Source organism: Oncorhynchus kisutch, linkage group LG8 (genome assembly GCF_002021735.2).
Source record: "Oncorhynchus kisutch isolate 150728-3 linkage group LG8, Okis_V2, whole genome shotgun sequence".
Taxonomy (NCBI): Eukaryota; Metazoa; Chordata; class Actinopteri; order Salmoniformes; family Salmonidae; genus Oncorhynchus; species Oncorhynchus kisutch.
In genome coordinates, this window is record NC_034181.2 from 50920799 (window position 1) to 50992887 (window position 72089).

Genomic DNA, 72089 nt, shown 5'->3' on the forward strand with positions numbered 1-72089 from the left:
TTGAAGTCTTATTACATATAGACGGGAGGAATTATTATTCCCACACATATTGTCTCAAGAAAATGTTATATTTTTAATACCATCAAACATAAAGTTATTTCAAAATAGGCCATCATCACTGTCAATGGTGAATGGCAGTTATTCAAGTTTTACTAGTGAAACTGCATCTGCATGCCAATCATTTAATTGATCTCTATCAGTTTCATGAAAATAGCCTATGTATTTCGATATTATTGAATAACTGTTTCATGACTGAATTAGAGCAGGTTATGTTAAACTATTAGTCTTTCTTGTATTCTACATAACGGCTCTGAGTTTTGGAGCATGCACATTTTTTGATACCTTTCCACTTATTCCATTCCAGCCATTACCACGTGTCCGGCCTCCCCAATTAAGGTGCCACCAACCTCCTGTTACCTAGTCAGTTGCACAACTGAATGCCTTCAACTGAAATGTGTCTTCTGTATTTAACCCAACCCCTCTGAATCAGAGAGGTAGTACAGGGGCTACCTGAGCGAGTCAGTGCCACATTTTAATTTGTGCCGAAATTATAATGAAAGAAACATTTTCTTGCAAATTCAGCAGCCTTGGTTGAGAGAGGCATTTATTGCCATTCATTAATGACATCTTTGAAGTGCTTATTCATTCACAAGCATCATTTTCCCACTCTTATTGCGCCTTCTATCTGTGGAACAGCTTGTTGCGTTGTGGCCTTAGACATGTAGTCCATATACGTTTGGTTGTCATCTGAGACCGTATGACTGATGACAGGATGACATAAACTGTATCTGGGAAAGTCTACACATTGTGTTATCAGATTCACAATGGAATTGTTGTGCAATTTACATTTTTAAATATGACACTATTTGTGAAAAGATTAAATGTAATTTTAGCTTCCAAATGAGAGATTTGGGTTTTCATAAAGTTAGAGCTCTGCTCAATCAGTGGCCCGCCCTTATGAAGAGACATGGTTTATAAACTATGAAACACACCCTTCTCTCCCTCCACTATATAAGCCAATGACGAAAATGTAACTATCTGTTCCGAGGACGATAGGACGAAGGTTGAAAAGTACTAACTTGTCAACTACAGAACTAAGCCAACCTCAGTGTGAGCTTTGGTTGTGAATGGTATAAACGTTGAAATCTTACTCACTAAAGAAGTGAGACATCCTAGCCGTTGAGTTAGTAACAGCAGCTGTAAACATGGGCTAGGAAAGGGCGGACGACCTATTCCGTCTACTACACAACGACGTTACTACAAAGTATCCAGTTTACCACCAAAGACAACCTTCAAAGGACTAGGAAGATCTCTGTTGGGCAACACGGTCAGCATCTACGACCAACCTACCGAAGCGCAGCTCAGAGTAAATATTTATTGCATTTACCTTTTCCAAATGGGCGGCAATTTAGAATGCATAAGATACTGTATTTACGATAGCACAGCTTCTCCCTTTGTTCCTCAGTCTTCCTGCTCTTTCACTCAAACCCAGCCCCCTTTTCTTTGTGTAACCAGCTGTCATATCTGTTCCATCCGCTAGGGACATTTTCCTTTATGACATCATTTGTAATCAAGGTATGATTCATTCTGTGTATATGTAATTCTGTGTGATTAGTTAGGTGTTTAGTAAATAAAAAATTAAACCAAATTTTGTATTGCTGATTCAACTTGTTAGCCAGGGTTCGTGAAGATAACCAAGAATTTACAGCTATCAGATGAGACTGAAATAAGGTGATGATTAATATTGACTGCTATTGATGTAATATATTACTAGGTCTTTAAGAGTTTATTCGGAAGATAACAGCTCTATAAACACTCTTTCGTGGTGCCCCGACTTTCTAGTTAATTACATTTACATGATTAGCTCAATCAGGTAATAGTAATTTACAGAGAAAAGATTTTATAGAATAGCATGTCATGTCACTTAATCCGGCATAGCCAAAGACACGACAGTAGTCTAGCGGTTACAGCATTAGGCCAATAACTGAAAGGTTGATGGTTGGAATACCTGAGCTGACAAGGTGAAAAAACATCCGTTCATGTGCACTTAACTCTAATTTGTTTCAAGGGCGCTTTACTACTATGACTGATCCTGTAAAGCAGCACATTTCACTGCATCAATCCAGGGTATTTAACAATATATCTTTTAAATGTACAGGACTGTTTTGCTAACACATACTGGAATATGTTCTGGGATTCATCCGATAACATTGAGGAGTTTACTGGCATCATTAATTAACCCATTACAGTCTAAGCCAGGTGGGGGGTTCTACTTAGATATATGGAATTGTAAAAATAAAATAAAAAAACTGCTGCCCATACATTTAATAACAGATTCAGTACATGGGACAACAGATAGTCCCCCTCAAGTATTTAACCACTTTTTTTGGCACTAAACCGTCTCCATATGCACTATACTTCCATTCATTTTTTCAACTGGTACCGGGGGACCTTCAGATGAGTCTTGTGAGGGCTGTGGTCATCCCAGAGCAAGACAATAGGGGTCATATTAGTGTGTAGCTCAAACTGTTTGGATGTTACAGACAGAAGTTGGCACAATGGCTGTACCAACCTCAGACGAGTCCCAAGACGCGTGTGAGGGTCGTAGCGCAAAACGGAGTACACCACCGTAGTCAGACGCTACAGACGGTTTTGTGAGAAGGCTGCATTTTCAAGATGTCTCGCGGTCTGAGAAACACTGCTCTATCTCTGTCATCTTTCACCACAGATGTGAAAGTGCGACATTGGAGGATGCGGTGGATTGAGAAGCATCCAATGCAAAACAACATATCCCTTGCTTAAACAGACACCTTTTAATGGGGATTTTTTATTTTGCTAGGGGGGTCAAGTCCCACAGTGAATGTACGTACATATCCCAATTAGAAGCCATGAGGAAGCCCGGGAGGAAGAGCAGCTTCATCTTGTCCAGGTTGAGTTAGGGGTGGTGGGCCAACATCCAACCTGAGATATCTGCCAGGCACGCAGAGATGCTTGTCGCCACCTGGGTCTCAGAAGGGGTCAAGGAGAAAAGTAGTTGAACGTCATCCGCATAGCTATGATAGGAGAGACCATGTGAGAAATGGTCTGGAGAAGGGGATGGGGTCCAGTGGGCAGGTTGTTCTATAGCTACCTCAATTACCTCGTACCCCTGCACATCGACTCGGTACCCCATGTATATAGCCAAGTTATCATTACTCCAACACTCATTGTGTATTTATTTTGTTCTATTATTTTTCTATTTTTCTAATGAAGTATTTCACTGTTAGTCTACACCTGGTGTTTACGAAGCATGTGACAAATAAAATGTTATTTGATTTTTGATTTGACAAAGAAAGAGGAGACATAACTGTAAATCAATTGGTGATTCATCATAATGAGATGGTGAGTACTGAATGACTCCAACTCCTTAGCATCATTGAGATATAGTTTTACTGTAGCATGATGTCTTAAAGACAGATGGAGACATGCTTACCTAAAAATGTACGTTCCCACAGCAGGCGAAACTTCCACTTCCGTTTTCCCGATCAGGAAACTTATGGCTTCTTTCCTAGAACCGATGGGAAACCAAAAACGTACGTTCCCACAACTTCCAAGGAACCAAATGTGCTAGCTGAGATGACAATCTGTCTCTTTCTGTTGTTCTGGCTATGTCAGTGTGTGTGTTGTCGACTGTGCATGTCCTACCTCAGGGTTCTTTCCATTAGCATCAAGCTATAGCTTCAGGCTGATATAGTTTAAATAGAGAGGGTGTCCTCTTCCTCACGTCTTGGTGACTGGGATAGAGTGAAACAGCAGCCCTAACATCATGCTCACCGCTGATACAACAGCACGAAGTTTCAGTCCTCCCACTGACTAACCGGTGATTGATTGTGAGCTCGAAAGCGAGTCATAATGGAGTTGTGAGTAAAGATGCGAGGGCAGCAGGAAGAGAGAGAGAGACATTGTTTCTGTGTGTAAGAAAGAGAGTCTTTGTTTAAGGAGCCGAGACAGAAGTACACACTTCATTATTTGCAACTGCAAAGGATATTCATTAATTTCAGCTCTACATCACTGCCTAGTACTTACTGCCTTCTCACAGTATGTTAGTGTGACATTTTTATAAAAATCATATAAGCATATATTCATTACATTTCCCTCAGAGCCTTGTCCAAGAAATTGACCAACAAAAACATTATAAATATCTGCCAAGTGATTGCATATTGAGGAATGCCAAAAACGGGTGAAGAGTCGAAACGGCAACGTTTGTTTTATCATACGTTCCCTTTGTAAGAGGTGGACAAATCTTATAGCCATACCGACTACATATCAACCATCAGACCGGGCCTGCAACCGCCTATTGAACAAAGATTGTTTGAGTTGGACTTTCCATGTGATTTTTAAAAAAATCGGTAAGGACTTGGGTTGATTCATTTGAACATTTCTAAACTGGATTACATCAAGATCTGGGCTATGCAGACACATCTGAAAATTCTGGTATTGACAGAAACTTGGATCTCTGGACTCTGATATTAACGTTGAGGGTTATAATGTGTTCAGAGCTGACAGACAGGGTGGTGGAGTGGCCATATATATTTCTGTCTCTTTACTGAAATGCATTTCCTTTGCCTGAAAATGTGAGCTTCTATCTTCAAGCCTTTCTCTTGGGAAAATGTATCCATAACTGTTATAGGGGTGTACCGCCCTCCCCCAGCTAACCTTTGTGCACTCGCGGAGTTAGCTAGTTTGTTGTCTTCTTTTACTAAATCAGAAGTTATTTTCCTGGGTGACCTAAATTATGATTATGAAATGCAGGCTTCAGACAATCTAAAAGAAATGGGTAATGATCTAAATCTAACCAAGCTGGTGACTAAAGTTATATAACCCAACCCTCAAGATGTGAGAGTACAAAAATCTAAGCCTCGTGTAATCACAAAGAAGAACTTTAAAAACATCAGTGAACGGGCTTTTTTTACATTATCTTTATTTTAGTGACCTTGACTGTAATTTCAGCTATTCCTGAACTAGATTTAGCTTTGAGCCTTTTTGCAGATGTCTTCAATACTACTGTAGATAATCATGCTCCCTTCAGAAAAAAATAAGGGTTAAAGGACGATCAAATGCCTGGAACACTCCGGAATTATCAGAAGTCATTCATAAAATAAATGCGAACACAGGCTTCGGCCCAGACTGGGAAGCTTTTAAGCAACTAAGGAATCATTGTGTAAGACAAATCAGAAAGGCTAAATCTGATTATTATGTAACCACTCTTTCGGATAGTAATGGGAACCTGGCTAAAGTCTGGAAATCTGCCAAATCCCTGAAGGATTCTACTACATCCTCTCTGCCACAACAAATTAATTCAAACACTGGCCTCATTACGGAAAAAAATGCTATCACTGATGCATTTAATCACCATTTTATTTCACCAGGCTATCTATTTGAAATAACTTCTAAGCCTATTCACAATGATATTTGGCTGGCTGCTGATAGGGGAAAACTTTCTGAATGATCAGAGAAATTATAGTCAAAGCTTTTCTTTTATGCTATTTACAGAAAAATAAGTCGTGGATGCTTTGCTAACATACAAGAAATCCACAGGGGCCAACCAATTGGATCCTGGTCTGCTTAAGTGTGCAGCGCCCATCATTGTTGGCTCAATAGCCCACTTCTTTAAAAAAAATTGTTATCAGGAAATATTCCGAAAATATGAAACTCAGCTCTTGTGCTGCCACCCAATAAGGGAGGGGATTGTAGTGACCTTAATAATGAGCGCCCCCTTTCAAGGCTTTCTAGCTAAGATTATTTATTATTTATTTTGAATGTAAACCAGTCAGGGTTTGGGCCTGGGTATAGAACTAACCACTTAGTTGTTAATGATCTTGTCAATGCTTTAGACACTAAAATGAGATGTGCTGCTTTGTTTGTGGACCAGTCAAAAAAAGTTGATACTGTTGATTATGCTATTTTATTGAATGAGCTCTGACGCCTGTTCACGGTTTCAGTGACAAAACTCAGGATATCGTGATTGATGGGGTTAAGTCTGAATTTCCTGAAATACATAAAGGTGTACAACACGGGTCGATTTTGGGACCAGTTGGATTAACTATTTACAGTATATAAACACATTGGTCAATCTGTTAAAAAACCTGCATGTACAGTACCAGTCAAAAGTTTGGACACAACTACTCATTCAAGGTTTTTTATTTTATTTGTACTATTTTCCATGTTGTAGAATAATAGTGAAGACATTGAAACAATGAAATAACACATGGAATCATGTAGAACCAAGTAAGTTTTAACAAATCAAAATATATTTTATATTTGAGATTCTTCAAATTAGCCATCCTTTGCTTTGATGACAGCTCAAATCAAATCAAATTTTATTTGTCACATACACATGGTTAGCAGATGTTAATGCGAGGGTAGCAAAATGCTTGTGCTTCTAGTTCCGACAATGCAGTAATAATCCAACAAGTAATCTAACTAACAATTCCCAAAAAAAACTCTTATACACAGTGTAAGGGGATAAAGAATATGTACATAAAGATATATGAATGAGTGATGGTACAGAGCAGCTTAGGCAAGATACAGTAGATGGTATCGAGTACAGTATATACATATGAGATGAGTATGTAAACAAAGTGGCATAGTTAAAGTGGCTAGTGACACGTATTACATAAGGATGCAGTAGATATAGAGTACAGTACATACGTATACATATGAGATGAATAATGTAGGGTATGTAAACATTATATTAGGTAGCATTGTTTAAAATGGCTAGTGATATATTTTACATAATTTCCCATCAATTCCCATTATTAAAGTGGCTGGAGTTGAGTCAGTGTGTTGGCAGCAGCCACTCAATGTTAGTGGTGGCTGTTTAACAGTCTGATGGCCTTGAGATAGAAGCTGTTTTTCAGTCTCTCGGTCCCAGCTTTGATGCACCTGTACTGACCTCGCCTTCTGGATGATAGCGGGGTGAACAGGCAGTGGCTCGGGTGGTTGTTGTCCTTGATGATCTTTATGGCCTTCCTGTAACATCGGGTGGTGTAGGTGTCCTGGAGGGCAGGTAGTTTGCCCCCGGTGATGCGTTGTGCAGACCTCACTACCCTCTGGAGAGCCTTACGGTTGTGGGCGGAGCAGTTGCCGTACCAAGCGGTGATGCAGCCCGCCAGGATGCTCTTGATTGTGCATCTGTAGAAGTGCTTTTGGTGACAAGCCGAATTTCTTCAGCCTCCTGAGGTTGAAGAGGCGCTGCTCCGAGGGCCCTCACCTCCTCCCTGTAGGCCGTCTCGTCGTTGTTGGTAATCAAGCCTACCACTGTTGTGTCGTCCGCAAACTTGATGATTGAGTTGGAGACGTGCGTGGCCACGCATTCGTGGGTGAACAGGGAGTACAGGAGAGGGCTCAGAACGCACCCTTGTGGGGCCCCAGTGTTGAGGATCAGCGGGGTGGAGATGTTGTTGCCTACCCTCACCACCTGGAGGCGGCCCGTCAGGAAGTCCAGTACCCAGTTGCACAGGGCGGGGTCGAGACCCAGGGTCTCGAGCTTGATGACGAGCTTGGAGGGTACTATGGTGTTGAATGCCGAGCTGTAGTTGATGAACAGCATTCTCACATAGGTATTCCTCTTGTCCAGATGGGTTAGGGCAGTGTGCAGTGTGGTTGAGATTGCATCGTCTGTGGACCTATTTGGGCGGTAAGCAAATTGGAGTGGGTCTAGGGTGTCAGGTAGGGTGGAGGTGATATGGTCCTTGACTAGTCTCTCAAAGCACTTCATGATGACGGAAGTGAGTGCTACGGGGCAGTAGTCTTTTAGCTCAGTTACCTTAGCTTTCTTGGGAACAGGAACAATGGTGGCCCTCTTGAAGCATGTGGGAACAGCAGACTGGTATAGGGATTGAATGAATATGTCCGTGAACACACCGGCCAGCTGGTCTGCGCATGCTCTGAGGGCTCTGAGCCGTTGAATTGAGATTCTACTTTGTCTCTATACTGACGCTTAGCTTGTTTGATAGCCTTGCGGAGGGAATAGCTGCACTGTTTGTATTCGGTCATGTTACCAGTCACCTTGCCCTGATTAAAAGCAGTGGTTCGCTCTTTCAGTTTAATGCGAATGCTGCCATCAATCCACGGTTTCTAGTTAGGGAATGTTTTAATCGTTGCTATGGGAACGACATCTTCAACGCACGTTCTAATGAACTCGCACACCGAATCAGCGTATTCGTCAATGTTGTTATCTGACGCAATACGAAACATATCCCAGTCCACGTGATGGAAGCAGTCTTGTAGTGTGGAATCAGCTTGGTCGGACCAGCGTTGGACAGACCTCAGCGTGGGAGCTTCTTGTTTTAGTTTCTGTCTGTAGGCAGGGATCAGCAAAATGGAGTCGTGGTCAGCTTTTCCGAAAGGAGGGCGGGGCAGGGCCTTATATGCATCGCGGAAGTTAGAGTAACAATGATCCAAGGTTTTTTCAGCCCTAGTTGCGCAATCGATATGCTGATACAATTTAGGGGGTCTTGTTTTCAGATTAGCCTTGTTAAAATCCCCAGCTACAATGAATGCAGCCTCAGGATGTATAGATTCCAGTTTGCAAAGAGTCAAATAAAGTTCGTTCAGAGCCATCGATGTGTCTGCTTGGGGGGGAATATATACGGCTGTGATTATAATCGAAGAGAATTCTCTTGGTAGATAATGCGGTCGACATTTGATTGTGAGGAATTCTAAATCAGGTGAACAGAAGGATTTGACTTCCTGTATATTTCTGTGATCACACCACGTCTCGTTAGCCATACGCCCCCGCCCCTCTTCTTACCAGAAAGATTTGTTTCTGTCGGCGCGATGCGTGGAGAAACCCGCTGGCTGCACCGCCTCCGATAGCGTCTCTCCAGTGAGCCATGTTTCCGTGAAGCAAAGAACGTTACAGTCTCTGATGTCCCTCTGGAATGCTACCCTTGCTCGGATTTCATCAACCTTGATGTCAAGAGACTGGACATTGGCGAGAAGAATGCTAGGGAGTGGTGCACGATGTGCCCGTCTCCGGAGTCTGACCAGAAGACCGCCTCGTTTCCCTCTCTTACGGAGTCGTTTTTTTGGGTCGCCGGCTGGGATCCATTCCGTTGTCCTGGTTGAAAGGCAGAACACAGGATCTCCTTCGTGAAAATCATATTCTTGGTCGTACTGATGGTGAGTTGACGCTGATCTTATATTCAGTAGTTCTTCTCGACTGTATGTAATGAAACCTAAGATGACCTGGGGTACTAATGTAAGAAATAACACGTAAAAAAAAAAACTGCATAGTTTCCTAGGAACGCGAAGCGAGGCGGCCATCTCTGTCGGCGCCTATTTACTTGCATAGTCTTGGCACAGTCACCTGGAATGCTTTTCAATTAACAGGTGCCTACAGTGCCTTCACCAAAGTTAATTTGTGGAATTTCTTTCCTTAATGCATTTGAGCCAATCTGTTGTGTTGTGGACAAGGTAGGGGTGGTATACAGAAGATAGTCCTACATGGTGAAAGACCAAGTCCACATTATGGCAAGAACAGCTCAATTAAGCAATGAGAAACGTCAGTCCATCACTACTTTAAGACTAGAAGGTCAGTCAAATTTCAAGAACTTAGACATTTTCTTCCAATGCAATCTCAAAAACCATCATGCACTGTGATGAAACTGGCCCTCATGAGGACGGTCACAGGAAAGGAAGACCTATAGTTACCTATACTGCAGAGGATAAGTTCCTTAGAGTTAGAGCCCCAAAAATTGCAGAGCAAATAACAGAGTTCAAGTACAGACAAATCTCAACATCAACTGTTCTGAGGAGACTGCGTTAATCAAGCCTTCATGGTAGAATTGCTGCAAATAAACCACTACTAAAGGAAACCAATAATAAGAAGAGACTTGCTTGTGCCAAGAAACACGAGCAATGGACAATAGACAGGTGGAAATCTGTCCTTTGGTCTGATGAGTCCAAATTTTAGATTTTTGGTTCCAACCGCCGTGTCTTTGTGAGACGCAGAGTAGGTGAACAGATGATCTCCGCATGTATGTTTCCCACCGTGAAGCATGGAGGAGGAGGTGTGATGGTGTGGCAGTGCTTTGCTGGTGACACTGTCAGTGATGTATTTAGAATTCATTGCACGCTTAAACCGCATGGCTACAACAGCATTCTACAGCAATACGCCATCCCATCTGGTTTTCGCTTAGTGGGACCATAATTTGTTTATCAACAGGACAATGACCCAACTATGGAAAGGCTGTGTAAGGGCTATTTGACCAAGAAGGAGAGTGAATCACCCAACCTCAAACCAATTGAGATGATTTGTGATGATTTGGACCGCAGTGGGAAGGAAGATCGGCCAACAAATGCTCAGCATATGTGGGAACTCCTTCAATGCTTTTGGAAAAGCATTTGAGGTGAAGCTGGTTGAGAGAATGCCAAGAGTGTGCAAAGCTGTCATCAAGTCAAAGGGTGGCTACTTTGAAGAATCTCAAATATAAAAAATATAAAAATTGTTTAGCACTTTTTTGGTTACTACATGTTTCCATATGTCTTACTTAATAGTTTTTATGTCTTCACTATTGTTCTATAATGTAGAAAATAGTAAAAATAAAGAGAACCCTTTTAATGAGTAGGTGTGTCCAAACTTTTGACTGATACTGTATATGTGGATGATACTATTATATATGCTATTGCTCCGACTGTTGATCTAAAGTACACAAACAGATTGTGCCTTTCTCTAAGCAGTTGAATGCAAATTATTCAGTCAACATTTTGTATCTGTTATTGATTATTGTGATATTATTTATCAAAGTACAGCTGCTTCTACTCTTAAACCTTTGGATGCCATCTACCATAGTGCCCTTCGGTTTGTTACAGGTGACAGTTTTGATACTCATCACTGTATCTTGTACCAAAAGATTGGCTGGACTTCGTTCAAGACCCGCAGATCTCTACATTACCCCCTTTTTGTTTACAAGGCCCTACTTCATAAACTTTTGTCTTATCTAACTTTGCTGTTGAAGTATAGACACCTAACCTAAACCGTTCACTGGTTAACTCTCGAGGTTCATAGGGTCTCCACCGAGCTAGGTAAATCTGCTTTTAGATTTAATGCACAGTATTGCTGGAACAAAATTCAAATTACATTTCATCTTGATGTTCTGGTGCCTGTTCGGGCAATTTAAATTATTAATGGGTGACTTATTTGTGGAGGAACTGTTTTTCTTGGTGATTTGTGATGTTTTATTTGTGCTTACCATGACTGTGTTTTTGCATTTTAATGTGTATTTATATTTTTGGGGTTGAGGGTGTGTATAATGTGTACGTTTATATTTTATTATACAGGGTGCATTTGAAAATAGACTTATGTCTCAATATGTCTTCCCTGTTAAAATAAAGGTTCAGTAAAAGAAATGTAACGATGCCAATGACCTCTACTGGAGTCTAGCTGAAAAACCCTACTCCGTGTGCCTTTGTGTAGATCTTGTGCATTCACTTTTCTCATTAACTTCGGCATATCTGCATTTCCATCAGTGATTGCACAGTTATTTCGCAAACAGGTGAGGCTAAGGAAAACACAGCATAACGAGTCTGCGAGGGGGGGAAAGCCCTTCATGATACACTTTTTCAGAATACAATGTTTCTTCCACACCCGGGTTTATCGGTTAAATCTGAATGCAATCTGCCCCGTAGCGCGTTTGCACATCGTGTTTAGTCTGTGTGCACCATTTCATTTGTTTTGTCAGGGTTTTTTAAAATTGTATTTGTTGATGGGCTTTCTCTTTTTGTATTACCAGAGCAAATGTAATTACCTCTTCTGGAATACAAATATGTGCCTGTGTGTGTTCTCCATGGGATGTTTTGCACGCCAATAAAGGACTTAGTAGACTGCTCAATGTGCCTCTCCACAATGATGATGAAAGGTGATGAGAGAGAACAAATGTTGTCATCTTTGTTATCATTACAACAAAGGAATTTGTAAATAAATTAGAAGTGTAGTGTAATAAGAAGTTTAGTTTTCCGGACCTAGATTATGCCTATTCCTGGACTTTCAATTGAGATTCTTCATTGAGCATTGTTTTAAATCTAAGAGTAGACTTAATCTGGGTCAGGGAAATCGACTATCACTAAAAGTACAACCACATTCTCACGGGACCTACTGCATCACTACTTCGACCCTCTGAGGTTTTACATTCTCCCAACATATTGTGCTATTTTGTTATTTTTTGGTGTAACTTATTTTTTTACGTATTGTGTAAATAATGTTGCTGCTACCGTCTCTTATGACCAAAAATAACTTCTGGACATCAGAAAAGCGATTACTCAACGCGGACTAGAAGAAACGTTTTCCTTTAACAAGTCCGACGAGAAGGATATCCTGCTTTCACTGGAACAGGCCCAGATCCACGCCTTTTGCATGAAGAAAAGATGCAGGGAAAGGGGTTGCAGATCAGGCATCCTTCTGAGAATCCAGATGTGAGCGAGTAAACTCCCACTGCCTTCCATCCTTCTTGCTAATTTGCAATCATTGGAAAATAAAATTGATGACCTACAATACTGATTATGCTACCAACGGGACATTAAAAACTGTAACATCTTATGTTTCACCGAGACGTAGCTGAACGAAGGTACGGACAATATAGAGCTAGAGGGATTTTCCATGAACTGGCAAAACAGAGATGCTACCTCTGGTAAGACGAAGGGTGGGGCTTTGTGTCTTTGTGTCAGTAACAGCTGGTGTGCAATGTCTAATATTAACGTTTAAAAATACCTAACATTGTATTACAAAAGTAGTTTGAAACATTTTGGCAAAGTTTATAGGCAACTTTTGAAATATTTTGTAGTGACGTTGTGTTTTGGTAAGCTGTTTTTTTCTGGATCAACCGCGCTTTATAAAATGGACATTTTCGATATATATGGACGGAATTAATCAAACAAAAGAACCAATTGTGATGTTTATGGGACATATTGGAGTGCCAACAAAAGAAGCTCGTCAAAGGTAATGCATATTTTATATCATATTTCACAGTTTTGTGTAGCGCCTGCTACGCTAGCTCCTTTGTTTACTGCTGGTGCAGATGGATGCAGGCTATCAGATAATAGCTTCTTATGCTTTCGCCGAAAATAAATGTAAAAATCTGACATGTTGCCTGGATTCAAAACGAGTGTAGCTTTAATTGAGTATCTTACATGTGTGATTTAATGAAAGTTTGAATTTTATAGCATTTTATTTGAATCTGGCGCTCTGCATTTCCCCTGGCAATTGGGCAGTTGAGATGCTAGCATCACCCCTATCCATAAGGTTTTAAAATAAGTTTTGAGGAATTGTCAACCAATTTAGCAAGACAGTTATCATCTGTATTATTTGTAGCCGTCTATTTACCACCACAAAACGAGGCTGGCACTAAGAACGCTCTCAACCAGCTCTATAAGGCCATAAGCAAAGAAGAAAATGCTGACCCAAAAGCGGCGCTCCTAGTGGCCGGGGACTATAATGCAGGCAAACTTAAATCAGGACTATTTACAGGACTATTTTGCTAGCACAAACCGGAATATGTTCCGGGATATGTTCCGGGATTCATCCAATGGCATTTTGGAATACATCACCTCAGTCATCAGCTTCATCAATAAGTGCAACGATGACGTCGTCCCCACAGTGACTGTACATACATATCACAACCAGAAGCCATGGATTACAGGCAACATTCGCAAGCTGCTAAAGGCTAGAGCTGCCACTTTCAAGGAGCGGGAGACTAATCCGGACGCTTATAAGAAATCCTGCTATGCCCTCAGACGAACCATAAAACAAGCAAAGCTTCAATACAGGATTAAGATTTAATCCTACTATACCGGCTCTGACGCTCGTCAGATGTGGCAGGGCTTGCAAACTATTACGGACTACAAAGGGAAACCCAGACGCGAGCTGCCCAGTGATGCGAGCCTACCAGACAAGCTAAAATCCTTTTATGCTCGCTTCGAGGCAAGCAACACTGAAGCATGCATGAGAGCAGCAGCTTTTCTGGATGAATGTGTGATAACGCTCTCGAACAAAACCTTTAAACAGGTCAACATTCTCAAAGTCGCTGGGCCAGACGGATTACCAGGACTTGTACTCAAAGCATGCGCAGGACCAACTGTCAAGTGTTTTTACAAACATTTTCAACCTCTCCCTGACATAGTCTGTAATACCTACATGCTTCAAGCAGACCACCATATTCCTTGTGCCCAAGGAAGCCAAGGTAACCTGCCTAAATGATTACCACCCCGTGACACTCACATCGGTAGCCATGAAGTGCTATGAAAGGCTGGTCATGGCTCACATCAACAGCATCCTCTTGGACACCCTAGACCCACTCCAATTCGCATACCGCCCCAACAGATCCCCAGATGACGCTACCTCAATCGCACTCCACACTGCCCTTTCTCACTTGGACAAAAGGAACACCTATGTGAGAATGATGTTCATTGACTTTTTTGATTTTAGGCTGGGTTTCTGTACAGCACTTTGAGATATCAGCTGATGTACGAAGGGCTATATAAATACATTTGATTTGATTTGATTTGACTGCAGCTCAGCGTTCAACACCATAGTGCCCAAGAAGCTCATAAATAAGCTAAGGACTCTGGGACTAAACACATCCCTTTACAAGTGGTTCCTGGACATCCTGATGGGCCGCCCCCAGTTGGTAAGAGTAGGCAACAACACATCTGCCATGCTGATCCTTAACACTGGGTGCCCTCAGCGGTGTGTAATTAATCCCCTCCTGTATTCCCTGTTCATCCACAACTGTGTGGCCAAACACAACTTCAACACCATCATTAAGTTTGCTGACAACACAACAGTGGTAGGCCTGATCACCAGCAATGATGAGATGGCCTATAGGGAGCAGGTCAGAGAACTGGCAGTGTGGTGCCAGGACAACAACCTCTCCCTCAATGTGAGCAAGACAAAGGAGCTGATTGTCGACTACAGGAAAAGGTTGGCTGAACAATTGTTTGTACAGATGAACGTGGTACCTTCAGGCATTTGGAAATTGCTCCCCAGGATGAACCAGACTTGTGGAGGTCTAGCATTTTTTTCTTAGGTATTGACTGATTTATTTTCCCATGATGTCAAGCAAAGAGGCACAGAGTTTGAATGTATGCCTTGAAATACATCAAAAGGTACACCTCCAATTGACTAAATTAGCAGAAGCTTCTAAAGACATGACATCATTTTCTGGAATTTTCCGAGTTGTTTAAAACCTCTTGAAGCTAGGGGGCACTATATTTATGTTTGGAAAAATAACGTTCCCAAAGTAAACAACCTATTTCTTAGGACCAGATGATAGAATATGCATAAAATTCACAGTTTAGGATAGAAAACACTCTAAAGTTTCCAAAACTGTAACAATATTGTCTGAGTATAACAGAACTGATATTGCAGTCGAAAGCCTGAGAAAAATCCCATCAGGAAGTGACTCTTATTTTGAAATCTATGTGTTCCTATGCATCCCTATTGACCATTGAAAGGGATATCAACCAGATTCCTTTTTCTATGGCATCCCTGAGGTGTCTACAGCCTTCAGACATAGTTTCAGGCCTTTATTTTGAAGAATGAGCGTGAATGACCACATTACTTAAGTGGTCAGGTGGGGGCTTTCAGAGTGATTTTTGCGCAAAGAGAGAGGGGGCCATTGTTCCTCTCGGTCCTAGTGAAAAGCCAACTGTTGATACATTATCGAATAGATATTTGAAAAACACCTTGAAGATTGATTATAAAAAACGTTTGCCATGTTTCTGTCGACATTATGGATATATTTTGAATTTTTGTCTGTGTTGTCATGACCGCTATTTCCGGTGGATTCCTGGGCATAACGCACCAAACTAACGGAGGTATTTGGATATCAAAAATATATTTTTGGAACAAAAGGAACATTTGCTGTATAACTGGGAGTCTCGTGAGTGAAAACATCCGAAGATCAATTTGATTGCTTTTCTGATTTTCGTGACCAAGCTTCCTGATGCTAAGTGTACATAATGCTATGCTAGGCTATCGATAAACTTACACAAACGCTTGTATTGCTTTCGCTGTAAAGCATAATTTCAAAATCTGAGACGACAGGGTGATTAACAAAAGGCTAAGCTGTGTTTCGCTATATTTCATTTGTGATTTCATTAATATGAATATTTTCTAGTAATATTTTTTGACTGTTGCGCTATGCTATTTAGCATATGACAAATATACCGGATCCTGGATGGGTAGTTCTAAGAGGACCCATCCCAGGTCCGCGAGCACAATCATCAACTGACACGAATTAGCATAACGCAACGGACATAAATATTCCTAGAAAATATTCCTATTCATGAAATCACAAGTGAAATATATTGAACCATAGCTTAGCCTTTTGTTAATCACCCTGTCATCTCAGATTTAGAAAATATGCTTTACAGCCAAAGCAAGACAAGCATTTGTGTAAGTTTATCGATAGCCTAGCATAGCATTATGACTAGCTAGCAGCAGGCAACCTGGTCACGAAAATCAGAAAGCAATCAGATTAAATCGTTTACCTTTGATGAGCTTCGGATGTTTTCACTCACGAGACTCCCAGTTAGATAGCAAATTTTCCTTTTTTATTTTTTTGTAGGCGAAATAGCTCCGTTTGTTCTTCACATTTGGCTGAGAAATCGACCGGAAATTGCGGTCACTACAACGCCGAAAGATATTCCAAATTAGCTCCATAATATCGACAGAAACATGGCAAACGTTGTTTATAATCAAGCCTCAAGGTGTTTTTCAAATATCTATTCGATAATATATCAACCGGGACTGGTGACTTCTTAGTAGGATAGAGAGAAACAATGGTCGCATTTGTCCTTTACGCACAAAAAACTCTGAGAGACTTCAGCTGACCACTGACGCAATGTTGACGTTCAGGCTCATTTTTCTAAATAAAAGCCGGACACTATGTATTGTGACACTAGACGCATTAGGGAAGCCATAGAAAAAGGAATCTGGTTTATATCTCATTTACTGCTCAATAGGGACGCATAGGAACGCAGAGCTTTCTAAATAAGAGTCCCTTCCTGATTAGATTTTTCTCAGGCTTTCGACTGCAATATCAGATCTGTTATACTCACAGACAATATTTTTACAGTTTTGGAAACGTTAGAGTCTTTTCTATCCTAAGCTGTAAATTATATGCATATTCTAGCATCTTATCCTGACAAAATAGCCGTTTACTTTGGGGACGTAATTTTTTATTGTGCCCCCTAGATTCAAGAGGTTAAAGTGCAGGGCACCAAATTCAAAACAACAGAAATCTCATAATTAAAATTCCTCAAACATACATGTATCTTATACCGTTTTAAAGGTAGTCTTGTTGTTAATCCCACCACAGTGTCCGATTTCAAATATGCTTTTCAGCTAATGCACCACAAACAATTATGTTAGGTCTCCACCAAACTACAGTAAACACAGCCATTTTTCCAGCCAAAGAGAGGAGTCACAAAAAGCACAAATAGAGATACATTTAATCACTAACCTTTGATAATCTTCATCAGATGACGCTCATAGGACATCATGTTACACAATACATGTATGTTTTGTTTCATAAAGTTCATATTTATATAAAAAAATCGGAGTTTACATTGGCGCGTTACATTCACTAGTTCCAAAACCATCCAGTGATTTTGCATAGCCACATCGATTCAACAGAAATACTCATCATAAATGTAGATGATAATACAAGTTATACTCATGGAATTATAGATATACCTCTCCTTAATGCAACCGCTGTGTCAGATTTCATCAACTTTACAGAAAAAGCAAGCCATGCAATAATCTGTGAAGGCGCTCAGAACAATAGTCAAATTAGCCGCCATGTTGGAGTCAACATACCTCTGATGATCTTCATCAGAATACACTCCCAGGAATCCCAGGTCCACAATAAATGCCAGATTTGTTCGATAATGTCCGTTATTTATGTCCAATTAGCTACTTTTGTTAGCGCGTTTGGTACACCTATCCAAACGCTGGTGCTGGTCGACCTTTTCTTCGGACAAAAACTTTTAAAAGTTATATTACAGGTTGAAGAAACATTTCAAACTAATTACAGAATCAATCATTAGGATGTGTTATCAGAAATCTTCAATAAAGTTCCAACCGGAGAATTCCTGTGTGTCTTGAGGAGGAACGGAACACATGAAGGTATCATGTGCGTGACCTGGAACTGGCTCTCTGCCAGTAGTCTGATTCATTCCCCTCTTATTCAGTCCCACCACACAGTAGAAGCCTCATTCAAATTTCTATAGACGGTTGACATCTAGTGAAAGCCCTAGGAAGTGAATTTTCCTTCATATCCCAAGGGGATTTCAATAGGGAATGGGTTGAAAATATACCAACCTCAGATTTCTCACTTCCTGTTTGGATTTTTTCTCGGGTTTTGGCCTGCCATATGAGTTCTGTTATACTCACATACATCATTCAAACAGTTTTAGAAACTTCTGAGTGTTTTCTATCCAATAGTAATAATAATATGCATATATTAGCAACTGAGACTGAGGAGCAGGCCATTTACTCTGGGCATCTCTGGGCACCTTTCATCCAATCTACTCAATAGTGCCCCTGCAGCCATAAGAAGTTTAACAAGAAATTTGTGGAGTGGTTGAAAAACGAGTTTTTCTCTGCTACCGCACGGCAAGCGGTACCGGAGCACCAAGTCTAGGACCAAAAGGCTCCTCAAGCAGCTTCTATTCCCAAGCCATTAACAGCTGAGCAATTTAAATTGCCCCCCATCCCTTTTGTACACTGCTGTTACTAGCTGTTTATTTGTTACCTATGCATAGTCACTTTGCCCCAACCTACATGTACAGATTACCTCAGCTAGCCTGAACTCAGTAGTCAGTACTGGTGCCCTTCTGTGTGTAGCCTCGTTATGCTATTCTTGTTGTGTTACTTTTTAGTATTACTTTTTATTTTAGTCTACTTGGTAAATCTTCTTCTTGAACTGCACTGTTCGTTAATTAGGGGCTTGTAAGTAAGCATTTCACGGTAAAGTCTACACTTGTTGTATTCGGCGCATGTGACAAATAAAGTTTGATTTGATTTGCTATCAAGTCTGATGTTCAGCTTGGTAACAAAGTGCTCAGGGCCGTAACCACGGGTGGTAACCAACACTTTTAAATGCTATTTGGAGAACAGCAAAAACAACCCCAGCTATTATCACCTTAGCTGCTGTATATTTATTCACCTCAGTTGAACTGCAAACACAAAGCCTATTAGCTATACAATTGTAATGTTCCCTGAAGGGGGAAAATATGAGAAATGATTCACGTTTGCATTTTGATTGCATTTTAATGTAGGCCTATAGGGAAACTAGGTCATGTGGAGATGTTCATATTGAAACGTGTCTTCTTAACACATCTTCCTAACTTTTTCTTAAGATTATTACAGATTTCCTCAGGGCACCTCACGCGGAACCTTCTCCAACTTTGGGAACCGCTGTACTAACCTTTCTCTCTGCTTGCTTCCTCTCTGTCTCCTCTGCCTCTTCCTGCATGCATTGCAGCCTGCCTCAACCTCACCACTGAACCCCACATCACTGTCTGTCTCAGTGGCCTACTCTCTGTAAAGCAAAGTTATTATGAGAATTTAGTAAAAAAATTTAGGCTCTGTTTAACGTCATCTTCTTACTTCATCCTTCTTGCTAGTAATACTAACCAGAGCCTTTTAACGTTACTACAATAGAAGTCTCTCCTGGCAGCTAGCCACCTGACTTACTGACTATTTACCATTTCTCAGAGTCGTTTTTTGTTTGTTTTGGGATGTCTGTCGACACAGCAGGAGTTGTGGTACGGTTTTCAAATTGTCAGCAGGTCTGACTCTCTAGAAGCCTACTTGATCTGACTGCAAGCTGAGGTAGTTTGTTTCGCATCTCAGGCACTTGGCCTGTGCCGAGAGAGGGCGGAGTTAGCGATTTAAGACAGTGGTGAATGTCTTAGTTAAAATACAAATCCGGGAGGCAACTTCGGGGGACGCAGGTGAACATAAAGAACGAACCACTGTTCATGACTCTACTATTTCGCAGGCGCAATTAGAACTCGGTCAGATCAAAAATATAAGCATTCTGAGCTTTGATCAGCGCTGGGAGCAATATTTAAATGTTGACCCCTAATTGATTTTCGTTATTGTGTGCAAAATATATTTATTTATTAAATTACAGAGGTCTGATACGTATATAGTTACGGCCATGATAGCAAGTAACTCAATGGAGATTGGCGAGTACCTTAATAACCTGACTCTATGGTTTCCCGATGAATGAATTATTACTACTTTTATGTACAATCTGGGGGCTATAAAACAAAAATATGAACTCAAAATGCAACAATTTCAAAGATTTTACTCAGTTACAGTTCAAATAAGGAAATCAGTCAATTGAAATAAATTAATTAGGCCCTGATCTATGGATATCACATGACTGGGAATACAGATATGCATCTGTTGGTCACAGATATCTTCAAAAACAAATGAATGGCACAACAATGGACCTCCGGATTCATCACGGTATCTCTGTGCATTCAAATTGCCATTGATAAAATGCAATTGTGTTAGTTTCCATAGCTTAGCAAACCGCTCGCCCACACAACGCCATACACATGGTCTGCAGTTGTGAAGACAGTTGGACGTACAAATTCTCTAAAAATGACGTTAGAGTTGGCTTATGGAAGAGAAATGAACATTCAATTCTCTGCCAACAGCTCTGGTTTACATTCCTGCAATCAGCCTGCTCCCTCACAACTTCAGATATTTGTGGCATTGGGTTATGTGACAAAACTGCACATTTTAGAATGGCCTTTGATTGTCCCCAGCACAAGGTGCCCCTGTTTAATGATCATGCTGTTTAATCAGCTTCTTGATATGCCACACCTGTCAGGTGGATGGATTATCTTGGTGAAGGAGAAATGCTCACTAACAGGGATGTAAACAAATGTGTGCATAAAATGTAAGCGAAATAAGCTTTTTGTCTTTTATTTCAGCTCATGAAACATGGTACCAACACTTCACATATTTCTGTAAAGTGTATATGATGTGGAGCCATTTATTCTGCTATTGAAGATATATTGAGGTTTGATAGAGATGGTAGAAAATGGGTTAATGACATGAATGTTGCTGTTAGACACGATGGTGTAAGGAAACATGTGTTGTGAGTTAATATGGCCAGAGAGAAATCATTTTCGATAACCTGCTTGTGTTTTACCCTTCTGCAATTGCAGTCAAGGGGAATTGCACACACATGCAAGTGTGCACACACACAAAGAGGACAGATGAGACAAAGGCAGGCCTATGCTCAGTCAAAAGGAAAAAAAACACACACACACAGGTGTGACAGTTGCACCTGATCATTCGGACCTCTTCTGACCCCAGTCTGGGGCGGTCTACTAGAGAGAAGAGAGCAGAGACACACATGCTTACCCAGGTGTACCTTTTGCTCCCACACTGTATCAGGGACTTGGCTGACCAATCACCAGCAACCCTCCCTCGGTCGCTTCCTCTCTGACCCCACTGTGATCACATCTGCGAGGGGGGCGGCTGACTTCCGCCTGCCCACTCACCCCACCCGTCACAGGGTCACTGTGTCCTCCAGCCATGTTGAACAGACCACTGCCACTAGTTAAATAGAACATGAAAAGAATAAGGGAAATGGGATATCTTAGAGTAGCAAAAGAGTACTGTATCCATTTCAACTGAGTTGTGGCTGAGGAGAGAGAATTAGTTAAGGGTATTAAGACTGTGAAAGAACTCAAAGAAAAAAACTATCTTTTTATTTCATTTTTAATTTCATTGGTGGATATGCTGCTGCATTTTTGGCTTGAATACAGTTTCAATTGACTGTCTACGGAAAACCTTGGTAGAGGTTAATGTTTTGTATACACAGTGTATAGGGTCTATTCATAAATGATATGCAGTCAAATTAAATTAAAATCTATTTTACCATTCTAAAAGCAATTTCAGTGCATTCGGAAATTATTCAGACCTCTTGACTTTTCCACATTTTGTTAAGTTACAGCCTTATTCTAAAATTGATTACATTGATTTTTTCACGTATAAGAGAGTATGTTATGGGTTAGCCGCTGCTCCATCAGCATTTCAGAAGATGATGTTGATGTCGACCATACTGAAAGATCTCCCTGGTGTCCACTGCTATCTTGATGACATCATAGTGTATGGAAACACTGCTACTGAGTATGATGTACATCTTAAGACTGTTCTTTCCAAGCAACAAGAGGCTGGACTGCATCTGAACAACAAGAATGCAGGTTCCACCATGAGAAGCTGAGCTTCTTGGGACACCTTCTGCAAAGATGGAGTGCTGCCAGATGACAACCAAATCGTTTCTATTCGGGACACTCCAGTCCCCCTACTACATGCTACACAACAACCACCATACCACGAAACAGTTCATAGTTATCACAGCTTTGCTCTCTCTCTCTCTCAGCAATGTAAAACAAGAATTCTACCAATCATAATTACCAGTCATTTTTCCCTATGAAAAGGTCTATCAAACAGGCCTCTGGGACACCGTGAAGTCCATGGAGAACAAGAGCACCTCCTCCCAGCTGCCCACTGCACTGAGGCTAGGTAACACGGTCACCACTGATAAATCCATGATTATCGAAAACTTCAATAAGCTTTTCTCAACGGCTGGCCATGCCTTCCGCCTGGCTACTTCAACCTCGGCCAACAGCTCCGCCCCCCCCGCAGCTCCTCGCCCAAGCCTCTCCAGGTTCTCCTTTAACCAAATCCAGATAGCAGATGTTCTGAAAGAGCTGCAAAACCTGGACCCGTACAAATCAGCTGGGCTTGACAATCTGGACCCTATATTTCTGAAACTATCTGCCACCATTGTCGCAACCCCTATTACCAGTCTGTTCAACCTCTCTTTCATATCGTCTGAGATCCCCAAGGATTGGAAAGCTGCCGCAGTCATCCCCCTCTTCAAAGGGGGAGACACCCTGGACCCAAACTGTTACAGACCTATATCCATCCTGCCCTGCCTATCTAAGGTCTTCGAAAGCCAAGTCAACAAACAGGTCACTGACCATCTCGAATCCCACCGTACCTTCTCCGCTGTGCAATCTGGTTTCCGAGCCGGTCATGGGTGCACCTCAGCCACACTCAAGGTACTCAACGATATCATAACCGCCATCGATAAAAGACAGTACTGTGCAGCCGTCTTCATCGACCTTGCCAAGGCTTTCGACTCTGTCAATCACCATATTCTTATCGGCAGACTCAGGAGCCTCGGTTTTTCGGATGACTGCCTTGCCTGGTTCACCAATTACTTTGCAGACAGAGTTCAGTGCGTCAAATCGGAGGGCATGCTGTCTGGTCCTCTGGCAGTCTCTATGGGGGTGCCACAGGGTTCAATTCTCGGGCCGACTCTTTTCTCTGTGTATATCAATGATGTTGCTCTTGCTGCGGGCGATTCCCTGATCCACCTCTACGCAGACGACACCATTCTATATACTTTCGGCCCGTCATTGGACACTGTGCTATCTAACCTCCAAACAAGCTTCAATGCCATACAGCACTCCTTCCGTGGCCTCCAACTGCTCTTAAACGCTAGTAAAACCAAATGCATGCTTTTCAACCGGTCGCTGCCTGCACCCGCATGCCCGACTAGCATCAACACCCTGGATGGTTCCGACCTAGAATATGTAGACGTCTATAAGTACCTAGGTGTCTGGCTAGACTGCAAACTCTCCTTCCAGACTCATATCAAACATCTCCAATCGAAAATCAAATCAAGAGTCGGCTTTCTATTCCACAACAAAGCCTCCTTCACTCACGCCGCCAAGCTTACCCTAGTAAAACTGACTATCCTACAGATCCTCGACTTCGCGATGTCATCTACAAAATGGCTTCCAACACTCTACTCAGCAAACTGGATGCAGTTTATCACAGTGCCATCCGTTTTGTCACTAAAGCACCTTATACCACCCACCACTGCGACTTGTATGCTCTAGTCGGCTGGCCCTCGCTACATATTCGTCGCCAGACCCACTGGCTCCAGGTCATCTACAAGTCCATGCTAGGTAAAGCTCCGCCTTATCTCAGCTCACTGGTCACGATGGCAACACCCATCCGTAGCACGCGCTCCAGCAGGTGTATCTCACTGATCATCCCTAAAGCCAACACCTCATTTGGCCGCCTTTCATTCCAGTACTCTGCTGCCTGTGACTGGAACGAATTGCAAAAATCGCTGAAGTTGGAGACTTTTAACTCCCTCACCAACTTCAAACATCAGCTATCTGAGCAGCTAACCGATCGCTGCAGCTGTACATAGTCTATTGGTAAATAGCCCACCCTTCCTCACCTACCTCATCCCCATACTGTTTTTATTTATTTACTTTTCTGCTCTTTTGCACACCAATATCTCTACCTGTACATGACCATCTGATCATTCATCACTCCAGTGTTAATCTGCAAAATTGTAATTATTTGCCTACCTCCTCATGCCTTTTGCACACATTGTATATAGACTCCCCCTTTGTTTTCTACTGTGTTATTGACTTGTTAGTTGTTTACTCCATGTGTAACTCTTTGTTGTCTGCTCACACTGCTATGCTTTATATTGGCCAGGTCGCAGTTGCAAATGAGAACTTGTTCTCAACTAGCCTACCTGGTTAAATAAAGGTTAAATAAAAATTTACATTTAAAAAAAAAAAAAATTTAAAACTGTAATTAAGCTATTGAGAAGAAAGGGGGATGGAGAGTGGTCTGCCCGCTTACTGGTCCACACAAAGCTCTAGAGCAGGGGTTGGAAACAGGTGGACTGTAGGCCAAAGCCGGACGCAAGTGATAACCCCCCCCATCCCCCTCACAAAAGAGGTTTAGAAAATAATTGTGCGTTTGTCAAAGAAGACCTGTCAATTCCCCAGTAATTCATCAATACATGTGTTCACTATCCCGTGATCATGTCTCAATATAATCAAGGTATTACTTGTTTTATTTTTTATTTTATTCAATCTCTTATTGGGCTTAGTTACGGTCACTCTTCAATTGTACAAATTAGAATTATGTTCCGGACACTCGAACATCATCTCAGAGAAAAAATGTCCCGTGGCTGAATCCAGTTGCCTACCCCTGCTCTAGAGTTTAGCCCCAACTAAAATCATATTACCTTCATCCATATATCCATCTGAGCCGTGGTGAGAACTGACATTTGAGGAAGTGAAAGGTTAACGTCCCGCATGCCCAGACGAGCACAATCCCCGTACGTCACTCCTTCACGGACAATTATGAGACTAGGTGGGTTGAGCTAATGGGGAAGCTAGCTCAAAAGCCCACCACGGGGCTCACCCCATCTCTACTCCTCTCTCCCTGTTTTAATTGGACTGTTCCTCATCCTCTGTCAGCTCCATTAATAAATAATTTATCCTTTATTTAAACTAGGCAAGTCAGTTAAGAACAAATTCTTATTTACAATGACATCATACCAGGGAATGGTGGGTTAATTGCCTTGTTCAGAGGCAGAACAACATATTTTTTACCTTGTCAGCTCAGGGATCCAATCCAACAACCTTTCGGTTACTGGCACAATGCTCTAACCACTAGGCTACCTGCCACCCCATCTAAGTTAAGGTTAGCGCACCAATACTACCGTGTCGAGCCAAGAGCATTCAATTCCCAGATCACTGTTCTCGTGGTGTGGGCTCGAGAGAATAACTTGTCTTCCTACTCTTACTCAACTAACCAAAGTTAATGCATCAGTATTGCAAAGCAGGGCTTAATGTTGCATTATGAAGTACATTACAGAAGTTGTCTTTTTTTTGTCGTCTGGCTAATGCAATCAGGTATTCTCTGGCAAAGGACTCAGGTTTATAGAATTGGGATCAGTCCTGCCAACCCAGTCTTTTTAGACATTTATGGACAAAACTATTTTGATAGTCACCTACACTGCCTTCAGAAAGTATTCACACCCCTTTACTTTTTCCCCATCTTGTTGTGTTACAGCCTGAATTGAAAATGTATTAAATTGAGATTTTGTGTCACTGGCCTACACATAATACCCCAAAGGTCAAAGTGGATATGTTTTTAGAAATGTTAACAAATTCATTAATATGAAAATCTGAAATGTCTTGAAACAATAATCTATTAAACGCCTTTGTTATGGCAAGCCCAAATCATTTCAAGAGTAAACATTTGCTTAACATGTCTCATAATAAGGTACATGGACTCACTCTGTAGTGCAAAATAGTGTTTAACATGAGTTTTGATTGACCACCTCATCACGGTACCTCTCAAATACAATTATCTGTAAGGTCCCTCAGTCGAGCAGGGAGGTTTTCCAGTGCCTTGCAAAGAAGAACACCAATTGGTAGATGGGTAAAATTAAAAAAGTAGACATTCAATATCCCTTTGAGCATGGTGAAGTTAATTACACTTTGGATGGTTTATCAATACACCTAGTCAATACAGAGATACAAGCTTACTTAACTCAGTTGCTGGAGAAGAAGGAAACCGCTCAGGGATTTCACCATGAGGTGATTTTAAAACAGTTACTGTTACGGTTTTCTAGGTGTGAAGGAGAGTCGGACCAAACTGCAGCGTGTAGATTGTGATCCATGTTTAATGAACAACGTACAACACGAATAAACAAACACTACAAAACAAAGAACGTAACGAAAACCGAAACAGCCTATACTGGTGCTAACTAACATAGAGGACACTAAGGACAATTACCCATGACAAACTCAAAGAATATGGCTGCCTAAATATGGTTCCCAATCAGAGACAACGATAAACACCTGCCTCTGATTGAGAACCACTCCAGACAACCATTATTTTTTGCTAGATAACCCCACTAGCTACAATCCCAATACATACACACCAAAACCCCAAGACAAAACACACCACAATACAAAACCCCATGCCACACCCTGGCCTGACCCAATACATGAAGAAAAACACAAAATACTTAGACCAGGGCGTGACAGAACCCCCCCCCCCCCCCTAAGGTGCGGACTCCCGAACGCACCTCAAAACAATAGGGAGGGTCCGGGTGGGCGTCTGTCCATGGTGGCGGCTCCGGCGCGGGACGTGGAACCCACTCAGTCAATGTCTTAGTCTCCTCTCCTTGCGTCCCTGGATAGTCCACCCTCGCCGCCGACCATGGCCTAGTAGTCCTCACCCAGAACCCCACTGGACTGAGGAGCAGATCGGGACTGAAGGACAGCTCGGGAGTGAGGGGAAGCTCGGGAGTGAGGGGAAGCTCGGGAGTGAGGGGAAGCTCGGGAGTGAGGGGAAGCTCGGGAGTGAGGGGAAGCTCGGGAGTGAGAGGAAGCTCGGGAGTGAGAGGAAGCTCGGGAGTGAGAGGAAGCTCGGGAGTGAGAGGAAGCTCGGGAGTGAGAGGAAGCTCGGGAGTGAGAGGAAGCTCAGGCAGGTAGGTAGATCTACCAGATCCTGGCTGGCTGGTGGTTTCAGCAGATCCTGGCCGACTGGCAGATCCTGGCCGACTGTCAGTTCTGGCAGATCCCTGTTGACTGGCGGATCTGGAAGAGTCTGGTTGACTGGCGGATCTGGAAGAGTCTGGTTGACTGGCGGATCTGGAAGAGTCTGGTTGACTGGCGGATCTGGAAGAGTCTGGTTGACTGGCGGATCTGGAAGAGTCTGGTTGACTGGCGGATCTGGAAGAGTCTGGTTGACTGGCGGATCTGGAAGAGTCTGGTTGACTGGCGGATCTGGAAGAGTCTGGTTGACTGGCGGATCTGGAAGAGTCTGGTTGACTGGCGGATCTGGAAGAGTCTGGTTGACTGGCGGATCTGGAAGAGTCTGGTTGACTGGCGGATCTGGAAGAGTCTGGTTGACTGGCGGATCTGGAAGAGTCTGGTTGACTGGCGGATCTGGAAGAGTCTGGCTGACTGGCGGATCTGGAAGAGTCTGGCTGACTGGCAGATCTGGAAGAGTCTGGCAGATCTGGAAGAGTCTGGCTGACTGGCAGATCTGGAAGAGTCTGGCTGACTGGCGGATCTGGAAGAGTCTGGCTGACTGGCGGATCTGGAAGAGTCTGGCTGACTGGCGGATCCTGGCAGACTGAAAGATCTGGCTGCTCCATGCTGACTGGCGGCTCTGGCTGCTCCATGTAGGCTGGCAGCTCTGGTGGCTCCGTGCAGACTGGCAGATCCTTGCAGACTGGCAGCTCCTTGCAGATTGACAGCTCCTTGCAGACTGACAGCTCCTTGCAGATTGACAGCTCCTTGCAGACTGACAGCTCCGTGCAGACTGGCAGCTCCTTGCAGACTGGCAGCTCCTTACAGACTGGCAGCTCGGGCTGCTTCATGCAGACTGACAGCTCTGGCGGCTCCATGCAGACTGACAGCTCTGGCGGCTCCATGCAGACTGACAGCTCTGGCGGTTCCATGCAGACTGACGGCTCTGGCTGCTCCATGCAGACTGACAGCTCTGGCTGCTCCATGCAGACTGACAGCTCTGGCTGCTCCATGCAGACTGACAGCTCTGGCTGCTCCATGCAGACTGACAGCTCTGGCTGCTCCATGCAGGCTGGCAGCTCTGGCTGTGCTGAACAGGCAGGAGACTCCAGCAGCGCTGTAGAGGAGGAAGGCTCTGGCAGCGCTGGAGAGGTGAGGCGCACTGTAGGCCTGATGCGTGGTGCTGGTACTGGTGGTACTGAACCGAGAACACGCACAGGAAGCCTGGTGCGGGGAGCTGCTACCGGAGGGCTGGAGTGTGGAGGTGGCACAGGATGGGCTAGACCGTGAAGGCGTACTGGAGATCTTGAGAGCAGTGCTGGCACAGGACGTGCAAGGCTAGGGATGTACACAGGAGGCCTGGTGCGTGAGGCTGACACCAACTTCACCAGCCGACTAACACGCACCTCAGGACGAGTATGGAGCGCTAACCCAGGTGCCATCAAATCCCTGACACGTTCAGTTGGCAGAATTCCATGCAAAAAGCACCAACACAGCAACTCCCTCATTTCACTCTCCTCCAATTTCCCCATTAACTCCTTCACAGTCTCTGCTTCGCTCACCTCCAACACCGGCTCTGGTTCTGGTCTCCTCCTTGGCTCCTCACGATAAACAGGGAGAGTTGGCTCAGGTCTGACTCTGCCACACTCTCCCTGAGCCCACCCCCCCAATACATTTTTGGGGCTGATTCTCAGGCTTCCTTCCCGAGTCGCCGTGCTGCCTCCTCATACCGGCGCCTCTTCGCTCTCGCCGCCTCCAGTTCTTCTTTGGGGCGGCGATATTCTCCAGGCTGAGCCCAGGGTCCTTCTCCGTTTAGGATTTCCTCCCATGTCCAGAAATCCTTATAGCGCATCTCCTCTTTGGGCTGCTCCTGCCTGTTGACACGCTGCTTGGTCCGTTGGTGGTGGGTGGTTCTGTTATGGTTTTCTAGGTGTGAAGGAGAGTCGGACCAAACTGCAGCGTGTAGATTGCAATCCATGTTTAATGAACAACGTACAACACGAATAAACACAAACACTACAAAACAAAACAAAGAACGTAACGAAAACCGAAACAGCCTATACTGGTGCTACCTAACATAGAGGACACTAAGGACAATCACCCACGACAAACTCAAAGAATATGGCTGCCTAAATATGGTTCCCAATCAGAGACAACGATAAACACCCGCCTCTGATTGAGAACCACTCCAGACAGCCATAGACTTTGCTAGATAACCCCACTAGCTACAATCCCAATACATACACACCAAAACCCCAAGACAAAACACACCACAATACAAAACCCCATGCCACACCCTGGCCTGACCCAATACATGAAGAAAAACACAAAATACTTAGACCAGGGCGTGACAGTTACAGAGTTTAATGGCTGTGATAGGAGGAAACTGAGGATGGATCCAACAACCGTGTAGTTACTCCACAATACTAACCTAAATGAAAGAGTGAAAATAAGGAACCCTGTACAGAATAAAAATATTCTAAAGCATGCATCCTGTTTGAAAGTAGGCACAAAAGTAAAACTGGAAATAATTTGGGAAAGAAATAAACTTTTTGTCCTGAAAACAAAGTGTTATGTTTGGGGCAAATCCAAAACAACACATTGCTGAGTTTCAAATGTTCAAGCATGGTGGTGGCTTGATCATGTTTTTTTTTATAAAAGTAAATAAATGGAATAGAACTAAGCACAGGCAAAATCCTAGAGGAAAATCTGTTTCAGTCTGTGTCCATCAGACACTGGGAGACAAATTCATTTTTCAGCAAGACAATAACCTAAACCACAATGCCAAATATACACTTACGTTGCTTACCAAGATGACACTGAATGGTCATTTGTGGCCCATGTACAGTTTTTTGCTTAAACAGCATGGCTAACACAGTATTCTGCAGCTATACACCATCTGGCTTGCCTTTAGTGGGACTATCATTTGTTTTTCAACATGAAAATTACCCAACACACCACCAGGCTGTGTAAGGGCTATTTGACCAAGAAGGAGAGTGATGGAGTGCTGCATCAGATGACCTGGCCTCCACAATTACCTGACCTCAGTCCAATTGAGATGATTTGGAATGATTTGGACCACAGCGTGAAGGAAGAGCAGCCAACAAGTGCTCAGCATATGTGGGAACTCCTTCAATACGGTTGGAAAAGCATTCCAGGTGAAGCTGGTTGAGAGAATGCCAAGAGTGAGCAAACCTGTCATCAAGGTAAAGGGTGGCTACTTTGAAGAATCTCAAATGTATTTTTTTTTTTTTAACTTTTTTTGCTTACTACATGATTCCATATTTGTTATTTCATATCTTTGGTGTCTTCAGAATTATTCTACAATGTAGAAAATAGTAAAAATAAAGAAAAACCCATATGTGTATTCAAGCCTTTGACTGGTACAATATGTAAATAAGATTTTTTTGTATTTCATTTTCAAGATATTTGCAAAAATATCTAAACACATGTTTTCTCTTTGCCATGATGGGGATTGTGTGTAGATGGTCTGTACTTCAGGCTGTAACACAACAACATTTGAAATAAGTCACAGGGTATGAATACTTTCTGCAGATGTTCAACTAATATATAACCCATAAACCTAACCCTAGCAAGTTGTTGCAGTAGAAAGTGTATTGATAGATAAAGCATCCATAGACCACCTTTAGTGTGCTATCCGCGATTTATGTTATTTAAAAAAAAAAAAAAGATTTTGACATGATTGTGCTGTATGCTACCGCAACTACTTTCTGTGCTTAAAGGGAAAGCACATTTTACAATGTGTTTTGAGACGTATGGAATTGAGTAGATAATCAAATAACCACTCTCCATACACTCCAGTAGATTTTCCCATAAACGTTCCACGAACACAGAAAACATCCAACCTGTCTGACCTTGTCGTGTGGAGGTGATACTGTACACCTCAATGCCAGTTGTTCCGACAGAGCAAAGTGGTTTACAGATCAGAGTGTTTCTCCCTAGACTTTCTTTCTTCCTTAGCTTTTCTCTATAGGTGAGAGAAAATGTATTTTCTTCCCCAAAATGTCTTTCTTCACTGTGCCTTTGAAATCAGAGTAAGCTCCCATTGATCTGTGATCCAGATCTTTTCCTGGCAAAGACTGTGAGAAGAGCTCTAGACCATACTAGATTCCAACCTCTGCTGCACTGTATGCATGAGAAGAGAAGGTTATTTTAGCAAGAGAGACATTTTTCCATCAAATGTCATTGTCATTATTAAGAATGCTAGCAAGATATTTTAAGTCCTGTGAAAAACTGAGACAAAACTCTAGACAACACTAAACAAAGCATCTACTGTATGACAGCAGAGAAGAGTTTGTATACTGAGAGAGCTTGCTATACAGATAATGTTATTGTCATTATTGAGATAGCAAGATTTCCAAAGCTAGTCTTCAGTCTCCCCTGTGATTCCCTAGAGAACACAAAGCCCCACCATTTTTGTCTTTTGACAATTATAAACAATACACGTTCCACTTCTGATTTACACTCCAGTGATACCATGGCTCTGTCCCAAATGGCACCCTATTTCCTATACGGTTCACTACTTTTGACTAGAAATCTACCTCGGTGAATAATACCCTGATCAAAAGTAGTGCACTGAATAGGGAGTAGGGTTTCATTTCGGACACAGCCCATGTCTTTTCTTTCCCCGTATGCAATAAAAGTAATTTCCAGCGTCGCACTCACCCGAGCCTCCTCCATATTTACTTTCATGTCCCCCAGTGAATGATACCATTTCCAATTCATTAAGCAATGCTTTGTTTTAGAGGGCCTGCAAATTAAAGTGGATGGTTTTTTTTTCTGCCCCCCTTTCCGCACGAGTGCCCAGCGTTGAATCTGACTTTATCGCGGTATTCCTAATACAGCCCGTTCCCTGGTTTGTCCCAGGTGTCCAGGCTAGCACCCCTTCCAGAGAGTCCAGTCTTGCCACTTGATTTCTTTATTCATTACTCTGCATTAAAGTAACCATGAAAACAAGGGGAAACAAGGCTAGGCTTGGGCAGTCACTGAGGGGCCCGGCGCTGTTGGCGCTTTGGCTTAATCTGGGCTATGCAGCTTGTGGCTGACGGCTCCCCTTTTGGAGTTTATCGATGCAAAATCTCGGCTGAGTTGGCCATAGTCTTTGGACAGCGGCCATACGGGAGTACATTAGGCAGAGGTTTGAACCAGTGCAGTCGTGTCATGAGTATATGAGTATTATTTATTTAAATATTAGTACCTTCTTGTTTTTTTTTCCCCCTCAGAACGAAGTAGCGCTTATAGTAGACAAAAGGGGTCAACTGTAAAGCTTGAAGATTTATTTAATTTGTGGTATGGTTACATTTTCAGCCAGACACTTCCGGGTGAGCTGCTGATCCCAGTTATTGCCAAGGTGACTATGACCAACACCATGTCAGATCCTCCAAATCTCAACTCTTATCACTTACCGGCTTCCTGTCTCCAGTTAAGCACATCTGATAGGATGTGTTTCATAATGTACGTGTGACTACCTATCAATGTATTTACAAACAGCACAGGAATAAAATCATCCTTTGTTTCAGAGGGCCTGAAATTTATGCTGCATAAATCTGCTCTAAAGCAGTACCCAAATCCATCGAATGTAGTGATCATAATATAGTAGCCATATCTAAGGCTGGGCTTTATATAGTGTGTAAGAGGTCATACAATAAGTTTTGTAGTGATTCATATGTTGTTGATGTAAAGAATATGTGCTGGTTTGTGGGGTGCAATGAGGAGCAACCACATTTACGCTGCCTTGGCACATTTATGAAATTGTTTATTCCAGTAACTAATAAGCATGCACCCATTAATAAAATGACTGTAAAAACGGTTAAATCCCAGTGGTTTGATGAGGAATTTAAACATTTTATGGTTGAGAGGGATGAGGTAAAAGGAATGGTAAATAAGTCTGGCTGCACAACCGATTGGAAAATGTACTGTAAATGTGGAAATCATGTGACTAAACTGAATAAAAAGAAGACACAATACTATGAAAAATATAAATGATATAAAGAATTACAGTAAAAAGCTTTGGAGCACCTTAAATGACATTTTGGGCAAAAAGGCAAACTCCGCTCCATCATGCATTGTACCAGATTGCTAATTCATCACAAAACCCACAGATATTACCAACTACTGTTCTTTAATGGAAACCTCTCCAACATAATCCCAGTAGAATCAGGAAAATGTATGCGGATGACTCAACACTCAACACTTAACAAAGACCTGCAGTCAGTTTCAGAATGGGTGGCAAGAAGTAAGTTAGTCCTAAATATTTTTTAAACTAAAAGCTTTGTATTTGGGACAAATCATTCACTAAACCCTAAACCTCAACTAAAACCTCTAATGAATAATGTGAAAATTGAGCAAGTTGATGTGACTAAAACTGTTTGGAGTAACCTTGTATTGTAAACTGTCAACAGTCACTAAACTGGGGAGACATATGTCCATAATAAAGCGCTGTTCTGCCTTCTTAACAACACTATCAACAAGGCAGGTCCTACAGGCCCTAGTTTTGTCGCAGCTGGACTACTATCCAGTCATTTGGTCAGGGGCCACGAAGAGGGACTTAGGAAAATTGCATTTGGGTCAGAACAGGGCAGCAAAGCTGTCCCTTAAATGTACACAGAGAGGAAACATTAATACTATGCATGTCAATCTCTCATGGCTCAAAGTAGAGAAGAGATTGACTTCATCACTACTTGTTTTTGTAAGAAGCATTGACAAACTACTAGCGCACAGCACGGACACTCATGTATAACCCACAAGGTACCACAGGTCTCTTCACAATCCCCAAGTCCAAAACAGGCTATGGGAGGCGCACAGTACAACAGAGAACCATGGTTACATGGAACTCCATTCCACATCAGGTAACTGATGCAAACAGAAGAATCTGAATTAAAAAACAGATAAAAATACACTGTATGGAACAGCGGGGACTATGAAATGATACACACAAAGGCACAGACACAAGCATGCACATACACATGCTAACACACACACTCTACACACACACACTTGGGTTTTGTATTTGAAATATGTGGTAGTAGAGTAGTGGCCTGAAGCAACACACTTAATTAATGTGTTGTGAAAAGTGTTAAGAAATGTAATGCCATGTAATGTGTTCTATTATTATAACTGCTGTAATGTTGCTGGACCCAAGGAAGAGTACCTTCTGCCTTGAAGGGGGATCCTTAATAAATACAAATATACAAATACTATATTCTATCCACCTACACAACAGTATAAATATAACATGGTGAAACATATAAAAATACAAAAAGGCCAAGGAGAATTGAGTATATGTATCTAATACAAACATGAAAATTCATGTCACACATTATGTCATCTAGGGATGTTACGTTCTGTAGATACTGTATCTAAAGCACTGTGTTTCGACTCCTAACAGATAATGTCCCTTGTGGATGTAAAGAGGTATTCATTCTGGTCATAGCTCTGTTTTACAGTTCCCAGTGTTTTTTTAGACAATGGTGTGAAGTCCCCTAAAAATGAAACCCTATTCAGCTGTAGTATAAAGGTAGATTAATATAAAAAATGACTCAACTTTTCTAGGACTGATAGTTATATTATGTATCTTTAGACAGAGGCTTCAAATGCAGAGCCTGTTCTGCTATTGTAACATTAACAGTGGGGAGATGGGAGAGAAACAGTGGGAAAGGTGGACGCAGAGATTGAACCCCAGTCTCTGAGGTTACGATATATAGCATGTGCTTAGAGCTAGTAGTGTTGCCACTGGACAAATGGCTCTGCACCGCTTCCTTGTCCAACGTATCAGATGTATAGGATGATTGACTTACCTAATCTACACATAACAAATGTATAACAATCACCCCAACTGTTACCAACAACAACAGACAAACTGGTCCAGGTCCAGTGGTCAAGTGCATGAAGTAACCACTCAGACTTCATTGTAGCTTCAATCTCTTGCATGGTACACAGAACACACCCAGACTCTCTCTTCTTCAGGAAGCCAACAATGTCCTGCTTTAATGCTCATGTTGCTGTTCACGGAGAGGGCTTTAATCGTTGTATTTTAAGCCGCTTGTCAATGCTAACCTGAAGCTCTGGAGTCTCGTTAGAAACCCAATTCCTGTTCAATTTGGGGCCTTCAACTCGCCGGAGTCTCTCTCTAACCAGGCCCATTAGTGGAATTTGTTGCTGAAATTGAGCCGCAAGGCGGTTCCAGCCAGGCGTTTAGCAGAGAGGCAGGGGAGACAGCCGCCACGCTGTTTGAGATGCAAGTCAGGCCAGCAGCCCGGCAGACTAAATCTCTGTTAATAAAGTTCCGTTAAAGGCAAGGGGGACGGTGAGGGAAAGGTGAGGGGCAGCCGGCAGCAAGCAAGGAGAAGAAGGCAGCCGCCGGCCTGGTTACACGTGAGGAAACAACACACCCCCCGAGCGCAGGACAAAGAGTGTCGGCGAGAAAAAAAGGGTAAGTCTGGGTGAGGGAAGTTTATACTCTGAGAAACAGGTCTCCAAAGTAATTTCAAGGGGAGATTTTCCTTGAGTACTCCTCGTATTTCGGCATATAACTTGTGAAGCTATTTTACAGAGTCTAAAAAGTTTTTGTCCTCATTGATTGTTTGCTTTGTCCACAATTCATATCAACTGGAGCGTTGGTGACTCTGTTTGTGTCTTTGTGAGCACGGGATGGTTTGTCACTGACTGGACGAACGATAAACCAGTCCCATTTTGTGACTGTATTAATTGTTATCTGTGTAACAACACCCTTGTTGAGCAAACATATTTAGTGGTGTGTCCTCTATCTGCTCCACGCTGATTTGCCCAATATAGTGTAGTGTGTACACAACTAAAGACAGGCTGGAATGAAAGGCGAATAAATGAGAGAGATATGAAACAAATTGTATGATAATGAAACCACTGCCTAATTACATACACAGTAATGAAGATCACAGAGTTAAGCAAGGGTATGCAAGGTCAGGATCAGGAGATCGTGTTTTGGACCGATTCATAGCCTTCAACAATTTTGTTGCCTAATAGTAAGAGAATATATAACTATTGAACTATTGAAATCGAGGCAGTAGCTTGTGCAGTACATGATGTAGGCTTCAACACAAAAAATGGAATACACATATTCACTGATCATAATTATAAACAAACATACATGTTTGTTCTTGCTTAGTCTTCCCATGTATTTATATATATATATATTTCTTGATGCAGGGACTCCTTACCTCAACTTATAATACAGAAAAAGTAATAATGTTTTAAAAATACTGTATGTATTTATGATGGGTACATTTTCATGGTGCAAAAGAGCACAGATCTCTGCAAAAAATACTGTGAACCTCATTATAATCTGCCAATTAAATCATGCTGCTAGATCTGTGCTCTTTTGCGCAATGAGAGCACAAAGGTGCATCCACCCAGGTGTGTTTTTGTTTTCTAACCTTTTCCTGACCCTTAACCACTCGCTCGCATGCCTCTAACACTAACATTATCCTAACCACTTTGTCATTTGGCAATGACATCTTGTTGGAAAAATTAAGGATAGCAGAAAATCCCATCAAGTTTAGAAAAGTACACGTGAGGCTGTCCCATAGACCTGATGACATGTCCTGATTGCATTTAGCTTAAATATGAATGGACAAAATTGAGAAAATTTTGCTCCACCTGGCCATATAGAGTAACTGATATAAAATAGGGTGTGTGCCCCTTGCTATTTATATAATTAATATTAAGATAAGGACTTACTACATGACCATGTTATGCATTAGAAATCAGCTAAACAAATTAAGAAACTTCTTGTGTGATGTTCATTTGCGAACATAGTCTTATCTACTGGTCAATTGGCTTGGTATTGGGTTTGTGATGTCATGGGTGGGATCTGAACCCCTGTCTCCAACTCAGGAAACCAATGTCTTAACCATCAGGCAAAGTGGAAATGTACTCTTTGGCCAAGGATGCCACTGCTTTAGAAGACGCGGGCTGGGGAGCTTCATCATGGCTTACCTCTGATGCACTGACACAGTCTGTTTTGCACATGTCAATGTGCACCTGAAAAGCAATCAATCCATGGCGGACATGTTCTGTGTTGTTTGTTGTGTGTGTGTGTAGATCTTTGCCTTGTGAAGCTCCCAGAAATCTAAGGGAACAAATCCTGTAAGCGATTTAGAGCGATTTAGATCTCTCGGCTGAAACAGGAGAGTATCCCGAAGAACTTTGTTGAAGCCCTAGAACACAGTTCGGAGTCCCTAAACCTTGACTCCAAATATGCTGAGGCAGATTGGACAGCTTGGACAGGCAAAAATCTGCTGTACTCGACTACAATGCTTGAAACAGTTGGTGCTTCCACACGCAAACACCAATACTGGCTCGGCTGGAATGATGCAGAGATTCAGGCACTTCTTGATAAGAAACACCAGCTGCAAAGAGCCTACCTCCATGATAACAACTCAGAGTCCAAAAAAACGGAATTTCTCAACATCAACAGGACTGTCCAGTTCAAGCTTAGAGCTATGCATGATGCTTGGCTCAGTCAGAAGGAGATTCAATTGTATGCGGACAGCCACATTACATAGCGTCTCTATGTTTTCCAGGCTACGGCAAGAGCAAATGAGAGTTGATCCGTCATCTAACCCACAGGAGAGGCTATAGTAGTGCACTGCTTTTAATTTTTTTAAATATATTTCCCACAACCTTCAAGAACCTCACCTCTGGTGGGTAGGAATGTTGGGCCAGTAACCGAAAGGTTGCTGGATCGAATCCCCTAACTGACAAAGTAAAAATCTGTTGTTCTGCCCCTGAGCAAGGCAGTTAACCCACTGTTCCCCGGGTGCTGTGGATGTCAATTAGGCAGCCCTCTGCACCTCTCTGATTCAGAAGGATTGGAAAGACATATTTCAGTTGAATGCAATGTAGATATTATTTATTATATATTATTATATTTGTATATTTTAAAAAAATATTCTGAAATGTTCACAGTTAATTAAGCACATTGTACATATGAGAAAAAAAAACACTTGTACTAAAAAACATGTTGAGCATCTACAAAAAAATCAAACATACTGTATAATAAAAAATACAATTAAACAAAACTTTGTATTTTTTTAAGAGAGCTTGCAGGTAAGCATTTCACCATTTACAGTACACACTGTTTCCTGAGCGCATGACAGTAACAATACATATTTATATATAACCTTGTTCTTTAATAATATATTTTTTGGAAGGAGATTTGGAATATTTGTTTTTACAGTAACAGTTAACAGTTTGGACACACCTACTCATTCAGGGGTTTATCTGTATTAATTTTTTACATACTTAAATTTTTTTTTGTAGAATAATACTGAAGACATCAGAACTATGAAATAACACATATGGAATCAGGCTGTATCACAACCGGCCGTGATTGGGAGTCCCATAGGGCGGTGCACAATTGGCCCAGCGTTGTCTGAGGTTTGGCTGGAGTAGGCCGTCATTGTAAATAATCATTTGTTCTTAACTGACTTGCTATGTTAAATAAAGGTTACATTATTTTTTTTTTGCTGTGTTTGTTTTTAAAATTTTTATTGTTTTAAGTGTGCTGCTATTACAAATGCACTTCAAATAAAGTTTGATTTGAAGTTTGATCCGATGTTGGGTATTTAATTGATGACATGACAAGAATGGTATGAATATAGACTCCATTACCTTTATAGTCTATCATTCTTAAAAAAGGGGCATTGATTATGGAATTGCCTTAACCACTGCAGTATATTGTCTTTTGATGCAAACAAGAACATACTTTGAATAAAATCGTTATACAATAGAACATTTCCATTATCATCCATTAAATGTTGAATACACCAGATGCTTTTCTCCATCCATTCTTTGTAAAATGAGGATTTTCTCTTAATTCGGATGCATCTATTGTTCCAAATTGGAGTAGTGTTCGAAGTAGAATTATGTTTATATATTCGTTTCCAATAATAGAGGATGTCCTGATAAAATGCAGATAACTTAATAGGCATTTCGAATGGAACATTGTAACCATTTTCATTTTGATGGTGCCATTCAATGGATCAAAGTAAATTGCATTCAGACCACCTTCCTCAATAGACTTTACAATATCCCCTTTTGTTAAATAACTATATGCATTATTCAACATGAATTGAAGTTGGCTTGGTTAATTGTATAGATTAACTTGTCAAGGATAGCTAGAGAACAGGCTGGATAAGTTAGTCTTAATAGACTCTCCATCTTAGTAAGTAAAATACGCCCAAAAATGCATAAATCACTTTGTAGCCAACAATTGAGAATAGTTTGACCCTTCTGTACATTTTTCTGTATATTAGATTTTTTTATTAGACACTTTACTTCATATTTAACTGGTATATTGTGCACAGTGATCAGAGGATGATCATGAAAAGCCATTAACCTCTTGAAGCTAGGGTCACTATTTTTATGTTTGGAAAAATAACGTTCCCAAAGTAAACGACCTATTTCTCAGGACCAGATGCTAGAATATGCATATAATTGACAGATTAGGATAGAAAACACTCTAAAGTTTCCAAAACTGTCAAAATATTATCTGTGAGTATAACAGAACTGATATTGCAGGCGAAACCCTGAAAGAAATCTAACCAGGAAGTGGCTTCTATTTTGAAAACTCCATGTTCCATAGCCTACCATTGCTCCATTTAAAGGGATATCAACCAGATTCCTTTTCCTATCGCTTCCTCAAGGTGTCAACAGTCTTCAGACATAGTTTCAGGCTTTTATTTTGAAAAATGAGCCAGAACAATAACATTGCGTCAAGTGGTCACATGAGTTTTGCTCGCGCAACAGAGTTTGGATAGGTATTGCTTTTCCCTCTCCTACTGTGAAAGACATTTGCGGTTGATATATTATTGATTATATATTTTAAAAACAACCTGAGGATTGATTATAAAAAAACTTTTGACATGTTTCTGTGGACATTACGGATATTATTTTGAATTTGTCTGCGGTGTCGTGACCGCTCATTCCTGTGGATTTCTGAACATAATGAGCCAAACAAACGGAGGTATTTTGGATATAAAAATAATCTTTATGGAACAAAAGTAACATTTGTTGTGTATCTGGGAGTCTCGTGAGTGAAAACATCCGAAGATCATCAAAGGTAAACGATTCATTTGATTGCTTTTCTGATTTTCGTGACCTAGCTACCTGATGCTAAGTGTACTTAATGTTTTGTCATGCGATCGATAAAATTACACAAATGCTTGGATTGCTTTCGCTGTACAGCATAATTTCAAAATCTGAGACGACAGGTGGATTAACAAAAGGCTAAGCTGTGTTTTGCAATATTGCACCTGTGATTTCATAAATATGAATATTTTTTGTAATATTATTTGATTGAGGCACTATGCTATTCAGCGGTTGCTGATGACAATTATCCCGCTTAAAACCTGTTGTAACTCTCCATCCCGTGTCCGGGATCATTGTCATCATCTGACACTAATTAGCATAACGCAACGGACATAAATATTACTAGAAAATATTCCTATTCATGAAATCACAAGTGAAATATATTGAAACACAGCTTAGCCTTTTGTTAATCACCCTGTCATTGCAGTCGCTGTACTCATAATATACAGGAGAATGATCGCCTTACGGCGAAGATAGCTGTGTTGCAAGCCCAGCTTCAGACGCAATCGTTAGGCAAGGGTAGTTTCAGTGTAGGAAAGGATGAAACAGCGTCTGTGCCACCAGTAAGTACAGATAGTAACGTTAGTATAAATCCCCTCGCATGGTCCCCACAGCCGGACAACATTCTCATGGTTTCTGGAGGGAAATGCTGTAGGAATGCTCGACCGGTGTTGCTCATTCAGCTGACAGAAACCTTAAACCGGTTTTCCCCATTAAACTCTCTAGGGTAGGGGGCAGATTTCAGAATATTGGATGAAAAGCATGCCCAAATTCAACGGCCTGCTACTCTGGCCCAGAAGATGATATGCATATAACTGGTAGATTTGGAGAGAAAACACTCTAAGGTTTCCAAAACTGTTAAAATAGTGTATGTGAGTATAACAGAACTGATTTAGCAGGTGAAAACCTGAGAAAAATCCATTCAGAAAGTAGTTTTTGTTGTTGTTGGTTTTGTAGTTTTCTATTCAATGCCATTACAGTATCCATTGACTTAGGACTCCATTTGCAGTTCCTATGCCTTCCACTAGATGTCAACAGTCTTTAGAAATCGTTTCAGGCTTGTATTCTTATAAATGAGGGAGTAAGACCAGTCTGAACGAGTGGACCCTAACGTGTCGCAGAGCTTTTTCAGGCGCATGTGCATTTCTTGTTTACCTTTTATATTGATAATGTTATTGTCCGGCTGAAATATTATTGATCGTTTAGGCTAAAAAACAACTTGAGGATTGAATATAAACATGGTTTGACATGTTTCTATGAAATTTACTGATTGTTTTGACTGAGTTTGAGCCCAAAACTGAGGTTTTTGAATATAAAGAGACTTCATCGAAACAAAAGGAACGTTTACTGAGAAAATTAATGTCTTCTGATTGCCACCATATGAAGATCCTCAAAGGGATTAATTGTATCTCTATTTCTGAGTTTTGTAACGCTTCTGCTTGGCTGGTTTGTAATAATTTGTCAACTGGGCTATGTTCTGGGCTAGGTATGTTCTGGGCTAGGTATCCTTTGACGAAAAGCATTTTATAAATATGACACTGTGGTTGGTTTAACAAGAAGTTCATCTTTAAACCTATGTAAAATATGTTTTGTTTTCTGAATTTTTATAATGAGCATTTCTGTATTTGAATTTGGCGCTCTGCAACCTGGATGTTGGCCAGATGAGATGCTAGCATCCCACGCACCCTGGAGAGGTTAAGCAGCGAGTCGGAGTCTGAGGCCGAGCCTTCTCTTGTCTCTACTCCTCCCGTTACGGGGTCTGAGACGCCGAAGCTTCCCACCATTAGCTTTGACAAATTGAAAGCCCTAGCCATTGGCGACTCCATTTCCCACAGTATTCAACTTAAAACGAATCATCCAGCGATCATACACTGTTTACCAGGGGGCAGGGCTACTGACATTAAGGCTAATCTGAAGATGGTGCTGGCTAAAACTGCCGAGTGTACAGAATATAGAGATATTGTTATCCACGTCGGCACCAACGATGTTAGGATGAAACAGTCAGAGGTCACCAAGTGCAACATAGCTTCAACGTGTAAATCAGCTAGAAGATGTGTCGGCATCGAGTAATTGTCTCTGGCCCCCTCCCAGTTAGGGGGAGTGATGAGCTCTACAGCAGTCTCACAACTCAATCGCTGGTTGAAAACTGTTTTCTGCCCCTCCCAAAAGATAGAATTTGTAGATAATTGGCCCTCTTTCTGGGACTCACCCACAAACAGGACCAAGCCTGGCCTGCTAAGGAGTGACGATCTCCATCCTAGCTGGAGGGGTGCTCTCATCTTATCTACCAACATAGACAGGGCTCTAACTCCTCTAGCTCCACAATTAAATAGGGTGCAGGCCAGGCAGCAGGCTGTTAGCCAGCCTGCCAGCTTAGTGGAGTCTGCCACTAGTACAGTCAGTGTAGTCAGCTATCCCCATTGAGACCGTGTCTGTGACTTGACCTGGGATGGGCAAAACTGAACATGGTGGTGTTTGCCTTAGCAATCTCATTAGGACAAAGACCTCCGCCATTCCTGTCATTATTGAAAGAGATCGTGATACCTCACCTGTTAGGGATGATGCGAATTTTCGCAGCTTTTTGTAAAAAATCGCGCAACATTTCAACGTCCTGCTACTCATGCCAGGAATATAGTATATGCATATGATAAGTATGTGTGTATAGAAAACACTCCGAAGTTGCTAAAACTGGTTAAATCGTGTCTGTGGCTATAACAGAATGTGTTTAGGAGTAAAAATCGCAGGGAAAACTGTTCACCAAAAACACAAAAAATATATTAATCCGCCAGTCAATGTATTGTCTAAGGCGACAGAAAATAAATGAGGTTGCCATTACAATGCCTACAGCTTCCACACGATGTCGCCAGTAGTGGCATTTCATGGCTGCTTTATCCTTGGTTAGATGACGTATAGGCACTTCCTGTCATGGGGCGCACCGCAGGATGTTATGAAAGTCAAAACATGGACGATGATTTCAAGACTTGCTGCTATCGAATACAGATCGCCCCGTGATCAATTTGATAGATTATTAACGTTTATTAATACCTAAAGTTGGTTTAGAAAAGTAGTTTGAAGTGATTTGTAAAAGTTTATAGGCAACTTTTGTAATTTTAAGAAGTGACGTTGCGTCTTGTAAAAGGGAATATTCCTGGATCAGACCGGTCTTCAGAAAATGACATTTTGGCTATACAATGACGGATTTAATCGGGAAAAAGACCCAATTGTGATGTTTATGGGATATATAGGAGTGCCAAGAAAGAAGCTCGTCAAAGGTAATGAATGTTTTATATTTTATTTCTTTGTTTTGTGTAGCGCCGGCTACGCAAAATCTGTTGTTTTAGGTGACGTTCAGGTATTTTGGGGGGTGCATGCTATCAGATTTTACAAATCTTTTACAAATCTGACTTGGTGGCTAGATTCACAACGAGTGTAGCTTTAATTCAGTACCTTGCATGTGTGTTTCAATGAAAGTTTGAGTTTTATCAAAAACTATAGGTGGCGCTCTAAAATTTCCGCTGATTTGGTTCCTGCACAGGAACACTCATCCATAAGAAGTTTTAAAATAGGGCTACTTAATGTTAGATCCCTTACTTCAAAGGGAATTATAGTCAATGAACTAATCACTGTGATGTGATTGGCCTGACTGAAACATGGATGAATTTACTGTGTTAAATGAGGCCTCACCTCCTGGTTACACTAGTGACCATATCCCCCGTGTATCCCGCAAAGGTGGAGGTGTTGCTAACATTTACGATAGCAAATTTCAATTTCCCCCAAAAAATGATGTTTTCGTCTTTTGAGCTTCTAGTCATGAAATCTATGCAGCCTACTCAATCACTTTTTATAGTTACTGTTTACAGGCCTCCTGGGCCATATACAGCGTTCCTCATTGAGTTCCCTGAATTCCTATCGGACATTGTAGTCATAGCAGATAATATCCAAGTGCACTACTATAGCCTCTCCTGTGGGTTAGATGATGGATCAACTCTCATTTGCTCTTGCCGTAGCCTGGAAAACATAGAGATGCTATGTAATGTGGCTGTCCGCATACAATTGAATCTCCTTCTGACTGAGCCAAGCATCATGCATAGCTCTAAGCTTGAACCGGACAGTCCTGTTGATGTTGAGAAATTCCGTTTTTTTGGACTCTGAGTTGTTATCATGGAGGTAGGCTCTTTGCAGCTGGTGTTTCTTATCAAGAAGTGCCTGAATCTCTGCATCATTCCAGCCGAGCCAGTATTGGTGTTTGCGTGTGGAAGCACCAACTGTTTCAAGCATTCAAGCATCGAGTACAGCAGATTTTTGCCTGTCCAAGCTGTCCAATCTGCCTCAGCCAAGGTTTAGGGACTCCGAACTGTGTTCTAGGGCTTCAACAAAGTTCTTCGGGATACTCTCCTGTTTCAGCCGAGAGATCTAAATCGCTCTAAATCGCTTAGAGGATTTGTTCCCTTAGATTTCTGGGAGCTTCACAAGGCAAAGGTCTACACACACACACAACAAACAACACAGAACATGCCCGCCATGGATTGATTGCTTTTCAGGTGCACATTGACATGTGCAAAACAGACTGTGTCAGTGCATCAGAGGTAAGCCATGATGAAGCTCCCCAGCCCGCGTCTTCTAAAGCAGTGGCACCCTTGGCCGTCAGAGGACAAAAATCAGTTAACCACCTAACTGAGGAACTCAATTTAACCTTGCGCAATACCCTAGATGCAGTTGCACCTCTAAAAACAATAAACATTTCTCATAAGAAACTAGCTCCCTAGTATGCAGAAAATGCCCAAGCTTTGAAGCAAGCTTCCAGAAAATTGGAACAGAAATGGCGCCACACACAAGAGATCTTCTGTTGAATCTGACAATTCATCTTAATGGTTGTACAGTCGTCTCAAATAAAACTGTGAAGGACCTCGGCGTTACTCTGGACCCTGATCTCTCTTTTGACGAAAATATCAAGACTATTTCAAGGACAGATTTTTTCCATCTACGTAACATTGCCAAAATCAGAAACTTTCTGTCCAAAAATGATGCAGAAAAATTCATCCATGCTTTTGTTACTTCTAGGTTAGACGACTGCAATGCTCTACTGTCCGGCTACCCGGATAAAGCACTAAATGAACTTCAGTTAGTGCTAAATATGGCTGCTAGAATCCTGACTAGAACCAAAAAATGTGATCATATTACTCCAGTGCTAGCCTCCCTACACTGGCTTCCTGTCAATGCAAGGGCTGATTTCAAGGTTTTACTGCTCCTACCTATCTCTCTGATTTGGTCCTGCCGTACATACCTACACGTACGCTATGGTCACTAATTGTCCCTAGAATTTCTAAGCAAACAGCTGGAGGCAGGGCTTTCTCCTATAGAGCTCCATTTTTATGGAATGGTCTGCCTACCCATGTGAGAGACGCAACCTCAGTCTCAATCTTTAAGTCTTTACTGAAGACTCATCTCTTTAGTAGGTCATGTGATTGTGTAGTGTAGTCTGGCCCAGGAGTGTGAAGGTGAATTGAAAGGCTCTGGAGCAACGAACCGCCCTTGCTGTCTCTGCCTGGCCGGTTCCACTCTTTCCACTGGGATTCTCTGCCTCTAAACCTAATACAGGGGCTGAGTCACTGGCTTACTGGTGCTCTTGGGTTGAGTGGGTTGAGTCACTGATGTGATCTTCCTGTCTGGGTTGGCACCCCCCTTGGGTTGTTCCGTGGCGGAGATCTTTGTGGGCTATACTCGGCCTTGTCTCAGGATGGTAAGTTGGTTGTTGAAGATATCCCTCTAGTGGTGTGGGGGCTGTGCTTTGGAAAAGTGGGTGGGGTTATATCCTTCCTGTTTGGCCCTGTCCGGGGTCTCATCGGATGGGGCCACAGTGTCTCCTGACCCCTCCTGTCTCAGCCTCCAGTATTTATGCTGCAGTAGTTTATGTGTCATGGGGCTAGGGTCAGTTTGTTATATCTGGAGTACTTCTCCTGTCTTATCTGGTGTCCTGTGTGAATTTAAGTATGCTCTCTCTAATTCTCTCTTTCGCTCTATCTTTCTCTCTCTCGGAGGACCTGAGCCATAGGACCATGCCTCAGGACTACCTGGCATGATGACTCCTTGCTGTCCACAGTCCACCTGGCCGTGCTGCTGCTCCAGTTTCAACTGTTCTGCCTGCGGTTATGGAAACCTGACCTGTTCACCGGACGTGCTACCGGTCCCCGACCTACTAGTTGACAATGCTGGTCATTTATGAACATCTTGGCCATGTTCTGTTCTAATCTCCACCCGGCACAGCCAGAAGAGGACTGGCCACCCCTCATACCCTGGTTCCTCTCTAGGTTTCTTCGTAGGATTTGGCCTTTCTAGGGAGTTTTTCCTAGCCAACGTGCTTCAACACCTGCATTGCTTGCTGTTTGGGGTTTTAGGCTGTTTCTGTACAGCACTTTGATGTACGAAAGGCTATATAAATAAACTTGATTTATATTTTTTTGTGTTAAATGCACTACGCTGTCTGTCTAAACTACTAGCACACAGGTCGGACACCCATGCATACCCAACAAGACATGCCACAAGAGGCCTATTCACAGTCCCCAAATCCAGAAAAGACTATGGCAGGCACACAGTACTACATAGAGCCATGACTACATGGAACACTATTCCACATCAAGTAACTGACGCAAGCAGTAAAATTAGATTCTAGAAACAGATTAAAAAAACACCTTATGGAACAGCGGGGACTGTGAAGCAACACAAACATTGGCACAGATACATGCATACACACACACACACACACACACACACACAATACATACGCATGGATTTAGTAGATATTTGGTAGTGGTGGAGTAGGGGCCTGAGGGCAAGCAGTGTGTTGTGAAATCTGTGAATGTATTATAGTGTTTTTAAAGTTGTACAAACTGACTCCATTTTGCTGGACTCCAGGAAGAGTAGTTGCTGCTTTGGCAGAAGCTAATGGGGATCCATAATAAATACAAACACAAAACAACCTCATGCTCATGGTAAGCCTTACGTGGACCCAAACATCTCTGTGAGAGGTCAGTACCTGTCACCTGTGGAAAAAATAACCTACCTTGTTGCCACTCTGTCCCATGTTGTTCACATAGAGGATGAAATAAACATCAGGATCGCCAAGGCTAGGGCAGTCTTTGGCCATCTGTAAGATTCAGTGTGGGAAAGGAGGCATCAAACTGGCAATTCAACTGAAGTTCTACCAGGCTGCTAGGGTTGGGCTGTATCCTCAAACCGTTTCTGTACCATACCTGGTCATATGGTATTACCGGAAGTGCACACAAGGGGCGCTGTTTAAAAAGAAATGTGCAAAGAGATCTTCGTTCAGGAGGGTATTGAATGTTTCTGCTGTAACCAAGAAGCTTGATCTTGACATCTAGTCATTTAGCTAGCAAGTTAGGAAACCAAATGCATAACAGGAGTCCTGAGCTGGATATCATTTATTTTTTATAATTATACTTAACTTATAGTTAGTTATAGGCAGTGGTGTAGCACCCAAACCCCAAAAAATTAAGTCACGTTTTTTTTACGGTATTTAAACTCATACCGTTGGTATTCCGAAATACCCCCATATACGGTATAAATGGTATTTCGCCCAAGCCTACTACCAACCTACTAAAACCTGGACAGTCTACCAATGCCCTGCCAGGAACCTTAATCACTTACACCAAAACAGTTTGAGGTAGCTCCTAAGGATCAAATGGCAGGATATAATCACAGACATTGAAGTCCTTAGCCGTGCTGACATGTTGAGCATTCCATCACCGCTCATGAAAGCACAGCTCAGATGGCCGGCCGTGAGACCAGGATGCCTGTTACTCCCTAAACAGATCTTATTTGGAGAGCTGAAGAGTGGGAAGAGAGCACAATGTGGGCAGAAGAAACTTTACAAAGACAATAACTCCCTCAAGGGCTTTATTAACATTGATCTCATCCGGAATCGTGCTACCACCTCTGAAACCAGCATTGCCAAAATGCTATGTGGAATAGACAACAGTACAAGACCAGTATCAACAGATCCGTCCTTCAGGAGACTGCGGCTAACATCATGCCCAGGTTGCCACAGAGTGTTCCGGGCTCAGATTGGCCTCATCGGCCAACTGCACACTCAGTGTACCCCAGTCTCATCCAAATGAATCGTGTCATGGTCATCATCAACCGATGTGACTCCATTTGACCATTCGCTATAGGCTGGTATATCTAAGGCCAATTGCCTCTAAAATTACAAATAAGATAACAATACAGTACTAGAGTTTTGTTGCTCCTCATGGACATTCTATTTTCTGACAGATGACTCGTGTTTAGTTGAAGTCACGCTTGCAATAAGCCTCAAGAAAATGTCAGGCCTTTTTCTTAGATGATGAAATTCAAACAGTTATTCTTATCAGTTATCCATTCTCATAAAACGAAAGAGAAAGAGCAAAACGAGAATTTATTAGCCTACGAAGACTGTGGTATTCAAATCTGCCCTGCTATTCTCTGCACTTTATTTAAGAGAGAGAAAATGGGGTTTTAACAAAGAGCTCTCTATTAACGACACCTCGAGGGCTATGTCAATGGGATTTGTTTCTGAGCTTCTCCAAACCCCCCCTCTCACAAACCGACTCCAACTGTTTCATTAAGATAAATTACCATATATACATGCAAACAAGCTCTTGTTGATGTTGATATGTTGATAAGCTGTTTTTTACGCTGGTAATAAAATGCAAAATATTAAGAGAGCTAGGAGGCTCCTGGGCTGTTACGCAACAGTGTGCGTCTTGTAATGTCTTGTAATAATGAAACGTGCATTGACGCCATACAGGGGTTGTATCCAATTATGTACATAAACCCTAGTACATTTTTTACTCTTTCACCATTGTAAAAAAATATATACTTTTGAAGATATAGGAATGCAATTATTAATGTCTACAATTGTATTTGCCAAACATATTCTATTACAGACACCTTAATGCATACTTTTAAAATATATTATGTGAACTGGACATAAAAATACAAAAATATATAATCTTATTTTCCTCAAAGAGGCAATCTGCAGTTGCTATATCCATTTTTGGACTTGAATTAATAATAATAATAAAAATGTGTACCCATTGATTAATTAATATTACTTATAAATACCTCATGAGCTTAATTAAACTGTCATATCCCATCAGAACGCAAAATATAAGAATGTTTTACTTCAATGTACAGTACCAATCAAAGATTTGGACACATCTACTCATTCCAGAGTTTTTCTTAATTTTTTTACTATTTTCCACATTGTAGAATAAGAGTGAAGAGATTTTTTTAAAACTATGAAATAACACATGGAATTATGTAGTAACCAAAAAGTGTTAAACAAATTGAAATATATTTTATGTTTGAGATTCTTCAAAGTAGCCACCCTTTGCCTTGATGACAGCTTTGCACACTCTTGACATTCTCTCAACAAGCTTCATGAGGTTGGAATGCATTTCAATGAACAGGTGTGTCTTGTTAATTTGAGATTGAGCCAATCAGTTATGTTGTGACAAGGTAGCGGTGGTATACAGAAGATAGCCCTATTTGGTAAAAGTCCATATTATTGCAATAACAGCGGCAGGTAGCCTAGTGGTTAGAGCATTGGTCTAGTAACTGAAAGGTTGCAAGATTGAATCCCCGAGCTGACAAGATAAATATCTGTCGTTCTGCCCCTGAACAAGGCAGTTAACCCACTGTTCCTAGGCCACCATTGAAAATAATAATTTGTTCTTAACTGACTTACCTAGGTAAATAAAGGTAAAATAAAATAAATTCAAATGACATCATTACTTCAAGACATGAAGATCAGTCAATCTGTCAATCTGGAAAATGTTAATAACATTAAAAGTTTCTTCACGTGCAGTTGCAAAAACCATCAAGTGCTATGATGAAACTGGCTCTCATGAGGACCACCACAGGAAAAGAAGACCCAGAGTTACCTTTGCTGCAGAAGATACGTTCATTAAAGTTACCAGCCTTAGAAAATGCAGCCCAAATAAATGCTTCAGAGTTCAAGTAACAGACACATCTCATCATCAACTGTTCAGAGGAGACTGCATGAAGCAGGCCTTCATGGTCGAATTGCTGCAAAGAAACGACTACTAAAGGACACCAATAATAAGAAGAGACTTGCTTGGGCCAAGAAGCACAAGCAATGGACAGAATGGTGGAAATCTGTCCTTTGGTCTGATGAGTGCAACATTTTTATTTTTGGTTCCAACCACCGTGCCTTTGTGAGACAGAGTAGGTGAAGGGATGATCTCCGTATGTGTGGTTCCCATCGTGAAGCATGGAGGAGGAAGGATGATGGCCACTGTAAGTGATTTATTTAGAATTCAAGGCACACTTAACTAGCATGTTTACCACAGTATTCTGCAGCGACACGCCATCCCATCTGGTTTGAGCTTAGTGGGACTATCATTTGTTTTCAACAGGACAATGACCCAACACACCTCCAGGCTGTGTAAGGGCTATTTGACCAAGAATGAAAGTGATGGAGTGCTGCATCAGATCACCTGACCTCAATCCAATTGAGTTGATTTGTGATGATTTGGACCGCAGAGTGAAGGATAAGCATCCAACAAGTGCTCAGCATATGTGGGAACTCCTTCAAGACTGTTGGAAAAGCATTCCAGGTGAAGCTTGTTGAGAGAATGCCAAGAGTGTACAAAGCTGTTATCATGGAAAAGGGTGGCTACTTTGAAGAATCTCAAATATAAAATATATGTTGATTTGTTTAACATGATTCCATGTGTTATTTTATAGTTTTGATGTTTTCACTATTATTCTACAATGTAGGAAATTGTAAAATATAAGAAAAACCTTGGAATGAGTAGGTGTGAACAAACTTTTGACTGGTACTGTATGTAAACAAACAAAGCAAAGCCTCAAAACATGGTTAAAACTATAATTCTGGTCAATCCTTGCATCGTAGCTCTGTCTGGATTTGAAGGTGGTTACATTTCTCCAGCCCCATCCCTCAGCTCAGTGGAGGCTAGTGACTTGAATAATCTAGGAGGATGGAAGACCCACGGTATAGGCAAGGATTGCACGGAGACAACAAAGCATGGTTGAAAAATCGACGAAGACAAACTATTTGAACATAAAGCATTTAATAAAAACATTTACAGTATAGTACAATGTTATGGGAAACGGACATTTTATTTATTTATTTATTTTATTTTACCTTTATTTAACCAGGTAGGCAAGTTGAGAACAAGTTCTCATTTACAATTGCGACCTGGCCAAGATAAAGCAAAGCAGTTCGACACATACAACGACACAGAGTTACACATGGAGTAAAACAAACATACAGTCAATAATACAGTATAAACAAGTCTATATACAATGTGAGCAAATGAGGTGAGAAGGGAGGTAAAGGCAAAAAAAGGCCATGGTGGCAAAGTAAATACAATATAGCAAGTAAAACACTGGAATGGTAGTTTTGCAATGGAATGTGCAAAGTAGAAATAAAAATAATGGGGTGCAAAGGAGCAAAATAAATAAATAAATTAAATACAGTTGGGAAAGAGGTAGTTGTTTGGGCTAAATTATAGGTGGGCTATGTACAGGTGCAGTAATCTGTGAGCTGCTCTGACAGTTGGTGCTTAAAGCTAGTGAGGGAGATAAGTGTTTCCAGTTTCAGAGATTTTTGTAGTTCGTTCCAGTCATTGGCAGCAGAGAACTGGAAGGAGAGGCGGCCAAAGAAATAATTGGTTTTGGGGGTGACTAGAGAGATATACCTGCTGGAGCGTGTGCTACAGGTGGGAGATGCTATGGTGACCAGCGAGCTGAGATAAGGGGGGACTTTACCTAGCAGTGTCTTGTAGATGACATGGAGCCAGTGGGTTTGGCGACGAGTATGAAGCGAGGGCCAGCCAACGAGAGCGTACAGGTCGCAATGGTGGGTAGTATATGGGGCTTTGGTGACAAAACGGATTGCACTGTGATAGACTGCATCCATTTGTAAATGACATCGCCAAAGTCGAGGATTGGTAGGATGGTCAGTTTTACAAGGGTACGTTTGGCAGCAAGAGTGAAGGATGCTTTGTTGCGAAATAGGAAGCCAATTCTAGATTTAACTTTGGATTGTAGATGTTTGATATGGGTCTGGAAGGAGAGTTTACAGTCTAACCAGACACCTAAGTATTTGTAGTTGTCCACGTATTCTAAGTCAGAGCCGTCTAGAGTAGTGATGTTGGACAGACGGGTAGGTGCAGGTAGCGATCGGTTGAAGAGCATGCATTTAGTTTTACTTGTATTTAAGAGCAATTGGAGGCCATGGAAGGAGAGTTGTATGGCATTGAAGCTTGCCTGGAGGGTTGTTAACACAGTGTCCAAATAAGGGCCGGAAGTATACAGAATGGTGTCGTCTGCGTAGAGGTGGATCAGAGACTCACCAGCAGCAAGAGCGACCTCATTGATGTATACAGAGAAGAGAGTCGGTCCAAGAATTGAACCCTGTGGCACCCCCATAGAGACTGCCAGAGGTCTGGACAGCAGACCCTCCGATTTGACACACTGAACTCTATCAGAGAAGTAGTTGGTGAACCAGGCGAGGCAATCATTTGAGAAACCAAGGCTGTCGAGTCTGCCGATGAGGATGTGGTGATTGACAGAGTCGAAAGCCTTGGCCAGATCAATGAATACGGCTGCACAGTAATGTTTCTTATCAATGGCGGTTAAGATATCGTTTAGGACCTTGAGCATGGCTGAGGTGCACCCATGACCAGCTCTGAAACCAGATTGCATTGCAGAGAAGGTATGGTGAGATTCGAAATGGTCGGTAATCTGTTTGTTGACTTGGCTTTCGAAGACCTTAGAAAGGCATGGTAGGATAGATATAGGTCTGTAGCAGTTTGGGTCAAGAGTGTCCCCCACTTTGAAGAGGGGGATGACCGCAGCTGCTTTCCAATCTTTGGGAATCTCAGATGACACGAAAGAGAGGTTGAACAGGCTAGTAATAGGGGTGGCAACAATTTCGGCAGATCATTTTAGAAAGAAAGGGTCTAGATTGTCTAGCCCGGCTGATTTGTAGGTGTCCAGATTTTGCAGCTCTTTCAGAAAATCAGCTGAATGGATTTGGGAGAAGGAGAAATGGGGAAGGCTTGGGCGAGTTGCTGTTGGGGGTGCAGTGCTGTTGACCTGGGTAGGAGTAGCCAGGTGGAAAGCATGGCCAGCCGTAGAAAAATGCTTATTGAAATTCTCAATTATGGTGGATTTATCAGTGGTGACAGTGTTTCCTATCTTCAGTGCAGTGGGCAGCTGGGAGGAGGTGTTCCTATTCTCCATGGACTTTACAGTGTCCCAGAACTTTTTTGAGTTAGTGTTGCAGGAAGCAAATTTCTGCTTGAAAAAGCTAGCCTTGGCTTTTCTAACTGCCTGTGTATAATGGTTTCTAGCTTCCCTGAACAGCTGCATATCACGGGGGCTAATGCAGAACGCCATAGGATGTTTTTGTGTTGGTTAAGGGCAGTCAGGTCTGGGGAGAACCAAGGGCTATATTTGTTCATGGTTCTAAATTTCTTGAATGGGGCATGTTTATTTAAGATGGTTAGGAAGGCATTTAAAAAAAAATATCCAGGCATCCTCTACTGACGGGATGAGATCAATATCCTTCCAGGATACCCCGGCCAGGTCGATTAGAAAGGCCTGCTCGCTGAAGTGTTTCAGGGAGCGTTTTACAGTGATGAGTGGAGGTCGTTTGACTGCTGACCCATTACGGATGCAGGCAATGAGGCAGGGATCGCTGAGATCTTGGTTGAAGACAGCAGAGGTGTATTTAGAGGGGAAGTTGGTTAGGATGATATCTATGAGGGTGCCCGTGTTTAAGGCTTTGGGGAGGTACCTGGTAGGTTCATTGATAATTTGTGTGAGATTGAGGGCATCAAGTTTAGATTGTAGGATGGCTGGGGTGTTAAGCATGTTCCAGTTTAGGTCGCCTAGCAGCACGAGCTCTGAAGATAGATGGGGGGCAATCAGTTCACATATGGTGTCCAGAGCACAGCTGGGGGAAGAGGGTGGTCTATAGCAGGCGGCAACGGTGAGAGACTTGTTTTTAGAGAGGTGGATTTTTAAAAGTAGAAGTTCAAATTGTTTGGGTACAGACCTGGATAGTAGGACAGAACTCTGCAGGCTATCTTTGCAGTGGATTGCAATACCGCCCCCTTTGGCAGTTCTATCTTGTCTGAAAATGTTGTAGTTTGGAATTAAAATTTCTGAATTTTTGGTGGTCTTCCTAAGCCAGGATTCAGACACAGCTAGATCATCCGGTTTGGCAGAGTGTGCTAAAGCAGTGAATAGAACAAACTTAGGGAGGAGGCTTCTAATGTTAACATGCATGAAACCAAGGCTATTACGGTTACAGAAGTCGTCAAAAGAGAGCGCCTGGGGAATAGGAGTGGAGCTAGGCACTGCAGGGCCTGGATTCACCTCTACATCGCCAGAGGAACATAGGAGGAGTAGAATAAGGGTGCGGCTAAAAGCAATAAGAATTGGTTGTCTAGAACATCTGAAACCGAAAGTAAAGGGAGGTTTCTGGGGGCGATAAAATAGCATCAAGATATAATGTACAGACAAAGGTATGGTAGGATGTGAATACAGTGGAGGTAAACCTAGGTATTGAGTGATGAAGAGAGAGATATTGTCTCTAGAAACATCATTGAAACCAGGAGCATGTGTGGGTGGTGGAACTACTAGGTTGGATAAGGTATAGTGAGCAGGACTAGAGGCTCTACAGTGAAATAAGCCAATAAACACTAACCAGAACAGCAATGGACAAGACATATTGACATTAAGGAGAGGCATGCTTAGTCGAGTGATCAAAAGGGTCCAGTGAGTGGAGAGGTTGGTTGGGGGTCACGGCGATTTAGACAGCTAGCCAGGCCATCGGTAGCAAGCTAGCATAGGATGGAGGTCTGTTGTTAGCCACCTCTTGCGTTCCGTCAGTAGATTAGTGGGGTTCCGTGTGGTAGAGGGGATTAATCCAAATCACACAACAACAACAAAAATAAAAACAATACATATAGTTATAGAGGCCCAAGAAGAAAACATAATAATAATAAAAATAAATAAATTGTCCGATTGTCTATTCAGATAGCAGCCGGTAAGACAGCTAACGGTTAGCAGGCCGCAGATGGGCGTTCAGGTAACGTCGCGACGGAGGAGCCAGCCGGATCTCCTTCGGGTAGATAACGTCGGCAGTCCAGTTGTGAAGGCCTGGTGGGGCTCCGCGTAGGCAGTAAAGCGTAAATGAGAAGGCTACTTACACAGTGTTGGGAAGGGATCACAACAGTGATGTGAATGAGGGTATGAGGCATGAGTTGAGGTGTTCAGAGGCTTCAGTGCAGGACAGTGGTTGAGGTGTTTATAGGCTTCAGTGCAGGACAGGCTCATCATGGATGGATGGTGTTGAAGAAGAGCTCAACTCTTCCACTGAGGTCAGGAAATGATTTGACTGGGAAAACAAAATCAATAACACAACACACTACACAGTTAGGCAAATGAGCTAAGAAAGTTAGCCCAAGAAAGGACCAAAAACATTTGTGTAATATGTTAGTGTGTTGTGTGTGTGATTTAGTCTAGATACAGTATTGAGAGAAAATTGCCAGGTCTACAGTGCTTGGAGAGGAAGCATGTAATGTGCCAGTGGATGAAAAGGCACTTGAGGCATTTCTTCAGTTCATGTCTGGTAAGAGTTGGCACTGGCAGTGGAACGGAGTGGTCATCACCTCTTAATCAGGGAACTGAAGGGGACATAGCTACCAATAGCACAAGTCAGGATTCACACAATCAAACACAGACTGCACATCTCGCCCACAAAATGTACTCATCATTATTCTGTTGATTGATTAATTCCAGTTGCTAAATTTGCATTTAAAAAGGCAGCCTAGCCTGCCAAATGTCAAATATACTGCCAAATATACCAAATTTGACCACGCTCACATTTTCTCCTGAAACAAACAAATGGACTATAAATACATAACGTTACCAATTTCTTTACCCTGACCAGATGGACAGGGCGCATATGTAGCGTGGTTCGTTCTGCGTTCTGTCATTTAATGAGGACACTGCCACAACTGGGGGTCTGCTTGTTTGATTTTTATTTGTCCTTTGCTCGAAGAGACAACATACATGATGTTAGCCCTTGGCGCAGTCACAGCTCTCAGGCACCTCGCTAACTGAAGGTCAGGCAAGAGAGAGCAACCAAAAATAAATAACAGGTGCTGTGGCACACATTCAGTGCACAACAGCACATAACAATACAAGTAAAATGATATACAACATAATTCAGACAAAATAAAATGCCTCCCTGCACACGAAGAGACAACATACAAAATGTTAGCCCTTGGCGTAATCACAGCTCTCAGGCACCTGCGTGAGCACATGGGAACTCACTCAAACACTGTCCCAAGTACCCACAATTTACAATAGGTACCCTAGCTAGCGAATTTTTGAATTGAATAATATCCCCAAAATCCTCACTCTTAATCTCTATCCAATATGTTACCAACTCACCAAGCTTCTCAGCACATAGAATTACCATAGTGCTCTGCAGCACAACGCCACACTAGGTTCGTTCTCTGATCCTAATCCTATGATTTGATTGACAACATGACAGTTCATATTGGAAAAGCTTTGGAGAATGTCCTCGGGAAGTGGTTATAACTACCATGAATTGACAACAATTCAGTAAATGCAGTGTTAGAGAGGATTCAGATCAAATAATTCAAATGCAACCACACAAAGGCTATTGGATTGACAAAGATTATTTTATCTGTAAAAATATGAACAACTAATCAGAGACTATTTAAAAATGTAAATAACCTCAATAAGACTTAGTACAGACTAGGCCTGTACAGCAATTCAATTCTTGTTTTTTAAATATATTTTCCTTCTTTATTGTTTTCCCTTAACCCTTTCTATAATTATCTGCCGAAATTGTTGCAACCCCTATTACTAGCCTGTTCAACATCTCTTTCGTATCGTCTGAGATTCCCAAAGATTGGAAAGCTGCCGCGGTCATCCCCCTCTTCAAAGGGGGTGACTCTCTAAGGTCTTCGAAAGCCAAGTTAACAAACAGATTACCGATCATTTCGAATCCCACCGTACCTTCTCCGCTATGCAATCTGGTTTCAGAGCTGGTCATGGGTGCACCTCAGCCACACTCAAGGTCCTAAACGACATCATAACCTCCATCGATAAGAGACATTACTGTGCAGCCGTATTCATCGACCTGGCCATGGCTTTCGACTCTGTCAATCACCACATTCTTATTGGCAGACTCGACAGCCTTGGTTACTCAAATGATTGCCTCACCTGGTTGACCAACTACTTCTCTGATAGAGTTCAGTGTGTCAAATCAGAGGGCCTGTTGTCCAAACCTGTTGCAGTCTCTATGGGGGTGCCACAGGGTTCAATTCTCGGGCCGACTCTCTTCTCTGTATACATCAATGATGTCGCTCTTGCTGCTGGTGATTCTCTGATCCACCTCTACGCAGATGACACCATTCTGCATCATTCTGTAACCTCCAAATGAGCTTCAACGCCATACAAATGTCCTTCCGTGGCCTGCAACTGCTCTTAAAGCAAGTAAAACTAAATGCATGCTATTCAATCGATCACTGCCCGCACCTGCCCGCACGTCCAGCATCACTACTCTGGACAGCTCTGACTTAGAATACGTGGACAATTACAAATACCTAGGTGTCTGGTTAGACTGTAAACTCTCCTTCCAGACTCACATGAAGCATCTCCAATCAAAAATAAAATCTAGAATCGGCTTCCTATATCGCAACAAAGCATCCTTCACTCATGCTGCCAAACATACCCTCGTAAAACTAACCATCCTACCGATCCTCGACTTTGGCGATGCCATCTATGAAATAGCCACCAACACTTTACTCAACAAATTGGATGCAGTCTATCACAGTGCCATCCGTTTTGTCACCAAAGCCCCATACACTACCCACCACTGCGACCTGTACGCTCTCGTTGGTTGGCCCTCGCTTCATACTCGTCGCCAAACTCACTGGCTACAGGTTATCTGCAAGTCTCTGCTAGGTGAAGCCCCGCCTAATCTCAGCTCACTGGTCACCATAGCAGCACCCACTCGTAGCACGCGCTCCAGCAGGTATATCTCACTGTTCACCCCCAAAGCCAATTCCTGCCTTTGGTCACCTTTCCTTCCAGTGTACAAATTAGGTAGGATAAGGGAGGTAAGGCAATAAATAGGCCATAGTGGCAAATTAATTACAATATAGCAATTAAACAATGGAGTGGTAGATGTGCAGAAGATGAGTGTGCAAGTAGAGATATTGGGGTGCAAAGGAGGGGGATGAGGTAGTTGGATGGACTAACTACTAACTACTATGAGGTAGTTGGATGGACACAAGCTGCTCTGACATCTGGTGTTTAAAGTTAGTGAGGGAGATATGAGTCTCCATCTTCAGTGATTTTTGCAGTTTGTTCCAGCCATTGGCAGCAGAGAACTGGAAGGAAAGACGGCCAAAGGAGGAATTGGCTTTGGGGGTGACCAGTGAGATGGAGCGCATGCTATGGGTGAGTGCTGCTATGGTGACCAGTGAGCTGAGATAAGGCAGGGCTTTACCTAGTAAATACATATAGATGACCTGGAGCCAGTTGGTTTGGCGACGAATATGGCTCAGCCGTCAATTCTTTGGTCCTTAAATAGAACTGGTATACTTTTTTATTCATCGCACATTTTTTGGAACCAATTTTGGTCTTCAATGCAGAGCCAACAGACAGTTCCTCACCCTTCCACTTGCGTCCTCCATTTTTGTGGTAATGCTGCAATCAGTTCGTTGTAATTTTGGATAGAGCATTTAATAATTATTGCCATCCAAATTCATATTCATTATATAAATAGACCCATTTAATTTTATCTGACTTGCCGTTCCAAATATAGTGGAATATTTTTTGATAATGTAATTAAAAAAGGGCCATAAATAAATAGGTAAACTTGGATATGACTAAAGAATTAATCAGGGTGATTTTTTTCCACAAATATACAGGTATTTACCATTCCATGATAGAAAGATCTTATCTACATATTTTTGCTAACTTTATAATAAAATGTATTGTAGTGAGAAACTTTTGGGATATGAATACCAAGTATGTCCACTTCACCATCAGACCATTTTATTTGTAAGCTACACATTAATGTAAAAGTTTTTAAAAAATTGGTACACTTGTATTAAGGTACATTTATCATAGTTTAGTTGTAATCCAGATAGGTCAGAGAAATGATCTAGATCCTCTGTGAGGCTGTGCAGGGATCCAAATTGCAGATCTAAAAGGAAACATGAGTCATCAGTATAAAATGACAACTTTGTATTTAAACCATGGAATTCTAGCCGCTTAATATTCTTATTGGATTTTAATAGCTAACATTTCAATGGCCATAATAAATACACTGAATAAAAATATGAACGTAACATGTAAAGTGTTGGTCCCATGTTTTATGAGCTGAAATAATATATATAGAATATCAAATCAAAATCAAATCAAATTTATTTATATAGCCCTTCGTACATCAGCTGATATCTCAAAGTGCTGTACAGAAACCCAGCCTAAAACCCCAAACAGCAAGCAATGCAGGTGTAGATGCACGCTTATTTAGCAAGCTTATTTATCTCAAATGTTGTTCACAAATTTGTTTAAATTCCTGTTAGTCAGTATTCCTCCTTTGCCAAGATAATCCATCCACCTGACCGGTGTGGCATATCAAAGAAGCTGATTAAACAACATGATCATTACACAGGTGCACCATGTGCTGGGGACAATAAACGGCTATTCTTAAATTTGAAGTTTTGTCACACAACACACTGTCACAGATGTCTCATGTTTTGAGGGAGTGTGCAATTGGCTTGCTGACTGAAGGAATGTCCCACCAGAGCTATTGCCAGATAATTTAATGTTAATTTGTCTACCATCAGCTGCCTCGAACATCATTTTAGAGAACTTGGCATTACGTCCAACCGGTCTCACAACCACAGATCACGCGTAACCTGAGATCAGCCACCAGACAGCTGATATAAAACTGTTGGCTAGCACAACCAAAGAAATTCTGCACAACCTGTCAGAAACCATCTCCGGGAAGGTCATCTGCATGCTCGTCGTCCTCACAAAGGGCTTAACCTGATTGCAGTTTGGCGTTGTAGATGACTTCAGTGGTGAAATGCTCACCTTCGATGACCACAGCCACGCTGGAGAAGTAACGGAAGAATTACCGGTTTCAACTGTACCGGGCAGATGGTAGACAGCATGTATGGTGCGGTTTTCTGATGTCAACGTTGTGTACAGAGCTTCTTGATATGCCACACTTGTCAGGTGGTTGAATTATCTTGGCAAAGGAGAAATGCTCACTAACAGGGATGTTAACACATTTGTGTTACATCTGCTCCTGTCACTCCCTCTACTGCTCATCCTGTGTCTCCTCGACCTGCCGTCACTCCCCCAATACTCTCTCCCTGTCCCTCTCTCTCTCTCTCTCTCTCTCTCTCTCTCTGTGTGATTGTGTGGGTGGAGATATGTGTGCTGAAGTCTGAGCAGATCCCCACCAGCTGGCACCTGTTCCATAATCAAGACCTCTACAAATAATCAGTCCTGCCACTTCCACACTGCCCAATCATAATCTCAGATCAGTCAGTCTAAGTTTCTAGCCGTTTGTTACTATTTAGATCGTGTTGTGCCTGTTCTCCTTGCCTGACATGGTTTTCCTCTCCGCTACAGTTCTGCCCTCTCGGACTCTGGTCCCTGTCTCCAGTCCCACGCCTCCTCATCATGCTACTCTGCCCTGGATTCTCCACTCTACTGCTCCCTTGGATTCCCCTCCGGACCTGCTTACCCCGTCCCAACCCCTCTCGCTCCAGCCTCAGCCTCTGCACCTGGTTTCCTGCAACCCGGGCCGAGCCTCCCCTGACCTGTACTCCATCTTCCCCCTGTGTTTCAATAATTACCTTGGTTACTTCATCCCATCTCCTTGTCTGAGTCTGCTCTTGGGTTTCCCTGTTACACTCTGCATAACAATTTGAGCATTAGCGTTTAAATTTGGATCAGTATCATTTCTAGTCATACTTTATCAAAGTCATTTTTAAAATTAGCTATAAATGCCAGGCCTGGTTTCCCAGATTTTTTTCATAATGTTCTATTGTTTCCGGTACTTCTCTTATCTCCAATGTGTCATCTATGTAAAAAACATGTTTGATTAGGATGAATTAATGTCCAACATTATCTTTTTAATTCTATGTGGTGTGCATTTTGTTAGTATTTTGGTAAGGGGCCTCCAGCTTTTTAGGTGGATTGGATCTTTATATTTAACGCCTGGGTCCTGTTACAGTAACAGTGAAATCAGACCTTCTTGCTGAGCATCTGGTATTCTACCATTTTTATAGGAGTGGTTTAAACATGCTCAGAACGGACCATTTGAGTACATTAATAAAGGGGGGTGGGGGAGTGTGCCGAAAAGTGTTGCCCTATATCGGTCCGCTAATACAGGACTAGTAAATGCCCAGTGTACTGCTTAAAAAATATATAAAATCTGTTGAATATATTTTTTATATTATGATTGATCAAGGAGTGCTGAGGCAGTCTCAACACCCCTACTTCCCGATGCTGTGAGTGAATCATGGATAACTTTGTTAGTTATTTTGGTAGCATTTTCTCCTATATTCCATGAAATTCATTTTATTTTTATAATATATTACACTTAATCTTGTTACAGGCCAGCTTATAGCCTGTGGCAAAAATGAGGGGACGCGAACAACAGTAGGCCAATTATTTTTATTTATTTATTGTAAACAAAACTATTAACTTTAAACTAAGAAAAAGGAATGAGGTGTGGAAGTATCATAATGTAAGGTGTATGTAAAGTGCATGGATGCGTGAATCTGTGTGTGTGAATGACTGAGTGAAAACTATGCAAAACTACAAAAGAACAAACAAAACAGGTTAATACCTGGAGGAGCGGAGAGAGAGGTGATTAGTGACAGTTTAAATACTCTGATCCCAGGTGACTCCAATCACTAACGACCCTCCCCTGTCCGCAGGAGGAACCGCCCCTGCAATGCAGAGGAGGAGCCGTGACACCCCCTCTTCTTGAACAAGTTCCTCCAGTTCTTTTTGTTTTTGTGCCTCCATGGTACAGTTTTTACTTCTATCTGTACTGTTAGTTTCTCTATTTCCTTTGTTAATATGAACTCCTTTGACTTATATTTTTGTTTTAAAGATGAGCATTGAATTGCATGGCCTCTAAAGGCACATTTAAAAGTGTCCCATACAATTAGGAGATCTGCTTAACATGTTATGTAGGAAAAAGTTAGCAAACAATTATTCTGTCTTGGTTAAAAACAAGTTGTCATCCAGTAGGCTTTGATTATATTTTCAATATCCTCACACACGTTTTCAGTATCCTCACCCACAAATCGTATTATAATCACCCACCTGACTCCCATTCTATACATGACACCACCATTATAATAGAGCCGTGTATTGCTTGCAAGCTCAATAAATTATTTTATATATTTTCAAAGAAGCCTGGACCATCATTATTTGGACTGTATAGATGAATCCAAATCTGTTAATGGTCCAATACCATATTTACATCCACCTTCTTTGCGGATCTGTTTGGACATTATTGTTAATTAATATCATTCCCCTTTTTGAGTTTCCCATGGGAGACGTATACAGTATTTCACCCCCTCCCCCCCAGTTCTTTTTCCACACAACTTCATCTAAGGATGTACAATGCTTTTCCTGTAAACAATAGATAGTATATTCCTACTCTTTTAGGCAGGAAATACCCATTTATATTTTCTTGTTATCTGCTAAGCCATTACAATTATAACTCGCTATACCTATTTCATCACTTACCATAATAAGGTACCCGTTTCAATTATACTTACCATAATATGTTTTTGAATCTACCATTAAGAAGTACCATGATGATTGAGTGTCCATATAGCTGTACCATGATATTTGCACTAACATATTGTAGCTGCGACTGAGTAAACCTCCAATTGTCCTCCAATACTGTTACTTCTGACCTTTAGTTATTTTGTTATGTCTTTGTTTTAGTATGGTCAGGGCGTGAGTTGGGTGGGTTGTCTATGTTCGTTTTTCTATGTTGTGTTTTGAGTTTGGCCTGGTATGGTTCTCAATCAGAGGCATGTGTCGTTAGTTGTCTCTGATTGAGAATCATACTTAGGTAGCCTTTTTCCACCTGTGTTTCGTGGGTGTTTATTTTCTGTTCTGTGTTTGTATTTCACCGTTCAGGACTGTTTTCGTTTCGTTTTGTTGTTTTTGTTCGACAAAAGAGAATATGAATACTTACCATGCTGCACGTTACAAATACTCCATCCGCTAAACCTCCCCCATCCCAAGTTGAGTTGTCTAACACCTTCACCTCAGTTGTGCTGTATGTAGTTATTTAAAAAAAAATAGAAATGAAAAAAATCTCACAAATTTTAATTAATCTGTTAATTTTAATTCATCTGTAATAATGTAGGCACTTCTTATGAAGGATTGTTACCTAAAACTGGCAGTCGAAAATCTACATTTATGGCAAGCAATTATTATTCATTTTATATACAGCTTGTGATTCCATCCTATACTATCCCTAACATCATTATCCCATAGCAACACATTATATTATTTTCCTTTTTAGCCCCTAAAATGTACAGTGTTGGGTGTTCCATTATTCGGCCCTTCTATAGGAACGTTTTCTTATTTAGAATATCCATGGAGTAGTCCTGGTGTCATCAATGTACAACTTGTCGAATACGAGATCTACGTTTCCCTTTTTATCTTTGAAGAGTGGGTATAGTACTTACTTATTTTCCACCATAATTTGCAAGTAAATTCATTAAAAATCCTACAATGTGATTTTCTGGATTTTTTTTTCTTCTCATTTTGTCTGTCATAGTTGAAGTGTACCTATGATGAAAATTACAGGCCTCTCTCATCTTTTTAAGTGGGAGAACTTGCAGAATTGGTGGCTGAATAAATACTTTTTTTGCCCCACTTTATGTCAATAGAATTCTCTAGCCTTACAAATTGTTTTGAGTTATTATCCAGCTTGGATGTAGTACTACTATTTAATCGTTTTTAAAAATACATTGATTCCTTAGGTTTTTTCATGAGGCATTCAGCACCGCTATCTTCAGTCCACCATGTTCATTTGTCCTCCTCATTGGTCCACATCTCCCACTCTTTTCCCCACCTCACTCCTGATGCACACCACACACCCTCTCTTGCGCCCTTCAAACTTCACCAGGGAGTGGCCTGTCTTTCATATCATGAGTAACAACTCGGTCCACACCCCCTGGTGCCACATTCTTGGCTCCCCACTCCTGCCACTGTAGCCATCAAAAAGTGAATGCACAAGCTGCATTTTAAATGCCTTCAGGGACCAGTGCCTGCAGTTTCTGTGAATGGGCCTTTGCAGAGTCCCCCACACTCGTCCCCACACTGGTCTACCGATGCCGCCCTCAGGTTACCATAGGTAGCAATATGCCATGCAACCACATGGAGCAGCTACTGTATGTAAGTACAGAACATGCACTTTTCGGATCCAAATTCAACAACTGAGACAAACAAATTGCATGAAGTAAGCTGTGTGGTACAAGGGTACAAGCTATTCCTCTTTGTCCTCTTCCTCTCCATGTTCCTCTCCCTCCACTCTCCTCTCTATTTTGGTTTGGTCAGAGTGTGATTTGGGTGGGCATTCTATGTTCCTTTTTCTATGTTTTTGTATTTCTTTGTTTTTGGATGGGTATGGTTCTCAATCAGGGACAGCTTTCTATCGTTGTCTCTGATTGGGAACCATACTTAGGTAGCTTTTTCCCACCTATGTTTTGTGGGTCGTTAATTTCTGTTTAGTACCTTTCAGGACCGTTTCGGTTATTCCCTTTTGTTATTTTGTTACAGTGTTCAGTTTAATAAAGAAAGCATGAACACTTACCACGCTGCGCTTTGGTCCGATGATTCCTCATCTTCAGCCGACGAATACCATTACACCCTCTCCTTCACTCTCCTCTTCCTCTTTCCCTCTACTCTCCTCTTGCTCCACTCCTCTTTTAAATTGTGTGTTACACACATAGACAGTATAATCATGTGGTACCCAGGAAGAGTAGCTGCTGCATGTGTAGTAGCTAATGAGGATCCTAATAAACTGAACCAAATCATGAAGATATACAGCATTTGGATTCAAAACAATTTTATAAAGCCCTTAATGGTCAGATTGTTTCTCAGTTCATTGTGCGCATATATGTTTGTCTGAGTGATGGATAATCAGACAGGATAGAGCATGCATAAATACGTTCATAAACATGTTCATAGATGACCAGCAGGCTTAGATTATAACCGTAAAGGCTATATATGGTACACACACACCTCAAGACCAATGGTCAGATTACTTATTTAGCTGGTGGTCCATTTATAGGGGGGATTTGGCCTTGTGTTTTAGGTTAGTGTCCTGCTGAAATGTGAATTAATGTCCCAGTGTCTTGTGGAAAGCAGAATGAATCAGGTGTTTTGCCAGTGCTTAAACCCATTATATTTATTTTTATCCTGAAGAGTTCTACTCAGTAATGTGTTGTATTGAATTTTCCCAAACATAACACTATGTATTTTTGCAGTATTACTTTAGTGCCTTGTTGCAAACAGGATGCATGTTTTGGAATATGTGTATTCTGTACAGGCATCCTTCTTTTCACTCTGTCAATTAGGTAAGTATTGTGGAGTAACTACAATGTTGTTGATCAAGTTTTCTCCTATCACAGTCATTCAACTCTGTAACTGTTTTAAAGTCACCATTGGCCTCATGGTGAAATCCCTGAACGTTTTCCTTCTTATCCTTGATTAGACCGGATGCGTAGCGTGCACGAGCGTTGCAAAATAAACATTACAATTCAATTATTGCACCCACACTGCTCACGCGCGTAAGCGAGCATCTGCGAAGCCAGGCGCTAAAATAGAACTTGGTTCAATTTGTGACGCTCAACTCGCTGGAAGTCCTGCCTCTCCCATCTCCTCATTGGTTTTTAGGAGCATATACCCACATGGGTGATTGAAAGATGAACTGAGGTCCACACTCCAGTCGGTTGTGGTAATGCACCTTAAAGTTGGTTGCCAACCGCCATATAAAGTCCAAAGAAGAAGAAGAAGCCTGAAGGAGGAGGAGAGATTACTGGAAAAACTAACTCGGTTGACCGTTTTATCTGTGAATGTTTTGTTGGAGTAGGTACTCTACTCCAACAAAACATCTCTTGTGCATTTCAGGTAAAATAACAACCCAATGTCTATATCCCAAGACAAATTAGCTAGCTAAATTGCCATAAATGTTTAATGCTTTTCGACCTGTCCCCAAATTAATATAATTGGTTCAGAGTTTGTTTTGATATTTAAACCTGCGTGTCCTGATCACATCTGGTGTGGGTGGACAAAATCAACTTCTGCACGATGGTACACTGAACCACGCGCGCGTTCGGCCTAGTCAACATGTAGGAAGGACGCCTGTATCTTTGTAGTGACTGGGTGTATTGACACACCATCCAAAGTGTAATTAATAACTTCACCATGCTCAAAGGGATATTCAATGTCTGCTTTTAAATGTTTACCCATCTACCAATAGGTGCCCTTCTTTGCAAGGAATTGGAAAACCTCCCTGGTCTTTGTGGTTGAATCTGTGTTTGAATTTCACTGCTCGACTGATGGACCTTAAAGATAATTGTATGTCTGGGTTAAAGAGATGAGGTAGTCGTTCAAAAATTATGTTAAACACTATTATAGCACACATAGTGAGTCCATGCAATTTATTATGTAACTTGTTTAGCACATTTTTACTTCTGAATTTATTTAGGCTTGCCACAACAAAGGGGTTGAATACCGACTCAATTTCATTTTAAATTAATTTGTAAAAGATTCTAAAATCATAATTCCACTTTGATATTATAGGGTATTGTATGACAGTGAAAAACAAAATTAGAAATTCATGTTGTAACAATAAAATGTGGAAAAAGTCAAGGGGTGTGAATGCTTCCTGAAGGCACTGTATTTGCATCATTGGTGGCGTCCCAATATTCTCTACTTTCTCCGTAAGTGTACACTTGTTCACTTCCCTTCATGGAATTGAAAGGAAATTAATGGTATATGGAACATCCTCTTCTCCCTGGCTACATCAATCAAATCCAGTGGAGATTAGTGAACAAGTGCACAGTTTAAGGGGAAGGAAAGATTATTGGCGTGAACGCAGGGTGTTTGACGACGATTGGGATTGTCCCCCGCGGGTTTTATTCTGCCCCTGAGACTTCCTGTGTATGACCTTGTCTGTGCCCAGTGTCTAATCAATATCTGTGATAATTGCAGAGCAGTGACTCATTTTAACTTCAATACAATGCCAAAGAGCATCATTATTTAAAAGGACAGGTCATATGCCTCTGCATTTTCAGATCGTGAAAGAAATTGCTGTTATTAACCCTCTCTCTTTTTCGCTCTCTCTGGGACTAGGACTCAACCAAATGATTCGTTGCCAGAGTTTTATTAATGTTATGTTATTTTCACTGGAGACGTGGGGGTCATGTCCCCCCCATATTCTGAAATTATAGGCATTTGTGAAAATTCTATAGTAATATAGAGTAGAAAAGCGGCCATGCGTTTCGACAATTAACCTCTAGCGTAGAGCAATCCCGTATCCGGGAGCGTAATTATAGCCTCAAGCTCATTACCATAACGCAACATAACTATTCATGAAAATCGCAAATGAAATGAAAGAAATATATTCACTCACAAGCTTAGCCTTTTGTTAACAACACGGTCATCTCAGATTTTCTAAATATGCTTTTCAACCATAGCTACACAAGCATTTGTGTAAGAGTATTGATAGCTAGCATAGCATTAAGCCTAGCATTCAGCAGGCAACATTTTCACAAAAACAAGAAAAGCATTAAACTAAAATAATTTACCTTTGAAGAACTTCGGATGTTTTCAATGAGGAGACTCTCAGTTAGATAGCAAATGTTCATTTTTTTCAAAAAAGATTATTTGTGTAGGAGAAATCGCTCCGCTTTGTTCATCACGTTTGGCTAAGAAAAAAATCTGAAAATGCAGTCTCTACAACGCCAAACTTTTTACCAAATGAACTCCATAATATCGACAGAAACATGGCAAACGTTGTTTAGAATCAATCCTCAAGGTGTTTTTCACATATCTATTCGATGATAAATCATTCGTGGCAACTGTGTTTCTCCTCAAAGCAAACGAAAAATACACGCAGCTGGAGATTACGCAATAATTGCAACGGAGGACACCAAGCGACCACCTGGTAGATGTAGTCTCTTAAGGTCAATCTTCCAATGATTTACCTACAAATACGTCACAATGCTGTCGACACCTTGGGGAAACGACAGTAAGTCTAAGCTCATTCGTGACCCATACACAGCCATATAAGGAGACATTGGAACACAGCGCATTCAAAATCTGGGGCACTTCCTGTATGAAATTTCATCTTGGTTTCGCCTGTAGCATTAGTTCTGTGGCACTCACAGACAATATCTTTGCAGTTTTGGAAACGTCAGAGTGTTTTCTTTCCAAAGCTGTCAATTATATGCATAGTCGAGCATCTTTTCGTGACAAAATATCTTGTTTCATACGGGAACGTTTTTTTATCCATAAATTAAAAGAGCGCCTCCTATATCCATGAAGTTAATAGACACTGCAGCAAATCATTAAAAAAAAACATCTGTCTTGTTCAGGACCGGAGTCTACACACACCAGTGCAGTATAGCAAATCAGAGCTACAGTGGCCCTATACAAACAAGTAATTTGTCACACAGGCCTGCCATCATTCACTTTGAACTGGACTGCATGTTTACAGGCAGTTGGGCCTGCCATCATTCACTTTGAACTGGACTGCATGTTTACAGGCAGTTGGGCCTGCCATCATTCACTTTGAACTGGAGTGCATGTTTACAGGCAGTAGGGCCTGCCATCATTCACTTTGAACTGGACTGTGTGTTTACAGGCAGTAGGGCCTGCCATCATTCACTTTGAACTGGATTGCATGTTTACAGGCAGTTGGGCCTGCCATCATTCACTTTGAACTGGACTGTATGTTTACAGGCAGTTAAAACAGCGCAATTTTATATCATTAGAACACATTTGCCAAAAGCCAAAAAATTCACCTGAATGGATTTCTTAAAATATGTAAACACCACGAGAGTCTTCTTACATTTGGGAACTTTACAGTCCCATTGATCAAACAACCATGAAAAGGTAGGCTCTCTCTCCCTCGGTTACGCACATCAACAACAACACCATCAACAACTAATGCTAGCCAGAGCAATATGAGCTCAAATCTAACGACCGATTTAGATAAACCCTCTCAAACCTTTTCAGTTAGTTAGCTGTCAAAATTCCACTGATGAACAATGGGGAATTGTAGCCTCCTCATTCATCTGCAGCTTGCCTGCCATTGCATGCTTGTCCCAACTAAGCACCCGAGCTAACTGGCTAAAGTACTTCTAGACACAAATGAGAGAACACCTCACTCTGACCATTTTACTCGCCGTAGCAGAGCTGGTAAGGCTGTTTACATCTAGAGCGTCCTTGACTAACTATTACTTTTTTCAGCGGGTGTTGGCATTAATAAATGCATCAGCACACTGGCACACTCAGATGAGAGTGCTCTGAAATCGGAGTAGATAGCCTGAGTAATTTTCAAAAGCAAGAGATACGCTAACTGTACAACAGTCATTCAAGTTCTTGCTAGCTAACCAAATAACACCTGCATCTCTAGCTGTGTATAGCCACCAAAAAACGATATCAGGGGGAAAAGGCATGACATCCAATGGCATGGCATCCTCCTTGCAGCTAGCTAACTAGCTATCTCACTAACATTAGACTCCATGTTTTATGCTTGCTACATAAATAAATATGCTAGCCGATTAGCCATATTATGACTGACTTGTGATCATTGCCCCTTGCTAGTTTGATTGTATTGACATTACAAGCCTTAGTTACATTAGTCCGTTTTTGTCTAGAATATTGAGTCATTGAAACCCGAAACAGTTCATCTCGAATGGAGGAAGCAAACAATGTACCAGGGTGGCTGTGATTTACAACCCGATAGCAATATTTTTTGGACTACCAAGAAATGTATTGGTGAATTATATTAATCATGCATTGAACTGTATCCATCTATTCTGACAACAACGCCTTAGTGTCATGGAATGTTGGGTCAAATAGAACCTATGTTTAAAAGTTGGTTTTGTAGCATAAACTGTGAATTTGATATTTTTGACTGATATTATGAGTGTGTTTGTTTCATATCTGCAAAGTAGTTCAAACGCAATCAGTTTCACTTTAAAATTCATGTCACCGGTTACTGTGTGCTGAACGTGAAATGTTTATATGCAAAGCGAAGTAAGAGCTGTACATTTTGATAGGGAAATGCTTAATGGTTGTGTTTTTGTATTCTTATGATTGGGACCTACTGGCTTATTATGTCTCAGTTTATGGACTGCTTATCCTTTAACATCATGCTGTGTGTGACTGTTGTCTTTCCATCAGCCTATGAAGTGGTGTAGTGGTGCTTTAACATCATGCTGTGTGTGACTGTTGTCTTTCCATCAGCCCTATGCAGTGGTATCGTGGTGATTTAACATCATGTTGTGTGTGACTGCTGTCTTTCCATCGGCTCTATGCAGTGTTGTAGTGGTGATTTAATTAACATCATGATGGGTGAGGCTGCTCTCTCTCCATCAGCCTATGAAGTGGTGTAGTGGTGCTTTAACATCATGCTGTGTGTGACTGTTGTCTTTCCATCAGCCCTATGCAGCGGTGTAGTGGTGATTTAACATCATGCTGTGTGTGACTGCTGTCTTTCCATCGGCCCTATGCAGTGGTGTACTGGTGATTTAACACCGCGTTGTGTGTGACTGCTGTCTTTCCATCAGCCTATGAAGTGGTGTAGTGGTGCTTTAACATCATGCTGTGTGTGACTGCTGTCGTTCCATCAGCCTATGCAGGGGTGTAGTGGTGCTTTAACATCATGCTGTGTGTGACTGCTGTCTTTCCATCGGCCATATGCAGTGGTGTAGTGGTGCTTTAACATTGTGTTGTGTGTGACTGCTGTCTTTCCATCAGCCTATGAAGTGGTGTAGTGGCGCTTTAACATCATGCTGTATGTGACTGCTGTCTTTCCATCATCCTATGACGTGGTGTAGTGGTGCTTTAACATCACGTTGTGTGTGACTGCTGTCTCTCCATCAGCCCTGTCCAGTGGTGTAGTGGTGCTTTAACATCATGCTGTGTGTGACTGCTGTCTTTCCATCAGCCCTATGCAGTGGTGTAGGGGTGCTTTAACATCATGCTGTGTGTGACTGCTGTCTTTCCATCAGCCCTATGAAGTGGTGAAGTGGTGCTTTAACATCATGCTGTGTGTGACTGCTGTCTTTCCATCAGCCATA